This window comes from Hyperolius riggenbachi, chromosome 2 (genome assembly GCF_040937935.1).
Source record: "Hyperolius riggenbachi isolate aHypRig1 chromosome 2, aHypRig1.pri, whole genome shotgun sequence".
In the NCBI taxonomy this organism is placed as follows: Eukaryota; Metazoa; Chordata; class Amphibia; order Anura; family Hyperoliidae; genus Hyperolius; species Hyperolius riggenbachi.
This window is the reverse complement of record NC_090647.1, coordinates 447958551-448030639: the sequence shown is the minus strand read 5'-3', so window position 1 is coordinate 448030639 and position 72089 is coordinate 447958551.

Below are 72089 nucleotides of genomic sequence, written 5' to 3'. Positions count from 1 at the left end.
GAGTGGCAGTAAACAGAATGCTATATAGTGTGGCTGAGCGAGGTACACAGAGTGGCAGTAAACAGAATGCTATATAGTGTGGCTGAGCAAGCGGTGTACTACTGTTCCCAGCAGTGACACAATGACAGGGGGGACCCTGGCTAGCGTGGCTGGAGCGCGAACTACCCTGCCTGCCTACCCAAAGCTAAACCCACAGACAAATGGCGGAGATATGACGTGGTTCGGGTATTTATTTACCCGAACCACGTGACCGTTCGGCCAATCAGAGCGCGTTCGGGTCCGAACCACGTGACCCGTTCGGCCAATCACAGCGCTAGCCGAACGTTCGGGGAACGTTCGGTCATGCGCTCTTAGTTCGGCCATGTGGCCGAACGGTTTGGCCGAGCACCGTCAGGTGTTCGGCCGAACTCGAACATCACCCGAACAGGGTGATGTTCTGCAGAACCCGAACAGTGGCGAACACTGTTCGCCCAACACTACTTTGAGCCAGATGATCAAAAAACGTGGAACCATTTATTTTGCTTTGAATTTGGAAAAAGACAAAACATGGTTTGGTGATTTTATTGTACTGTGAAATAAAATGGGGAATGTAGCTGGTTATTTCCCAGTCACACTAGACAGCAGAGGTGGCTAAAGAGTGAAGACATAGGATGGCCATTGCCTGATTGACTATGAGAATATATGTCTTTGTGTACACTCTGGCTTTTCAACACATCCCCTGGCTGAACTCTTTGGGGGGAAAAGCTGATCCAACAGTCCACCCTGGCCAATATGTATTGTTTTCTTTCCAGATAAGCTGGCACTGGGAACGTCCTTCTGCACTCACCAGCTGTTCTTCATCACGTTAAAAAGTGAACTTCTATTCACTTTAAAGGAAACCTGTCACTAGTTTAGGTACTTAAAGTGTAACTGAGATGAACGGGAGAAAAGGATTTTTACTTACCTGGGGCTTCATCCAAACCATCAGCTCCCTCAATTTTGCCCCGGTCCCCTTCCATTGTGCCACTGTCTACGGCCCAGCTAAGTTAGCAGAATACTGTGCAAGTTAAAAAAGCACGCTACGCTGATAGGACCGCGCATATTGTGCGCTCACTTGAGCCCGGTGAATCAAGACCATTATTTAGCTATAGTAGAATATTATATTGTACTAGTAAAAAGGCCCGCCCGTTAAAAAATGGGCGCTAGGTCACAACCGCTACCCCCACAATGCGCGCACATACGCGTCCCGCTTGCTCATTCCCCACCACTGTCTGAAGTATATGCACACAGGAGCTGCTTGCTTGGCAGTTGGAAAAAGCTGTTATTTCCCACAATGCATTGAGAACCTCTGTGAACCACACACAGCAAACTGTCAGAAGAGATGGCCCGAACGGTTCGCCAGCGAACGGTTCCCCGGCGAACTTCCAGGGGTTCGCGATCGCAGAGAACCGCGAACTTTAACGGAAGTTCAGTTCGCCCCCATAATGCACCATTAGGGTCAACTTTGACCCTCTACATCACAGTCAGCAGGAACATTGTAGCCAATCAGGCTACACTTCCTCCTCGAGCCATCCCCCCCCCCCCCTTATAAAAGGCAGGCATCGCCAGCCGTTTTACTCACTCGTGTGCCTGCAGTAAATAGAGAAGGGACAGCTGCTGCTGCTGCAGACTCTCATAGGGAAAGATTAGTTAGGCTCTTGTAGGCTTCTTAGCTTGCTCCTTGCTGATTCTTATTGCTAAAATAGCACCCCACAACAGCTCTTTTGATAGCTAATCTTGTTCTTGTGATCTATTTTTTTTTCTGTGTGTCCCACTGACACTTGTGTTGCATAGACAGCCTTGATAATTCATACTGTGTGTGCCACTGCCAGGCCCAGCACATTCAGTGACTACCTGTGTGTGTGACAGGTGCACATTACCCATCACTGCATATACCTACCTGTTGTTCACTGTGCACCCACCCACCTACGTGAGCGCACGCAGTGTCACTGTGCCTGTCTGCTACCTGTCTGTGTGTGACAGGTGCACATTGTAATACCCATTACTGCATATACCTACCTGTTGTTCACAGTGCACCCACCTACCTACGTGAGCTGAGCACACGCAGTGTCACTGTGCCTGTCCGCTACCTGTCTGTGTGTGACAGGTGAACATTGTAATACCCATCACTGCATATACCTACCTACCTGTTGTTCACAGTGCACCCACCTACCTACGTGAGCTGAGCACACGCAGTGTCACTGTGCCTGTCCGGTACCTGTCTGTGTGTGACAGGTGCACATTGTAATACCCATCACTGCATATATCTACCTGTTGTGTTCAGTGCCCATACCTACCTACGTGAGTGCACGCAGTGTTATATACCACTCCGTGCATACCTGTTAACTGCACCTGTGTGACTGCACATTGTATTAGTCAAGTCAGTGCATACCTTTCACTTCATCCCCCCGATATGGGCACAATGGACAAAACAGGTAAAGTCAGAGGTAGAGGCAGACCCAGAGGAAGGCCACCTGGCAGGCCTGTGCGAGGTCGTGTTGATGTGATTTTGTGTGGCCCAGGCCCAAAGTACAGTGCTCAGACGAAGGCACTACAAGCACCACATCCGTTGCATTTGAAACTTCGCAGGAGTTAATTGGTGGGGAATTAACTGATTCGCAGCCATTATTGTTACAACCAGATGAAGGCGCTAAGCAAGTTATACCACCTCATATGTCTGAGTTAGGCGGCGACACTATGGATGTAACGTGTGAGGAGGAGGATGATGAAGTACCTGCTGTTGGTGCATTTTTGGAGGTGTCTGAGGCAAGCGAAGCTGGGCAGGATGATTATGATGATACGGATCCCACATGGGTTCCTAAGAGAGAAGATGACCAAGGGGACAGTTCAGAGGGGGAGTTAGAGAGGAGTAGGAGGAGACGAGTTCCTGAAAGAAGCAGGGGGAGCTCGTCGTCAGAAACAGCTGGTGGCAGTGTCCGGCGCCATGTATCACCACCTATGTACAGCCAGCCAACATGCCCTTCAACGTCAGCTGCTGATGCCACTATAGTGCCATCACCCCAGGGGGGCTCAGCGGTTTGGAAATTTTTTAATGAGTCTGCCTTAGATCGGAGCAATTCCATCTGTTCTCTCTGCCTTCAAAAATTGAGCCGTGGAAAAGCCAACACTCACATAGGGACCAGTGCCTTACGAAGGCACATGGAGAAAAGGAACAAACTGCAATGGGAAGAGCACCTGAGCAAAAGCAGCACACAAAAGAAAAGCCACCCTCCTTCTCCTCTTCCTCCTTCAGGTACAGCATCTTCAGCCGCTTTCTCCCTTGCACCTTCACAGCCACCCTCCTCCACTTCGCCTCTGCCCTTGAGCAGTTCCTGCTCCTCTGCCCACAGCAGCCAGGTGTCCATGAAGGAAATCTTTGAGCGGAAGAAGCCAATTTCTGCCAGTCATCCCCTTACCCGGTGTCTGACAGCTGGCGTGGCGGAACTGTAGCTCGTCAGCTGTTACCATACTAGCTGGTGGACTCTGAGGCCTTCCATAAATTTGTGGGCATTGAGACACCGCAGTGGAAGATGCCAGGCCACAATTATTTCTCTAAAAATGCGATACCAAAACTGTACCGTGAAGTTGAGAGGCAAGTGGTGTCATCTCTGGCACATAGTGTTGGGTCAAGGGTCCACCTGACCATGGATGCCTGGTCTGCCAAGCACGGTCAGGGCAGGTACATAACTTACACAGCCCATTGGGTCAATCTGGTGACCGATGGCAAGCAGGGAGTACGTGGCTATGCAGCGGACCATCTTGTGACACCCCCATGGCTTGCAGGCAGGCCTCCTGCCACCTCCTCTACTCCTGCTACATCCTCTTTGCTGTCATCCTCCTCCTCCTCCATGGCTGAGTGGCAGTCCAACTTTACTGGTGCTGCGATCTCCTCTCCAGCTACACAGCCCCATCTCCCCAGGGTCTATGCTGCATGCCAGGTATGATGGTGTCACGCCATCTTAGACATGTCTTGCCTCAAAGCGGAGAGTCACACTGGAGCAGCTCTTAACAAACAGGTGGATCAGTGGCTGACCCCGCAACCAGCTGGAGATCGGCAACGTGGTGTGTGACAACAGCAGCAATCTCCTTTCCGCATTGGATTTGGGAAAGCTGACACATGTACCCTGCATGGCACATGTGCTCAATCTAGTCATTCAAAGATTTGTGTCAAAGTACCCAGGCTTAGAGGACGTCCTGAAGTAGGCCAGGAAGTTGTGTGGGCATTTCAGGTGGTCTTACAGGGCCATGGCACGCTTTGCGGACATTCAGCGGAGAAACATCTGCCGGTGAGATGCTTGATATGTGATAGCCCGACTCACTGGAATACGACCCTGGTCATTTTCCTTCGCCTGCTAGAATAGGAGAAAGCTGTTACCCAGTACCTGTACAATTACAGTAAAAGCTTACAATCTGGGGAGATGGGGATGTTCTGGCCCAACAACTGGACACTGATGCGAAATGCATGCAGGCTCATGCGGCCGTTTGAGGAGGTGACTAACCTGGTGAGTCACAGTAAAGGCACCATCAGCGACTTGATCCCGTACGCTTACTTCCTGGAGCGTGCCGTGCGTAGAGTGGTGGAACAAGCTGTGGAGGAGCAGGAACAGTTGTGGGAGGAATTTTCATCAGAATCAGATGTTTCCTCAACACCTGCAGCAGCACAGAGGGGGGAGGAGGATGAAGAGTCGTGTGGGGAAGAGGAGTCAGACTTGGATGATGAGGAAGGTATTTCTTTGGAGGAGGAGGAGGAGAAGGTGGCGGCAGAAGAACAATCTCAGCAGGCGTCAAAGGGGGCTTGTGCTGCTGAACGTTCCCGTGGTATTGTTCGTGGCTGGGGGGAGGAGGAGGACTTACCTGACATCACTGAGGAAGAGCTAGAGGAGATGGATAGTACGTCTGGACCCAACTTTGTGCAGATGGCATCTTTCATGCTGTCCAGCCTGTTGAGGGATTAAAAAACTCAAGGGGAATGAGCTGTACTGGGTGGCCACGCTACTAGACCCTCGGTATAGGCAAAAAGTGGCGGACATGTTACCAACTCACCAGAAGGCTGAAAGGATGCAGCACATGCAGAACAAGCTGGCAACTATTCTTTACAATGCGTTTAAGGGTGATGTCATAGCACAACGCAATAAAGGTACCACTGCCAGTAATCCTTCTCCCCTGCCCACGCAGGCAAGGACAGGACGCTCCAGCGATCTCATGGTGATGTCGGACATGCGGACATTCTTTACTCCAATGCCTCGCATTAGCCCTTCCGGATTTACCCTCCACCAATGCCTGGACCGGCATGTAGCCGACTACCTGGCCTTAAGTGTGGATGTAGACACTGTGAAAAGCGATGAACCCTTGGACTACTGGCTGCGCAGGCTTGACCTGTAGCTAGAGCTGTCCTAATTTGCCATCCAACTTCTGGCTTGCCCTGCCTGAAGCATCCTGTCAGAAAGGACCTTCAGCGCAGCTGGAGGCATTGTCACTGAGAAGAGAAGTTGCTAAGTCACAAAAGTGTTCAGTACCTCACCTTTATCAAAATGAATGAGGCATGGATCCCAGAGGGCTACTGCCCACCCAAAGACTAAGTCAGCCCCCACACACAGCATCTCTGCCTGCACGCCGTGTGACTGGCTGCCTGCCACAGGACTCGCTCCCCACACAGCATCTCTGCCCGCAGGCCGCTTGACTGCCTTCTTCGCCACCACCAACAGTGTACATGCCTGCCTAATTTTTCTGGCTGCAGTGCAGCTGCAACAACAAAACAAAAGGCATGTACATGTGCCCATTCCCCTTCGTGATCATTACTTTGCCGGGGTGAAGGGGCTTGCATATTATTGCTTCATTGTGGACAGACCAAATTTGATCAGCTGAACAGTCACTGTTGTTCTGTCATTGAGCTACCACAGCCCGGCGACCATATGGGCTTGAAAACCGCCACGGCCTGCACTCTGGCCATGGTGCGCACCAGTCCAGCATGGCCGTCACTACACAAATAGCTGTTTGCGGTGCGTTACATAGTGAGATTGGTGTGTCAGTGTGAAGCAGGACTCTAATTACAATCCCTGACTGATGTATACACAAGCAAGATGTTTTAAAGCACTTTAGGCCTGCAATTTAGCATTCAATGTGATTTCTGCCCTTAAAATGCTGCTTTGCGTGAAATCCAGATTTTTCCCCTGGACTTTTGGCGTGTATCCTACTCCGCCATGCCCCCCTCCAGGTGTTAGACCTCTTGAAACATCTTTTCCATCACTTTTGTGGCCAGCATAAATTTTTCTAGTTTTCAAAGTTCGCCTCCCCGTTGAAGTCTATTGCGGTTCGCAAAAGTTTGTGCAAACTGAACTTTCGCAGAAGTTCGCGAACCTGAAAATCGGAGGTTCGGGCCATCTCTAACTGTCAGGTCTGGCCCTGTGTCCTAACTGCCCTGGCTGCGCACATGCTCAGTACAAAAAAGCCATTCAGTTGATGACGCAGGGACACTTGCATTTTATTGTATAGGATATTATACTAATACTAATAGAATTATATATTCTATTTGGGGCTTCACCCTGTGCTCAAAAGTCCTGATGCCCTTTTAATACCTATTTTCCTTGCTTATCATCTACTGTTTTATGGCTGAGGTTTGTTTTTTAACCCATACATTCTATTGTATTTTCTTGCCATAAGAAAGGCACAGATGACAGTTATCTGGAAAACATGATATTTTCTAGATTTTGAAATTCTAGTCATTAACATTAACATGTATTGATCTTTGTTGGACAACCTTTCTTGTCAAAAATCACACTGTGCAAAGACGTATCCTTAGCATGATGGGTGAGGATCAAACAAATGTTTCTTTTCACATCTGTTCTGGGATCTGGCATGGAGAAGCCTCTCATGAGATATTCCTGGGGTGTTGTAGGCACACCCGGTTTTGGAATAACTTACCCTAAATTAAATTATCTGTGACCACAATTGATCTATATATGGATATCCCCAAAACATTTGCATATAATATTCTCCTTCTGGTGCTATATAAATCCAAAAAAGAATAGCAATAATAAACTCAGCTCTAAGGATTTTGGTTCTTTTTGCAGGTGTTAGTTATACTTTGTGTAGTATTTTATACTTTCTTTCTCAGTCCTTCTCTGGCTGGAATTAAATTCTTTATGTTTCTTTTAAAGGTTTGTATCCCCTTCCAGTTTCCTCAAATACATACCGTATTTTTCGGCAAATAAAACGCACTTTTTCTCCCCCAAAATGAGGAGAAAAAGTCCCTACGTCTTATATACCAAAAACAGGGAGACCCTGACTTACGCCCGTGGATATGAACCACCAATCCACCGCAATGTCGGGGACTCCCTGCATTGTCCCCATGTGTCCTCCTTTGCCTCCCCTTTGTGCCCCCTCTGCTCCCTGTGTATAGTTACAACCAGCCGCAGCATGGCTCACCTGATCCATCGGGTCCAGCAGCAGTCACAGACCTCTCCTCTCCTGCACTGCTCCCCTAGTGTTGGGTTCTGCTGGTTGCATAAGCAGCAGAATCCAGCACCAGGGAAGCATTCGGGAGAGGAGAGCTCTCTGACCACCACTGGCGTCGATAGATCAGGTGAGCCATGCTACGGCTGGTTGTAACTATACACAAGGAGCAGAGAGCACACATGGGAAAATTGAGAGCACACATGGGGGAGTGGAGGGCACACATTGGGAAGTGGAGGGCACACATGGGGAGCAGAGGGGATACATGGAGGACAGGAGTACACACATGGCGGACACAGGAGGACACACATGGGGAACACAGGAGGAAACATAGGAGAAACAGGAGGACACATGAGGTACAAGGGGGACACAATAATTGGGGGAGAACATGTTCAAGACGATCCTGGACTATGGACACAACAGGTTTACCATATTGTTTTTTTCCCTGGTTTTTGCCCTCTAAACCTAGGTGTTTCTTATAGTCCGGAGCAGCTTATATGCTGAAAAATATGGTACATTAAAGTAAACATGAGCTGAACATAAACTAATGAGATAATCAATTGTATCTATCCCCCTACTACTAAAAATGGCTTTTTTTTAGAAATCCCATCATTTTGTTGTATGTTCAAACAAACTATGAAGTAGATTTAATGTTTTATTGTCTCTGGCAGTCTATTAGGTGTCCCAGAGCTGCCTCTCATGAACAATTGACCTTTTTAGCCATCCCCTTCCGTCAGAAGTTGTTCTCTGCAAGAAATTATTTTATAGCTGTAATTTCCTATTAGTGAGAGTTACATTATTTTCAATGGGTCCAACAAGATAGAAGCTGCCACTTGCATATCTGAAGGTTAACGCTTTCAGGCAGGAAAACTAAAAAAAAGAAACACAGCCTAGTTACAAAACACTGGAGACATGTATGTATGTCCAGTGTATTTGGGGCGGGTATACCACCAGTTTGTTACTAAATGAGGCACATGTGGTATTATTTTAACCATGAGGAGTTGTAGAATACATTTTGGTGTGTTTTAAAGCTTGGACCCATGTCACATAAAAAATAGGTAGGGACAAATTCAGTCCAACATAAAAAGTAGTTTTTAAAATGATGGTCAAACTTGGGAAAGTTTTAGCAAAACTACACGAGACATATGTGGTATCATTTTAACAATGATAAGTAGTAGAATGGATTTTAGGGTGTTTTAGGGTTGAGGCCTATGTCCTGTGTATTCTTTTTAGTGACAAAAGCAATACAATTTTTGTATATTCTGTACCAAGTAAATGACTTCTAAAATGAAAACAAAGTGACAGAATATAAAAGAAAATACATATATTATTATCTTAGGAACTTGGCTTTTTAAATATGTATGTCATGAGGGTATATTACTATTAATTATGCAAATAAGGTTTTGTAATCATTGATAGTGTACAATGAGAAAGCAAAAAACAACTAAAGACACCTTTATTTCCAAATACAATATTGTCACCATACATTGTACTAGGGACATAATCTAAATGTTGTAATAACCAGGATGGAGAAGCAAATAAAATGTGTGGGTTTAACTTACACTGTAGTTAGCACTGTTTATTGTGAAGCTATAATGTATGTATATGGTAAAATAGTGTGTGTTTTCCATTTTCCCCTTATTTTCCTTTTAAAATACATAGAAAATAAGGTAATAACTAAAGAAAAATATCACCCACTAAAAGCATAATTTTTCCTGAAAAAAAACAATATATAGATCATTTAGGTGTGATAAGTAGTAATACAGTTATTGGCGAATTAATGGGAGCAGCGCTGATATGGGCCTGAAACCTCTTTTCAATTATTTCATTGGTAACATTCTGGCCTTTTAACAGCTAAATTGAACAGAGCACAGGTATGTTCGCCCATTACTACAAATAATGACCAATTTGATTTCAACATATGAATCAAAAATTAACTAAGCGAATGGTTATTGGTCATATTAATTATTGTTTCACTCATTGTTATGTCTATAGAAATCATAATGCAAAAAACATGAACTGCATGTCAGTATTTCCAGTTTAGAAATGACATTCTCTATATCACAGTGCATGTTCATGTATATAGAAGATAACATTGTAGGCTGGATTCACAGGGTCCATTGCATAACACATGTGTTATAATGAGTGTGATGTGAACTGCAATGGAGACTGGACATAGACTATATTACAAAGCCTGTATGCAGTGAATTGGAAAAACATAATCCCATACAACACAGTACTGTGAACTGTCCCATAGAATTGCTTGAAAAAACATAGGGAAAAAAGTCGAGAGCCCTTGATAGTGTAGCAATTCAGTACCAAGGTGTATCTTATATACTAGTGTTTCTGAACATGTTATTGGTATGTACCCCTTTTAAAACCCTGTACTTGCCAAGCGCCCCCTATCATAGTAAACATTATTACAAGTACTGCTTCATCAAATATATATTTAATCATAGTACATGAAAATTGGTTCTAAACAATTTCCAAGCATTTACCATTGCTTTTAATTACAGTAGCTAAAATGCTAATATGGTATTGTTTAAAGAGACACTGAAGCGAAAAAAAAATATGATATAGTGAATTGGTTGTGTACTATGAATAATTACTAGAAGATTAGCAGCAAAGAAAATATTCTCATACTTTTATTTTCAGGTATATAGTGTTTTTTCTAACATTGCATCATTCTATAATATGTGCAGATTACACAACACTCAGCATTCAAAACGAGTCTTTCAGAGCAGTCTGTGAAGTAATGACCTCTCCTCTAGCAGAGGAAAAGTAAATAGTCCAGGAACAGTTGAGATAATAAAAGTCAGATAACAGCCCTCTCCATGACTAACTAAAGCAGCCCATACACTCAGCCGATTTTCTGGCCGACCGATCGATCCCAATCGATCGATCGATCAATCGATTGCAAATCGGTTGGCCAATCGACCGATCGACGGCCGATTTCGATCGATTTCGATGGATTTCCATCGAACTTGCAGGGTGGAAAATTTAGGTCGATCTGATGAGATTGCTTATCAGTTTGCATTGGCCTTAATGGAAATCTGATGGCAAAAAAATGCCATCAGATCGAATTTCAATAGATTTCAAACTGAAATCTATTGGAATTCTATCCTGGTAAAAAATGGTCTAAAAACGCATCAGATAGATCATCAGATGCATTTCTTATCTATCTGCTGCCAATCTGACGAGTGTATGGGCACCTTTAGTCGGAGAGCTTAATGGCTTGTTTGCATAGAGATAACAACTGGAGTTTCTCAACTCTTCCTGTACTGGAAACAATTACACTGATGTATCTGATCTTAATGTTTTATTTCTTAGCTGTGCTACACATACAAATCATAATATCATCATTTCTTTTTCGCTTCAGTGTCTCTTTAAATAAGATTTATCATTTTCTAAAACTCTAAATTTGTTGTTCTTGGTTAAGTATATCAAGCCTGAGTACCCCCTGGAGCCATCAGAAGTACCCCCTGGGGTATGCGTACCACATGTTGAGAACCTAGGTTGTATAAAATAAATGAAAGGTACTCACAAAGGTGGGTTACCGCCAAGGCAACAATTGTAACGGTTAGTGGGCAAATTACACCTTCCCCCACTTGGGTTAAAAGTCACTCTCTGTAGCCAGGAAAGGATAAGAGGTAACAACCCTCCACTTATCTCCCCGAACAGACTTATCTCCCCGAACAGACTGTACTTATCTCCCCGAACAGACTCCGAACCGTCAAAAATAAGCAGAAAAATCACTTTATTCATAACTACAAAAATGTTACATTTTGGGAATTACAAATAAAGTGATTTTTCTGTTGATTATTGACGGTTTGAAGTCTGTTTGGGAAGGTAAATCAAACACTACTTCTCTTCTTAAAGAACCTCTGTCGCTAAAATCTTAAAATTTTAAATACATGTAAACATACACAAATAAGAAGTACATGTCTTCCAGAGTAAAATGAGCCATACATGACTTTTCTCCTATGTTGCTGTCACTTACATTAGGTAGTAGAAATCTGACATTACCGACAGATTTTGGACTAGCCCATCTTCTCATGGAAGGGTTCACAGGGTTTTCTTTATTTTTAAAAGCACTTAGTGGATAGCAGCTGCTCCGTCCAACTGCCAGAAAAGTGTATGGTGAGTAGGCAGGCTGGCCAGCATCTTTATATAAATCTTTTTCAGGGAATATCTTTATAAAGAATAAATTCCATGCTGAGAATCCCCTATGAAGAGATAGACTAACCCAAAACCTGTCGGTAATGTCAGATTTCTACTACCTACTGTGACAGCAAGATAGGAGAAAAATAATTTATGGCTCATTTTACTCTGGAAAAAAAACGTACTTCTTATTTGTATGCTTTTTAAATTTTAAGATTTTTGCGACAGTTCCTCTTTAAAGAGTTTTTAAATATTTTATTCTATATTGGCGCCTCTGTTCAAACACTTGTGCAGCCCCATAGAATTGTGTATGGGCAATGAGTTGACATGCAGAATTATTCTGCAACACAACTGAGCACTGTGAACCAGCCCTACAACAAATGATGAAAACTCCTTTGCTACACAACACCTTGCATTGGTTAATGCCTCAATACATTTAATGAAGATGATGTACAGTGTTCCAGAAACCTGTCATAAAACAAGATGAAACAACTGTCTGGGCATTTTCTGTCTGCGCACTTTTAACCTGAATGCAGTTTTGAATAATTGACTATGCAGAAGAATCATACAGGAATACTGTAGATTATTTAGATAAACATTATGAGAAATACTTATGGTCAAAGACAAATGATGTTTAGTGTCTTAAAGCCTTGAATATAGTAATGTATGATGAGTAATATATCATGCTACATCTCCTCACTAGTTTCCAGATACCAACCCAACCGCATTCTCAGATCAGCACACCACCTTCTCTTCTCCTCCTCTAGAATCACCTCCTCACATTCACGTATACAAGATTTTGCACGCGCTTCACCCCTCCTCTGGAATCCCCTGCCACAACACATCCGTCACTCTCCAACCTTTGAAATCTTTAAATGCTCTTTTAAAACTCATTTTTCTGACAGCATTTGCGCTAAATTAGGCCGTTCCCCCTTTGACCTCTGAACCAAGTTGTACTCCTTACTAGATAACCTAAAAACACACTGCCTCTAGGTATGAATATTGTATGCTATACCCTACCTCTTGTTACCCCCATTCCTTTAGATTGTAAGCTCACAAGGGCAAGGCTCTCGCATCCTTTTGTGACTAGGAATTTGTTACCCATTTTATTCATCATGTTATTTTTGTCACTGTAATTACCAATTCTGTATTTTATACCAATTCTGTATTTTGTATATTGGTGTATGTACGCCATTGTCTGTATTGTGTTGTGCCCCATGTTTGTTTCTTACTTTGTACAGTGCAAGTGAATATGTTGGCCTTTATAAATCAATAATAATAATAAAATGAATGTTTCCATGAGAATTCTATCAGTAAAAAAGTTACCACACAGACCAGGCAACCTGGATGTGTTGAGGGCTTCTGCTCTCCAGTTCAGTAGATGGTGTAAACAAATCCTGGCATCTGAGTCTTAACTGTGGCTATTCAATGTGGTAGATAAAAATTCTGCTGCACCAATCTCAGGATAAAAGTCCAATTTTTATTGAGGCAATTGCGGACAAACAGCAATACAGTTCACGCGCATCGGAGCAAACATATGGCTCCTTAGTTATCTATGACTAAGGAGCCATAAGTCAGCTATGACTAAGGAGCCATAAGTTTGCTCCGATGCGCGTGAGCTGTATTGCTGTTGGTCCACAACTGCCTCAATAAAAATTGGACTTTTATCCTGAGATCAGTGCAGAGGAACTCTTATCTACTACATTTTCCTGGCTCTTTGGTGTTCTGCTCCCGATCACAGCAGGTGCAGTGGTTGCAGCATTCCTTGGCTTGTATGTGGCTATTCAATAACACCGATTGAGCTCTGGAAGCCAGGCAATTATAGGGAGCCAATCTTTCCTTGGCTGGTATTGCAAGCTTTATGTGACTAGACATGGAACTAGAAGAACCAGTCAAGATGTTTGTGGGATGACTGGTGCTGCCAGGGACATGCCATTTGCCCCTAAGGCCCGGTTCACATTAGCGTTCCAGGTCCGGCTTCCCCGGACCCGGAACGCTCCGTACACAGCGGATGGTGAATGGATACATTGTTAATCAATGTATCCATTCACACTCATGCGCCGTCCGGATCCGGATCCGATCCGGGAACGCAGCTCCGGGACGGTCCGGCTTTTTTTCCAACATGCGCTATTTTTCAGTCCTTCCCGATGCGGCTGCGGACACGGGCCGGATCCTGACCCTTCGCATGCGGCCATGCTGTGCAATGAGAAACGGATATTTCTCATCACACTGGCAATAGGACCGGATGCTTCCAGCACCGGTCCTATGCCACTTGGGGGGCCCGGACTACACGCCGGTATCCCCCATGCTTGCGGTGCCTTTCTGGCACTGCAATGTATCTATTTTCGGCTACATTATTGTAGCCGGAACTGATACATTCTGGATCCGCAACTTGTGCTGCCTTGTGGCCACCGCAGAGACCCGTACGGTCTCTTTGCAGCACCCGGACCTCCGAACACTTGCGGACTCGAACCGCAAGTGTGAACGGGGCCTAAGGCTCTTTTTGCAGAAGTTGTCAGGTCCTATTATTATTGCCACTCAAAATGAATTGGCTTTTGTCATGTAAACTAAATCTCCCTGCAGTTTGCAAGTAAGTAAATGGTTAAAGAAAACAACATCATGGTCCTGCCTTACAGCCAGGCTTATTCTATAAATGATGATGATGTTATTAAGCTGTTAGTTGACCAGAAGAGCTTGAAGAGCACTAACCTCTTCCTGAAGACTCTTCAAGCAAGCTGATGAGATGTAACTCCACAAGACAGAAACCTATTATCAACAAGAAAGGAGCCACATTGCAACCAGCATGGAGAGAAGGTTGCAATGAATAAGAAAGAAGGATAGGAGCAATACAGTAATCAATAGAAACAGGGTTTATGGGATATCAACCTGACAAAAGCTGCTGCTCATCTCAACCTTAATGTCAATCCTGCTACAACTGCAAGGAATAGGGAGCTGAGAGCCAATTTTATTGTAATACACAGATGAGCAAAAATACCAATTAAAAAAAATCTACATAAAACCAGTGGCCACCGGACCGGTCATGAGCATCTCAATGATACCAAGGGCTCCCTGAAAGTGCCCTTCCCATCAAAATACCGATATATTTCTTCAGTCTCCGTTGTTTGAGGTGAATGCTGCTAACACATCCAGGCAAATCCCGCTGATGACATAAAAAAATACCCATGAGCTAAGATAACCAGCCTCTGCCAACCAAGCTAGGTACGGCCCTCATTACAAGCACTGCATCCATGAAAAACCCCATCCACAGACCGCCTGCCTGTATGTATAGTGGGGTTGACCACATACCTCACGTGACTTGCATGACCTGGTATCACAAGCAGGGTTTTTATTTTTATTGAAGTGGGTCATTGTTGGTATTTTAGCTAATCTATGTGCTACAATACGTTGTGATGGTCCTGAACTCCCTATTCCTTGCTGTTGTAACATGCAGCAACAAAAACAACTAATGGGTCTTCTTGGGTTCCCTAGAAGAACCACAAATTACAGATAATAAAATATTCCTAAAACCCTGTGTCTTTACTAAAGCTGGCCATACACTGGCCCGATTTGCGCCCGTTTCGACAGCAGATTTGATCACTGGGAATCGAATCTGCTGCCAATCGTTCACGCTACACGCCGAATTTCGATCCATTTCGTCCAATCCCGTCGATCGTGCCGTGCGGAAAATAACCGTCGATCGCCCGCGGGTAAAGAGCGCATCGCTGGCGGCGTTCGAGTGCCCGACGACCGACGCAATAGAGCCCGCATACATGACCTGCTCCGCCGGCGCGACTGCAGTCTCCCGGTCACCGCTGCTCTGTCTGCGCTCTGGTCTCCAGGTCCGGCATGCCTCACTTCTTCTAGCCCGGCAGGAAGTTTAAACAGTAGAGCCCTCTACTGTTTAAACTTGCTGCCGGGCTAGAAGAAGTGAGGCATGCCGGACCTGGAGACCAGAGCGCAGACAGAGCAGCGGTGACCGGGAGACGGCAGTCGCGCCGGCGGAGCAGGTAATGTATGCGGGCGGGCGGGGGCAGCAGCAGCAGTACCACCACAACAGATTGTGAACGGTTTCAGGCTGAAATCGGTTCACAATCTGTTTGCTGTAAAGGTAGCCATACGATCCCTCTCTGATCAGATTCGATCAGAGAGGGATCTATCTGTTGGTCGAATCTGATGGCAAATCGACCAGTGTATGGCCACCTTAACTGTAGCTTTTACATATTGGTATGGGGTCTCAGGAGACTCTTATACACATTAGTCTGAATGAGAATGCCTGGTTGCTCCAATTTTAGAGTGATTGGATAGCCTCATAAACCTCTGTTCCTATTATTGTGCAGCCCAGAAGGCAAAGGGGTTTGTCTGAAAATCCCCCCACTGTCCCCAGTCCCACCAGATGTGGGGTCAATGCTCTGAAAAAAAATGAAGAGACTATGGCCCTTATTCAATTCACTCAATTCCATTTTTCTCCTAAGTTTTCTCCAAGGAGATAATTTTTGATCTTCTGTTTTGTTTTTTTTCAGAACTATTAGGTGAAAAAAGTACTGTCAAAATTATTCTGAGTATTTTCTTGCTTGCTGGTGGCTTAAAGCGCATTTTATTCATAAGATGTGAAAATATCACCTAGGAGAAAACCAAGGAGACCTGCCTCGATTCATCAACACGTATCGAATAAATTACCGACAGCTCGGAAAAATACCGAACTCGATAAGTTGATTTTAGGATTCATCAAAGTTATGTACAGCTGTTAGCGAGCATTCGGTAATCATTCGGTAATGATGCGATAAAACGGAAGAAAGTGCAATTCATGAAAATGAAATTGGGCGTGGTTTAGCATTAAATTTAGGATTCGTTATCTCTGTTATAATTTAAGTAGGCCTCAGTTACTTGGCCTGAGTTTTATGTAAAAGGCTTGACCGCAGTGTATGCCTTTAAAATAGATAGAGGGTTGGTGATGCAGGCAGAGGCATCTCAGGGTCTGCGTGTAGCAGAAGATACACGCAGATACTGAGAACATGTTCCTAACAGAAGGCCATCGGCCACTCTGACCTCAACAGGAACAGAAAACATTGGCTATGTTTACTAAACATTTCACATTCCTGCATCTGGGTCAAGTGCCTCATTGATTATTAATCGAGTAGGCGGGTATGATGACACCACGAGTGGGTCCACCAATAGACTGATATAGGAGGTGGCGAAGATGATGTCATATTTAACTCTTTCCTAGTCGGTATTAAAGGGGGTGCGAGCGATGGGAACTCACTTCTGCTTCTTCCTTCTGCACTAGCTCGCAAGGCCGACTGGGACCTAAGCATGTTCGTCCTTTCTGTAATCTGATATAATGTATGCTGTACATATGTAGTTTAGTGTAACGTAGTTAGGAAGAAGGTACCTGATAGACTTCAAGAGGGAGTCTAATCAAGCAGCTATAACGCAACATGGAAGTCTGCTTTGCCAGGAGATGAATGTATCTATCTGTATTCCTGTTTCCTGAATAAATAACGTAAGAAGCCTGAGAAAGTCTATATCCTGTTTGCTGTGTGGAGAGTCAAGTGATCTCACAGTCTGTGAGACGATGGTGTCGAAGCAAGGTGATAAGAACAGTTTATAACAGTGGTGCCTGAAATCCTTCCCTGCCTAACTATACAGGCAGACGGGGCCGGGGCCGACGGAAAATGGTTTCAAGATATTCCACAGCAAAACAAGCGGAATAGACGGACACGGACTGTAAAGCTTATCACGCTGAGACTGATAAGCTGGTGTGAGTAGTGTGTGGGAGCCGAGCACACACGGGCTACGATTCGAGAGAACCAGCGGCGACACTCGTGGATGTTAAACTTAGACTGACAGTGCACATCAGTCCTTGCCAAACCGGGTCACAGGTGTCTGGAAGCTCCGAGGCCGGCTGGCAGCTGCCGCTGGAGATGATCCGCTGAGCCAGTGTGGGTACACAGAGCTGACGCTCAGTAGTTCCAGAGATCCACTCAGTGTCGTGGAAAGTTGCCAAAAGCTGGTCGAATTCGCAGGCTTACAAAGTCTTCTGCTCAGGCAAGTTTGATTTACGTTGTTACGTTGTTATATTGCATTATATGTGTTGTATTTGGGTGTTATAACAAGGAGAGAATGATGTGTTAAGGTGTACAGTCTGTGTTAATTGCAGCGGGGAGGCTGCGTGCTTCATTTTTTTTGTGTGTTGGTTTTGTTTTTTTTCTCCCCGTCCAGAGACTGGGAGTGATGCCAGCTGTGTTTTCGCTTAGCAGAGAGCTGCCCGCGATAGAGATAAGGGGGGGCGGCTGTCGAGCAGGTGGAGGGGAGAGAAGAAAGAGAGAGAGATAGCTGAGTAGAAGGGAGAGAAGAGGAAAGCGAGTGTCTTTCTGTTTGTGAGATGTTCTGCACGTTTCTCGCATTTCCAGTCGGTGCTGCTGATAACATGTTTTGTCAATGTCTGTATTGTGTTGATGTTCTAGCTGGGATGTTAACAGTTAAAACAGTTAAAGTGGTTTGGAGTCGTATAGCTCGCTCGGGCGGTTCTTAGTTATGTCTGTGTTAGAGTGAGAAAGATTCCCGCGTCTCTGGGGATCCGTATGTCTGATTGCAGTTCGGATTACAGCTGAGACGTGAAGGAATGCGGAGGCTGAAATGTTTAGTGTGCATATGCCTTGTATGTTCTAACTGGTTTTTTTTTCCTGATGTGTATAGGGTTAAGCGGTTGCTACGGGAGATTGATAGCAGCCATCTTGGCTGGCAGTCCAGGACTCAAAATGGCGGCAGTGGAGAGAGCTCGCCCCCGAGAGTCATGGCCCCCACACGTCATGGCAGAGGGGAGGAGGGGCTGGGGGATCCACGTCACGTCAGGCTGTGCTCGCGGCTCTGGGCAGAGCAGCTGAAAGGGAGGGGGGTAGAAATACAGAGACATTCTCCTGTGTGTCTCGGTTCTCACAGTATTTCCCCAGAGCTTTTCCCTGGGTCCATGGAAAGGAATGCCAGAATAGGAAGTGTTTCCCAGCTAGGTGCAGGGAATCACGTAGCAGTACTGATCAGAAATGGGTCTGTACTGTGTTGCTTATGGGAGTATTCCTGTGAGTGGGGCACCTTAATGGGTGGTGCAGCATGAGTTCCCAATAGGAAAGGGGGGACAGTGCATCAAGGGGGTGCCGGAGGTGGAAAAAAGGGAGTTGACCAATCCGGGTTTCCGGTAACGTTTTTTTTCCGGTTTTTGTCGTGGACAGGGCCAGAGCTTGACTGAGAGGTCTATGCTGGGCTGGGGCTGTTTTTGTGTGCGTTTTTTTTCGTCCACTGATTGGTCAAATATGTTTTTTTCCAGCTCCTATCAATTGTAGCACAAAGAACAAGGACTGACAACAGTTCATGGGGCAATTATACAGATGATAAAATTGCCGTTTACAGAGTGACAGTGTATCAGTACGCTGTTTGCCATGTGACTACCTACCAAGTGGGCATTCAGGGATCTGCATACAGGCATGTGACGCTGGTATGCTTAGCCCTGCACCCTGTGTAGTTTAAGTGTAAAGTGCTCCTTCCTACAGGGAGGCAGCCAGTTTTTGGTAGTTTAGGTGGTGGCACGGCAAACATTGATCAGAGGGTACAACACACAGAACTTCTAGCAGAGCTGGTATCGCAATGAAGTTCTAGATAAGTTAATGCGACCATGAGTAAGTGCATTGCAGGCTCACCTGCAAAGCAGCATCAGGTGTGGCATCCGTAATCTGTGCATGCGACGGCCGCGCATGGACAGATAAGGGGGGATGTGGAGTGAGCTGCAATGGGGTGAGAGCTTCCAAAGGTAAAGCGAGCTTCCATAGGTGAAGTCCGCGGGAGCATATTTTAAACAGGTAAGTACTGAAGATAGTACTGAGGTAGGGGGGTGAAGTTTAACTCCAATCTACCAATAAGAGTAAACAGAGTTCAGGAGAACCATAAAGCAACGAGATCAATTACGATATATATTGATCAATTTAAAGTGTAAAGAGTACAAGCCGCAGGGCGAATCCCAAATCGTTAATAAGAATTGATTTGTTTGTATTTCGATTTCAGGTGTTTGGCAATATGGAATTGAGACAGCTGCAGTGCTGGCAGCAAAGATGGAGATGTCAGTCGGATAAGCGAAAGGTTCCAGATGCCAATCTAAGCTTGGAGGAACACGAGATTCCTGAAATCGGAAAGAGACTAAAACACGAGATTCCTGAAATCGGAAAGAGACTAAAACACGAGATTCCTGAAATCGGAAAGAGACTAAAACACGAGATTCCTGAAATCGGAAAGAGACTAACAAAACTGTCGGAGCAAAGCATAATGCAAAGTGCTAATGTTTTTCTTTCCCAGGGTGGTGCTTTTATAATGAAGTGTACCATGCTGATGGTGATCCTAGGTTGCCATTCCGTCCTAGGAGAACGAAGAGAGGACATTCTCATGTATAATAAGGGGTTAATGAGAATGCAAGGCCCAAGCATGTTAATGTTGGGTGACAAAGGTACTGATCCTTTCACACCTCCCTCCGCTTGGCACAGATGGACCATGCAGGGACGGAGGAAAGGAGCACTTGTGCCAGGAGAAAGCAAATTTCATGGCACAATGTGGGTGAAAGGTCTGAAGGGTCAAGTGTGCGGGCAGTGGGAATTTAATGGCAGTGTAAATCTGCTATTGAATGCCACACTCCCAGAATCAATGCACCGATCCAAAGGTTTGTTAAAAGGTACATTGCAGTATAATGGGTACATGCAAAAGGTGGAGTGTGTGATTCAGGGGTACCTTGTCTTGGTTATGCAGAGTGAGATGGTTCCAGATTGGAGAGGAACGAGCAGGAGGCGTCAATTCTCTTACCAGAGAGACGCAGGGGACAACATCACACTCTGGAGCTACCAACAGAGAGTGCCTCTGAAACAACTTTACACACGTAAAGGCTGGAAAGCCAAGGGTGGGAGGTTCTCGAAACAAGAAGTAAAAATCGAGATCAAGCCACATTTACAGGTGACAAAGAGGGTGGGGAGAGCGGTCCCGGGGGAGGGAAAGCCAACACAGGGAACCCCATCCACACTACACGGGTCACAACAGGGGACGATATTACACAGTCCATATGCAGCAGCTTATCCTCATGATAGTTGGGTAAGTGAAGAGGTACTCTTAATCGAAAGATTGCAGAGAGTACAGTCTTCCCGACCTCAGGTACATATTGTGCCTCAGGACGTAAGGGGGGAAGAGGTCCAATCAGGACAGCTGGGGACATATTTTGTCAGCGAAAGATTGGACAAGGGGAGGTATATTAATTTTTCTGGAGAAGGATCTTTTGCATGGCAGCTTCGAGATGTTTGGGTGAACAAATGGAAACGGTGCAACATTCCTTTAGGCACCGCCACTTCCTTAGTTCCCACCTCAACCCATGTCTTACACCAGGACCTGAGAGGTCAACCTTTTTTGGTGCTAGACAGGGAGGTGAAACAAGTAGAGTTGTCCTCATGTGGGCAATTCTTGCAGAAGTACCTGCGTTGGCTGGGGCAAGTCAAATTTAGTGAAGATGCCTGCAGGCTCAATAACGCAGAGTGCGAGGCTACCATTCAAAAGATCCACCCTGAAGCCCAACCGATAGTTCCGGTGGCGGAAGGAAAGGTTTGGTTTTTTAACATAAGGTCTAATGATACATTCAAGGTATATTCTCATAATTGTTCCGATAAGGGGGAGTTTCCAAGGGGAACATATTGTGTGAGTGGAGATCCCATATGGATCCTGTCATCCAGGTTTGATGACGTTGTTTCTCAAATTGTTAAGAGAACTCTAAAGGTCAAAGTTTCACGGGTAGTTCCCGTCCTGAAAGAGAACACGACATGGGACAAAGGGGAACAGGTTTTGATCCAAGACGACCACATTTTGTTACAAAGGTTAAACAAACAGTACACTAAGTTAGAGGTAAGAGTTCACCATGATACAGGTGATCTTAACGAGGTAGAACACAAACATGAGCAGGTGAGTTCCAGTCTGCCCTGGTGGACAAAGGTTCCGGTGATGTTCCAGGGACACTCGGACGGGGCATCTTCAGTTCCAAAGTTCTTTCTGCACCCACTGGTCGTCTGGATGGGGATGACAACTTTAGGCATCGTTATCCAGGTGAGGTTGCGGGTTAAAATTACGTAAAATAAATTAACCGGTCCAGAGATTGGTGCCTCATAAACAATCTCCGGAACCAATAGTTTAAATTAAGGGATATACAGGGTTACGTGTATAGGTTTAGTAGTACCTAGGAGCTGATTGTATAAAGGCGCTCTTTTAGAAGGTACCTGGCACTGCTCCGTTTTGTAACAACCAAACGAGTTTCACTTTTCTGTGGTCATGCAAGTTTGTGAGTGATACGCAAGTGACGCAAATGCTGAGCATGTGGTATTGAGGGACTTAGAAGTAGGGCTTCCACAGAGAGCCTGGTTACAGGAAGACCAAGAGGTCTTGCTCTCTCGCTTCCAGGGGTAACCGCCTAGAGCAGAGAAGTTGTGTGAGCACGAACATCGAAAAGTGAAACATACAAGAAAGAAACCAGGTACTGGGAGGTTCAGACGCTGGGATCTGCGGGTCAAGCCGTTTTAGGGGGGATTGTTATAATTTAAGTAGGCCTCAGTTACTTGGCCTGAGTTTTATGTAAAAGGCTTGACCGCAGTGTATGCCTTTAAAATAGATAGAGGGTTGGTGATGCAGGCAGAGGCATCTCAGGGTCTGCGTGTAGCAGAAGATACACGCAGATACTGAGAACATGTTCCTAACAGAAGGCCATCGGCCACTCTGACCTCAACAGGAACAGAAAACATTGGCTATGTTTACTAAACATTTCACATTCCTGCATCTGGGTCAAGTGCCTCATTGATTATTAATCGAGTAGGCGGGTATGATGACACCACGAGTGGGTCCACCAATAGACTGATATAGGAGGTGGCGAAGATGATGTCATATTTAACTCTTTCCTAGTCGGTATTAAAGGGGGTGCGAGCGATGGGAACTCACTTCTGCTTCTTCCTTCTGCACTAGCTCGCAAGGCCGACTGGGACCTAAGCATGTTCGTCCTTTCTGTAATCTGATATAATGTATGCTCTACATATGTAGTTTAGTGTAACGTAGTTAGGAAGAAGGTACCTGATAGACTTCAAGAGGGAGTCTAATCAAGCAGCTATAACGCAACATGGAAGTCTGCTTTGCCAGGAGATGAATGTATCTATCTGTATTCCTGTTTCCTGAATAAATAACGTAAGAAGCCTGAGAAAGTCTATATCCTGTTTGCTGTGTGGAGAGTCAAGTGATCTCACAGTCTGTGAGACGATGGTGTCGAAGCAAGGTGATAAGAACAGTTTATAACAATCTCCTTCACTGCTCTGTCATTATTCCTGTCAGATCATTGCTGACAGAGAAGGTGGAGCCATTTGAAGTGGTTAGGTATCAGCTGAGAGTGATTCAAAGGTGCAGAAGGGCAAGAATAAGGTCCAGAACGACATCAATTTGCAAGAGAATGGATTTATTTGCTATACCAGGACATCTGCATTTCTCTTGAATCATCTTCTAAGAGAACACAGGTAGTGCAAGGGTTAACTAAATTGCTAGCTGCACTACATTTTTTCAGAAAAGGCTCCTATCAAGCCGTAGCTGGCGAAATTGTGAGATTGTCCCAAACCACTTCCAAAATCCTCATCCAGGTTTTAGGCCCTATTCGGAATGTTGCTATGTGGTGTTCAAAGCACTGCCTTTTTACCCACAATTCCATAGGAATCTTATGGCCTTGTGTTAAATTACAGCTGTAAAATGGAAATATCGGCACGTTACCGAACGGTTACTGCATTGTTATCGAATTCACACTGAAGGCGGAAAAACCTTGATGAATACAACTAGAAATCGATAAACTTTGAATTCGGTAATTTAACAAACAGGAAAAAGCTATCGCAAAGATAATGATGAATCGAGGCCAAAGTGAATTGAATATGAGCCTCTGTTTTGAAACCATGCCCCCTAGTGATGATATGAGCTTCAAGAACTGCGTTCCACACAGCTGAACACCATAGAAAGCTTGTTAAGTTGAATACGCTATGGCCACAGGTCATAACATTGGTACCGTAGACTATTCCAATCGATTGGAATGGGATTCTTCGGCAGAAATTCCAAATATGCCAGTTCCTAGAATCTTGTGAGATGATGGTGGGAATGTGGAATTGTAGGCAGGTAGATGGTTTTCTTCAATCAAGGAAATAAAATATATTATACTATATTAATATATTGTAATATATTATAAACATAAAAAGAGGTGGAATATTAGGAGAATGGAAGCGGCTTATGATGCTGAATATTATTAAACTTGTTTAAAGAGCTGATAAATGAGTTTAACTTTATTGAAAAATATCCTTTTTATTTATTCACTGTAGCTTTTTAATAAATATGCTCACCAGGCATCGCATTGCATGGCCGCAGCAAAAAAAGCATTTAAGAGAAACTGTAGTCAAAATAACATAATGAATAGAAATGCTTATTTTTCTACAATATTAATTTATAAATCATTTAGTCACTGTTTCCCCACTGCAAAATCTTTCCTCTCCCTGATATACTTTCTGAAATGTATCACAGGGGGCAACATCTTTATTTATTTACTTTTTTTAACAGTAAAGTGGTAACATCTTTAGTCCTGGCAGGTGATCTCTGCGGAGTGTTCATTTGCTAAGAGTTCTAAAGCCAGTAGAAAAGATCTTTGGTGTCCCAGATTGCTCTGGAGGATAGAATTCTGCATAATAAATAGCTTAGGCTACGCCTCAGTGCGAGGGTGGTTCTACATACCAGTATACAGCAATATGTAGTGTGAGGAAGTGTCTCTGATACTGAAACCAGGATATTTTAAGGTAAAAGTGGGTATCCTGACAGGGGCGTACCTAGAAATCCCCGGGCCCCACTGAAAAAAAGGGCCCGCTCAGGGACTTTTGGGGGGAAGGAGGGGTCGCAGCATAAGAGGAGAGTGTGGCTGATTGGTGGGGAGGGGGGACATTCCCCGCCCTCCCTCACCTCGGGCTCTCCTCTCAGCGCTCCCCCTCCTGCAATCATTGGTGGCAGCGGGCAGCAGCGGCGGCAGGCTGAACACATTACCTCCTTCTCGCAGGAGGTCTTCCGTTCTCTAAGAGCAACTTCCTGTTTACACAGGAAGTTGCATGAAGCTCTTAGAGATCGTAAGACCTCCAGCGAGAAGGAGGTAATGTGTTCAGCCTGCCGCCGCCACTGCTGCCCGCTGTCACCAATGATTGCAGGAGGGGGAGCGCTGAGAGGAGAGTCCGAGGTGAGGGAAGGGGGGAATGTCCCCCCTCCCCACCAATCTGCCACACTCTCCTCTTATGCTGCAACCCCTCCTGCCCCCCAAAAGTCCCTGAGCGGGCCCCCGCGACGGCAGGGGTCGCATCCCCTATTGTTACGCCAGTGTATCCTGAATAAGTTGCTGCATTTTACTATGTGTCATTACGGTTCCTCTTTAAAGCTTTTTTTTAGTAGTCCTCCTGCATAGTAAACCTAGCCCTTTGTGTGTGAAATATGCCTACAGTGCAGACCACATTGTTATGCCTCATACACACCATACAATTTTCTGTTATGCTGGGAATATACGGTTCATTTCTGCTGTGTGTTTCTGCTTTTGATCATTTTTGACGCTCGATTCTGCAGTCGATTCTCTTATCTTCCGCTCTTTTTTCTTATTTATTTCCATTCACTTCTATCAGAAAACGAACGGCCAAAGGTTCTAACGGGAGATCGGACATGTCAGAAATTATCTATCGAACCATCGAATCAGCTAAAAAATGAACCGTGTATTCCCAGCATTAGATTTTTCTGTAATGCCTAGTACACACTATACAATTTTCTGTTAGATTTTTCTGTTAGATTTTCTGTAAGATTTTCTGTAATTAGATTATTGTCTGTAAAGTACTGGTAGAGACTGTTCATTATCTCTGGTGCTTTGTCTTCTGGTTATCTCCTGCTGAGTAGAACAATGCCTAATTGCTAGGCAGAATTTAGATGGCCAGATAGATAATTTTCAACATGTTGGAAATTATCTATCTGGCAGTTCTAACAGAAAATCTAACAGACAATTGTATGGTGTGTACCTAGCATAAGAGGTTAGAGGTATTGTACAAGTTTACATGGATCTGTTTAGGTAGCATATCATCTATGTCCACACAAACCCCTCTGAAACTTGAATCAAAAAAAAGTACATTACCTCAAACAAACAATGTCTTTAGTGTTTATCTTTCTGCAATATAATGCTTCCAATTTTTTGTTCAAAAGTCCTCACTTGCAATCATGAAAACCCCTGTAAGCTTGCGGATACAACACATTTCCAAAAATCCCCAAGCTTGAGCCTAAAATTAGGTACTACCAGGTCTATTCACTTTCCAAATAAATGTTTTTAATAAAATGTTTCTCTAATTAAAAGACCAGAAGCCATATGCAATTCACTTTTTCACCTGAGTTTTCTCCTAGGAGATAATGTTTCTTCTTCAATTTAAAATATCTTTCCAGAACTTTTCAACTGAAAAAGTACCAAAAAGTAGATGAGAAAGTACTATTAAAATTATTTCGAGTATTTTCTTGCTTGCTGGTGGCTTAAAATGCATTTTATTGACAAGTTTAACATTTTCACCTAGGAGAAAACTCAGGTGAAAAAGTGAATTGCATATGGGCCCAGGTATTGTTGCAGCTTTTTTTTTGTTTTGTTTTTGTTTTTCTATTTTATCATGCACATGTATTAAACAGACAAAAGGCTTCAAAGCCAAAAACAAGCAATGCCCTGGACAGTCTTATGGTGTGACTCTGTAAATATTGAGGGATCCAGACTGGAAAGCTGCAAATACAAACTTGGCTCTTGGCTAGGAATATAATACAATCCATATCAAAAAGTTTATTCAATTCCCCATCTGGTTATTACATTAAAAAGTAATAAGTGAAAGTATGTTGAACGTTTTATGAGGGCTTGTTCACACAGTGACATATGCTGCAGAGTGTGCCAGGGCAATTCACTGCCACGTGCTTTGCTATTGAACAAGTCTCATTCAAGTTACATGAAAAAAATGGGAGCAAAATGCTGCTGGCAAGATTTTTTCATGCACCCGTTAACTAGGACTATCTGAGAGATGTCAAGGAAAGTCTTGTCATCATTATAAACATGGGATAGATCTATAAGTCTTTGATAGGCTGATCACGGTCATGTGATCAATTCTGCTGTCAATGTAGGCTAAGACAGCAAGTGTTTTCACCCAGTTAGTTATAGAAGTCTTTCAAATAATCAAATTGTTAACATGCTTCTCAGTTATATTATCTTTCAGGCAGAGCAGGATCATCCACCAGGCAACCTAGACAAGTGCCTGGGGCCTAGTGGGTGACAAAGGGCCCACCTCCCAGCTTCTCTTTCCTCTTTCCCCCTAAGCTTACCAAAAGGGCCACAAAGAGGCACCACATCTATTACCTTGCCTTGGGCCATATTACATCTTCATCCATCTCTGCTTTCAGGAAATGCCCTATGGTGGCTGTTTTGCAACACATTGGGAGTGAATACTGTTGGAATGAATGGCAAAATCTTGCAGGTGGTGCATCACTTGGCAGTTTTCCAATAGCAAAGTGCTGTTTAGCCTAGACTAAGATGTCGCTCAGCCATCTGCCACAGAGCACTCTGGGAAATCACCTGATGTTCCTACTCCCTATACAGGAAAAGAAACATCCCACAGTGGTTCACCTTGCCAGTCGTAAAGATGTTGGCATCACTGATACATTTAAGAATGTAAATCAGGGTGAGGTAAGATTTTACAATTAGCAAACACTGATTAATTTAATCATGGATACTGTAAAAAAAAAGCCATTGTATTAATTTAATTGTATTCACTAAAGTTCCTCTTTAAATCCACATGATTTATCATCATTTAATCCCAAAACTCACAATACCAGATTGACTATGACAAGTTTAAGTACTACCTAAAACCAAGCCAAGTACCCCCAGGGGTACACACACTACACATTGAGAACGTAGGTCTTATTGAACTCTATAAAGATCCTTTTCTTATTGACCCATAAAGCATCCCCTTGTATTCCTTCCATTGATCTCAGATTAGAATTCATTTAAATTCAAGTTATTCATGTTAGCTGTCATCTTTTAACATTAATGCTCGTTATTGATTGCATTCTTGAAAGATTTAAGAGAGGAATGTACCATGTATGACATTAAATGAAATTAAATATAATTGTAATGATTTAAATGCACATGCTATTATATCATTTGCGTATAATTTTGAGCAAAAGCTGTAATAAGAAGATCTAATCTAGGAAGAAAGATATACCGTAAGCTATTGACTAGATTTCTTGTTAAATACAATTATTGCTTAATTCCTAGTGGATATTGTGGCCATTGTGAAAGAATGCACATAAGATGTAAAACGTGGTATTGGGTGACAGGGGATATTCACTAGTTGACATCAGCTCCATGTTATGTCCTCAGCATGAAAAAAAAAAAGAAACAGAATACCTAAATAAGAATAAGCGCCCAGTGATGTTTAGCTATCAGAAAACCATGCTACAGTATTTGCACAATTATTTTTATTATTTATTTTATTTATAAAGCGCTAACATATTATGCAGCGCTGGCCAATAAATACATACAATAACACAAAATATGACATATGTAACAAGGTTATACAACATAGGACAAAGCTATACAATGCCCACAGGGTACACAATACATGATCATGTGATATTGAGCTGGTCAGGTAGGCCCAGTAATACAAGTATAAGGCTGTCATAAGAAAGGAGCACATGATCATGTAGGAGACACTAGGGAAGGGAGGACCCTGCCAAAGGATTACAATCTTGGCTATGAGTCATGGGGGCCTCTTTACCATAATGGTTTGTTGATATATCAAAGATTTAGATATACCCACATAATCATGTTACGAGAGAAAGTCTATTGCAGTTAACTTGAGAAAAAAAAAAACATGTATTTTGTTGTATTGACTGACTGGACATGTCTCATTTAAAGGACCACTATTGGGAAAAATTGTAAAATTGAAAATGCATGTAACCAAAGAAGTAAACAGAACATTTCTTCCAGAGTGAAATGGGCTATAAATCGCTTTTCTCCTATGTTGCTGTTACTTACAGTAGGTAGTAGAAATCTGAACTGACAGGTTTTGGACTAGCCCATCTCATCATGGGGATTCTCAGAGTTGTTTTTTTTAATTTCCCAAAGCACTCAGTGAACGGCAGTTGCTCAATACAACTAAAAGAATAATGTGTAAAAAAGGTATGTAGCCCAGCCAGCATTTTTGTATAGATCCTTTACAGGGAGTGCTTTGTAAAGAGTAAATTAAATATTGAGAATCCCCCATGAAGATATGGACTGGTCGAAAACCTGTCAGCTTCGTCAGATGTCTACTACTGCAAGTGAAAGCAACATAGAAGAAAAGTAGAGAGAAAAAGGGGGGACACCAAGAGCCCAATATAGTGTAGTATGTATAATGAAATGGTATATGAAAGTAAGTAAACAATATACTCACAAACCAGGGGCACCGTATAGGCAACCACTGTACAGGCAGGTGAGGTGATTAGACCTGTCCTCACTCAGGATTATGATGTCGCTCTCTGTAGATCAGGAGATTAAAGGTATAGACCCCTCCACCAGGGGTGGACACAGGTATTTCAGAAAGAGAACAGAGGCGCCAACAGGATAAAAATTGCTAAAAACTTTAACATTTCAAAGGAGGAAGTGGAGGACTTACCTCCCCGAAGCAGAAATGAAACTGTCAATTTTCAAACAGAAAAATGTATTCACATACTCCAAAATACAAAGCAATGCGTTTCACAGTTATATTCCTGCTCCTCGGGCTATAATAGGGAGGAGTATACAACAGTGTAGTCTCGTGATAACGCTCTGACAGAGGCGCTGAGTGTTATCATGAGACTAGCAACTTTTTATTTGAGCATCAAGATGGCGCCGGATTCGGATGCCACGGCCACAGGGCTCCGGCATTTTCTCTTTTTTCCTATGTAATCTCCAACCTTTACTCACTTCCGAGCGCCTCTGCCATCGGGGTGAGATGTGGGGATCACAGGCATGCCGGTCTTTTCTGCACCAGCCATCAGGACATCCGTGGTCGGGACCCATGTGCTCTGCGGTATAGGAGTCTCACCACGTGGTCGGCTCAGCTGAAGATCCACATGGTTCTGCCATCCTTTCTGCCGGCACCAGCCGCTCTGAGCCTTCGCCTCCACCACTGCGTTATTCTACGCTGCTGTCAGGGGACATCGCGCTGCTGGAGGATGTGATGTCGAGCCCAGCTGCTCTTGAGGAGTCCCTGCTGACCAGCTCTCCCGCGTGGCCTCGCCGCCCACACACACACACGACACCGCCGCTGCTGCTGGGAAGATCAGAGTGATGCCGCTGTTCCCCTGGAGCCCAGAGGAACGCACGCTGCTGCAGCTGGGGAGCCAGAGAGCATTGGGAGGCTGCTGATGCGGCTGTTCTGCTGACGCACCAGGGGAGGTAGGTCTCCCCATCAGCTGTCCTGAACGCAGGGGCAAGAGGCCGCTCTCTGGCTGGTTACATGCATTTCAGCCAGGCCCATAGCTGCCTGCCCATCCATAAACGCAGCCATGCTCTTCCATCCTGATTGTCCCCGGCCTCTCCCTAACCCGCCCTCTGCACATCCCAGCCTGCCCATCCATCCGACATGGCAGCCATGCTTATCCACCCACCAGCTGTCCCCTCTGCCTTTTTATCCTCTGGCTCTGTGGAGGCAGCTCACTCCAGCTTCCATCATCCCTCCACTGCACATTAGGTTACCAGCCCTTAGCAACTGTACACAGGGACAAAGACAACACCAGACCAGCGGCCGCGGTCTCATCGCAGTTGGAAGCCAGACAAGTCGGGGAACTAACTGGACTGGTCGCGCCACAACCCCAGGGGATTCACTCATTGTCCTACATCTCCTCTCTCTCCTTATCTTTCTCTCTCTCTCTCCCCCAAGATAGACCAGGAGCATCTGATCCAAAGTATCGCTGCAGAAGCGTATTGAGTGCCATAGACGGCAGCGGATGCCCCCCTGGTCCTTCTCTTGGGTCCATTCTTTATAGGTTCTACCTATGCTTTACTCTGTATTTATGCATTGTACCTACTGTATGTATCGCTGTATATATGTATGCGCTATATGTATCTACTGTGTACCTACTGTATGCTTCCTGTTCAATTTCTGTAATGTACCACCACCGACCCTGTTGTGCCAAAATCAATTCCGGGTACAACTCACGTTGTATTTGGCGAAATAAATGATTCTGATTCTGATTCTGATTCTGATTCTGGAATAACCTAAAAGCTCTCTTAGTTAGCAACCAATGGGCAATCCTCAGAGGAAATTTCAAAGATACTTTTGTCAGGGTTTCCCTAGTGTTGCTAAGTACAATTAACAATTAATAAATCATATGTTGTTGCAAGATATCATTGTCTCCACCAGGGGAGGACTGGGACCTTTTGGCCTGGGGGGACAACACAAACTAGAGGCCCGTTTCACGGCATCCCCAGCCCAAAGCCATATCTTTCTTGTGTGCAAATCTTCAAATTGTGATGACTAACAGCCCCAGCCACACACACACACACACACACACACACTATGTACCTGATGCCTAACCCCATTTCTCCGCACAATCTACCTGTCTGTGTCTGATGCCTAACCTTAAAGGAGTTATCAGGCTTTTTTTTTTATGAAAATAAGTGCTACTTACCCAGGGCTCGTCTAGCCCCAAGCTCTCAGCATGTCCCTTGCCACAGCTCTGCAGTCAGCTGTTCGCTGCCGCTGCCTCCCAGCCCCCGGCGATGACGTCAGGCCGACTGCGCCTGTGCGAGCGGCGCTGTCAATCACTGCCACATGGACCAGAGCGTACTGTGCAGACGCAGAACTACTGCGCCTGTGCAGTACACTCCGGTCCACGTGGCGGTGATTGACAGTGCTACTCGCACAGGCGCAGTAGTGGCCGACATCCAGGTCGGACTGGTGCCATCGCCGGGGACTGGGAGGCAGCGGCAGCGAATGGCTGACTGCAGAGCTGCGGCAAGGGACATGCTGGGAGCATGGGGCTGGAGGAAGCCCCGGGTAAGTAGCACTTATTTCATTAAAAATGCTTGATAACTCCTTTAAACAACCCCCCCCCCCCCCACACACACACACACAAACCTACCTACCTGGTGATGCCTAACCCCACTCCTGCCCACCCACCATACAAACTACTTGTCTGACACCTACCCCCCCCCTCCAACTACCTGTTTGACAGTGCCTAACTGCCTGCCTCCCCCCTCCCCTGCCGCCAATCACACCACAAGAAGAAAAAGTGTTTCCCCTCAGGCCAGGGTCAGAATGGGGATGATTATCACATAAAAAAAACTCAGAGGGCACTGGCCTGGGCAGAGAATTGAATTTGACAGCAGTAGCAGGCAGGCAGCAAAGTGTGTGTAAGTCAGTGACAAGAAGGGAGAAGAAGTACAGAAACAAAATTTATAAAAACCACCTTCTCCTCTGGCAACCTGGACCCGACCTCCTCTATCCTCCTGTCTCCTCAGTCCTACACCTCCTCCTCCTCCACAGCAGTAAGCAGCTATAGGTGGCATCTCCGACTCCCAGCCCCCAGAGTGTCCGACTCCTCCAGCCAGGACAGCCAGCCAGCCACTCGTAGCCGCAGCTCCAGGCCCCCAGCCCCCCCAGCACAGAAAGCTGAAGAGTGAGACAGCTCACTCCGATGACACCGCAGGCACAGCAGCACGTTGCGGGCGGCAATGGCCCCAGGCGGGGGGCTGAGTCAAACAGGGTCAACCCACCGGGCCGGAGAGGACTTAAGCTATTTGTGTCCTTGTGCCGCTCACATCCACCGCAGGCGCGGCCACGCACAAGGGCACACCACGGCCAGCAGCCTCAGCCCCTTCTCTGACTGGATACTTCAACTTGCCGGGAAATATCGCGCGAGGTTGCGATCCCCACTGCGAACCTGTCACCTGTGGTGTGTCTGCGGCCGCTGCGTATAGCAGCGGCCGGCCCTAATTACTTAAGATTCGGGTGGCCCGGGGGGCAATTGCCCCCCGTCCCCCTGGGCCAGTCCTCCCCTGGTCTCCACTAAAATATTTCATATGTTTTCCCCTGACTTGATGTGCCTGCTGCTTTTTCTGGAGTGCAGCTGATTCTATGTCAGAGAAACCCACCAGTGCCAACCTCCACTTGAATGTTGTCACCATTTCTGAGGATCCATCCTCCTTGTCTACCACCATCAATGGGTAGCTGGAGCAAGGATCATTTTACTTCTGGTGGTTATGCTGCACACATCATAATAATGACATCATACTTCAATTACATGTGAGCATGGTTCAGAAAGTCATAAATGCAGCCCAATTATGCCAAAAGCATTTTTCATGGCTTATCTGGCTCAACAACCTGTAATTAAACATTTTACTCATATGCTTTGAAACTTTCACAAGAAACCAACAATCTTCTAGTCTAACAACCTCATCTATAGCACAGATAAGCTAGGGAGAGCATCATGCATCAGCTTCGGATGGAAATATAACATTTTTACTTTCAGGAAGCTACAATATTCATGGTGCACTATAATATCTCCATGGCCAGTAGTTCTTGCTAATCAGAGTGAGGTGCTAACACTGCTAAGTAGAGATGCTGAGCAAATAATCCTAAAGTTATGGAGTGGCTTCCTCAGAGGGAAGAACCTGCTTTAGATTTTTATTGATGCCCATCTCTAAAAATTGAGAATTTCAATAATTTCCTGTTCGAACAGGAAGTGAGGAAATCTTTTTAAAAGTCACAGAGACTTCAAAGCTTCCATGACATTCTATTTGAATAAATAGAATATCTACCAATATTGTAATGGAGCTGTGATTCCTGCATGATTCCTGTATGTAAGTTTCGTACACATAGACACTGGATGTAGTCATGCATTCCCCCAGTCCCTGGTATTCTCCATTTGGGATGCTGCAGTCAAATTGCAGCCAGTATGTAACAAGCAATATAAGGGTCAGGTCAGTGGCATCACCCTGCCGCTGAATCACTCCGCAAGCCAGCCCCAGCAGTATTATGAACGGAATTATATCCATAACAGTACAATTTTATATCATATTTAACATTACTAGAAGCCAAATACCACTCATCCTCGTTGTGATAAATGCAGTAACATGTCTCAATGTGTCAGCAGCTTTATTTTACTTTCTTTTATCATATTATTTTAGTCTTTTGGATGGTTGGTTCATTTTAGAGAAAGGCCAAAGATAAATAGATAAATACTCATGATGCACAGCTCACTCAGTAAATCAAAGCAATCTCTCTTCTACTTATAAATCGTGATGAGCGAATATGGCCATTTCCATTTCACAATTATTTTCATAAAAACATCACATTTTCACAGAGATGAGAATACATGCAAAAATATAGATATATGAGAAAAAACATATAAATGGGCATGAGAAAACTAATTTGAGCAAAAATGCGTTGAAATTCATAAGCATGAGAAAATACATTTTCGCACACATGCGAATATTTGCAGAAAAAACACATTTTTGACAAATGCATTGATGTTGATGGTTGTGAAAAAAACAAATTTTCAAAAAAGTTTTCAAGAAAATGGGGCCCATATGCAATTCACTTTTTCTCCTGAGTTTTCACATAGGTTATATGTTCATACCTTGTCAATAAAATGCCCTTTAAAGGGGCACTATGGCAAAAAATAGTAACGTTTAAAATATGTGCAAACATAGAAGAAGGACTTTTTCCAGAGTAAAATGAGCCATAAATTACTTTTCTCCTATGTTGCTGTCACTTACAGTAGATAGTAGAAATCTGACTGAAGCGACAGGTTTTGGACTAGTCCATCTCTTCATATGGGATTCTCAGCAAGGCTTTTATTCTTTATAAAGATATTCCCTAAAAAGGTTTTAGACAATGAAGCTGGCCAGCTTCCCTGCTCATTACACAGTTTTTTGGCAGTTGGACAGAGCAACTGCTATTCACTAGGTGCTTTTGAAAATAAATTTCTGAGAATCCCCTATGAAGAGATGGACTAGTCCAAAACCTGTCGCTTCTGTCAGATTTCTGCTACCTACTGTAAGGCCTCGATTCATAAAGCATTTCCGCATGAGGAAATGCTGAAAACTGCTCACTTTACCGAGCACACAGCCAAATCTGTATTCATAAAGGCTTTTTCCGCATGAAAAGCCGACATCCACGAGCAGAGTGATCAATCACCGCCTTGCGCGGTGATTATCACAGCAAAAGTAACAAATGTCAATTCATAAAGATTAGAGGTAGCGGTATGCGGACGGGTATTACCGCTACCTCTGATGTGGCGAGAAGCGTGCGGAATCCGTTGCAGTGAATGGGACAGACCTCCCAAGCAGCTGCAGAGAGAACACCGCACGGAGGGATTCCGCCTGCTTCTCCTGTTTCCGCATGCGTAGGACAGCCTAACGCCTGCCTACAGCGGAGTATCTCCGCACGCCTGTCACAACTAGCTAAATTTTTATGAATTACCTCCCTGAAGGCGGAAATACCGACAGCGGTGTTTCCCCGCTCGACTTTCCCCGCTCGCAGGCACTTTTATGAATCGAGGCCTAAGTGACAGCAACATAGGAGAAAAGTAATTTATGGCTCATTTTACTCTGGAAAATATGTACTTCTTATTTGTATGTTTGCATATTTTAAATTTTAAAATTTTTCGCCATAGTGCCCCTCTAACCACTTCACTACTAAGGGGGTTTTCCCCTTCTGTACCAGAACAATTTTCACCTTTCAGTGCTCCTACAATTCATTTGCCTATAACTTTATTACAACTTATCACAATCTATGTCTTAGTTTTTTTCACCAACTATAAGCTTTATCTGAGTGGTACACTTTGCTAAGAATTATTTCATTCCAAATGCATTTTAATGGGAAAAATAAGAAAAAATTAATAAGAAAAAACCCACACATTGTATCAGCCCATTTTTCCCGGTTATGAAAGAGTTTAAGACTTGTCCGGTGGTGTAGAAATTTTGGTCCAAGTTGCCAAGGAGAGTGCCGGATCTTTTTTCTCCACACTAAATCAAAAACCCTAAGCTTTTTTTGCTAGGCTTTAAGCCCCCTAAAATTAAAAATCCGCAACACAGGCTTCTCCAATTTATTTTGGTAGTCACCAAAACCTATATTGCTTCCCAGTGGCTAAAGGCCTTCCTATCACTAACTGTTTTAGAACAAAGAATTGACCTCATCAGGGTTTGTAAGCGACTTAATGCTCTCATACGTGACACCATGGACCAGTTCATCACTATCTGGGAACCTTGGATTGACTTAAAAGGAGGTCTCGATCTTTACTCGGTTCTGGAGGCCTGAACAACTTTTGTTTTTTTTCTGAATGGGGCAGAAGGGTTGTTACTGATATACCCTTGCTGTTTACACTACTTCCATAACTGCTCTAATGGCAGTCCATAAACTCCCCCTTTGTGTAAAGCATATAATACCTATATACAATATATGTACACTATATCTACTCTAGAATTGGTCTCCATTGATATCATCTATCCTTTTTTGATGGTATGTTCTGTTTCATTCCTATGTTTTGAATGTTCTGTTTTATATGCTGGTCCGCCCTGCCTCTGTTGTGCAGAGCTAGACTTTTGGCTATTATGTACCATATTTTATACATTAATAAAAGATTTTTGAAACTAAAACATTTAAAATATTTCCCTGGTACAATGTATGTTGGCAATATTTTATTTGGAAATAAAGGTACATTTTTCAAATTTTGCATCCATAACTAATTACAAGAGCCCATCATTTCATAAATAACATTAATATACCATTTTGACATACATATTAAATAAGTTGAGTCCATAAGGTAACTATTTATGTATATATTTTTTTTTATTTGTCATTTTTTTTTAAATATGCATATCATTTATTTAGGTATCTATGGGAGAGGGTGGGAGGTAAGGGGTTAATTTTAAATGTAATGGTGGGTCTTTTTAATAAAACAAATCAATTAATGTACGTGTAAGTTTTCTATTTGGCCCCAAGATGGCCTTGCGCATTATTTCCTATTAGCATACTATAAGTACACTAAACAGGAAGTAATGCATGGGCATGTTACTCCGGAAGATACATCGACGCAGTCATCTCATTGATGCCAGCGATCATTGACTCAGGGACTTAGATTAATGAATGGGAACTGCATTCCCATTCATTTATCTCTCCAATACCCGCGTGGGAGCGCGCGACTGCCATCCCCAGCCATTGACGAATAACTACGTCCCTGGGCAGGAACTGAAGTCCTGTGGGACGTAGATATACTGTAGTAAACCACATAAGTGGTTAAGCCACCAGCAAGCAAAAAAATACTCTAAACAATTTCCATAGTACTTTTTCACCTACTTTTTGGTACTTTTTCAATTCCAAAGTGCTAAAAATGATTTAAAAAAGAAGATGAAAAAATTATTTCCATGGTGAAAAGTCAGGAGAAAAATATGGGCCCTGGAATCTTGCAAAAAAATCATTATTTGCGTGAAAATTTGAAGTCAAGCAAAAATATAAATTTCAGTGCAAAAATAACCCCACTCAGAGCATTGACAGGTGAAGTTGGAAATGATGCAGGCATTATTTCTAATATTTCCGATAAAATAACATTTTAATTACTTTTTATGATATAATAAAAACAATGATGCAGTGAATCAATACATAAAGCAAATGTTCTAAGAGAAAATAATTTGGACAAAAATAAATATTTGTGTTTAGTAAAATGATGGGCCTATCTTTTTGTACAGCTCCAAGGGAATGAACTCAAACACAAAGGGGGAAAGAGGCACCCAGGAGCGTATAAAATGAAGCTAAAAACAAATGAAAGAGAAAAAAGGGGAGGTGGCTTACATGAATAATGACAAATTAATATATATAAATATAATGAATTTTTAATAAGCAGAGACAATGCGTTTTGTGGGTTTCTGCCCTCTTCATCAGGCCAAATAAAGTGCCGAAGGGTTTCAAAAGCCAGGTGCAGAGCACCTGAAAATGTCACAAAGTCCTTTGTCCAGCCCTCCATACATTGTTAATCATTTTGTATTAAAGTGGAACAAAACTCAGAATTTCCTCTCTTCTCTAAAAGATTTCCCACAGCATGATAACCTTGGGCAAAAAAATGTCTTCATTTTAATTTATGGAAATCCTCAAAAAACTGAAGTTTAGAACAACATGGTTTCACTTTTTAGGGAGCACTAAAGGGGTTCGGCCTGCGTACGGGGAGAGCTGCCATGACAGTGCTCCTGCAGTCTATTTTCAACTGCTGATAAATGCTAATTAGACACTTTGAACTGGGTTAACAAACACAGAAGCACAGAAGCATAGGATTTCTTCAGTAACTAGACTAAACTTTAGATCGTAAGCCTTTGGCAGGGCCCTCCCTCCTTGTGTATCTTACTTCATCATGCGCTCTGCCCACATAAATGTGTGAACTTGTATTATTGGGAATAGCCAGTTAGAAATGATTCACTATGCAAACCAACTTCACTAAACGTTACATCTACTGAAACATTCAGCGAGCTAGTAAGAAACACTTAAGACTCCTTATATTCTCACTGTATGCTCTGGCCACTTTTAATGACAGATGTCCGCATTTTATGGGAGCACAGACTTTGTCTCCACTTGTTTACATCCTGCGGTTTAGCCGTGGGCAGCACTGTTTAGCCATAGAAATGACAGTATGGCGCGCCCAAATGACTGAAAATAGCATCCATCTATATAATTAAAGTACCGTATATCACCATAAGTACAAACAGACATACAATACAAAATTCAGAAGCCAATAAATGTAAAGTAATTCTTAACTGAAAAAAATAACAACAAAATGTACAAGAAAGACCTATGTATGTATAATGATACAGTCCAGAGAATGTCACTGTACAGCTTATAATAATGAGGTACTAAATAAAATATAAATCTAACCTTAGTAGTAGTAGACTACAAGAGGCCCACTACATACAGTAATAATCAGACATAGTAATAAACAAACATAAACAAAGCACAAGGACTTCTGTAAGCCCTGTGATCTTCTACTAAGGGTATATTTAACATTTGTTTGATATGTCCATGTCATAAGCTGTGCAGCAGATAAAGCTGCACGTTATCATTATATACTTAAGTTCTTCCTAGTACATTTTGTTTTCTGTTAAACAGTATTATTATTACACATTTATATAATGCTGACATCTTCCACAATTTACAGGGTACATAGTCCTATCACGAAGGAGCTCACAAAATCGAATCCCTTCTGTAATCACAGTCCAATATTTCTATCACATGTACAAGAACTGTTGCTCGGTAGGGATCAAGACTTGATCCCTTTGGCAACAGTTTAGGGCCAACGCTGTAGGGTAGCGAGTAGCGACACATTTTGTTGCTACGCGGGAGAGAGGAGGGTCAATGGAGCAGTGTACCATGGAGCGGCATGGAGCAGGCTGGGTGAGTAAAGAACACAGCCACAGGGCCAGTTCAAGTAACAATTGAGCCCTAGGGCAAAATTAGCCTGGGGGGCCCCCCAACAGACACCCCCGACCAAAAAGCGTAATTAGAGGCCCTTTGTTGCAGCTAAATTTCCCTCCTGGGCCCCTGAGCTGGCTGCTGACCCTCCCCAATCACCTCCCAACTTAACAGACTCTGCAGAGTCCCAGGGGAGCAACAGTTAAGATGGGGGAGGGACAACTTGGGGGCCCCTACAGGCTCTGGGGCCCTGGGGCAATTGCCCATTTTTTCCTATGGTAGCTCCGGCCCTGCTCAGCCAACACTCAGTCGGTCTGCTAGGCGGAAACCTCACTGATGTACTGAGGGGGATCGGGTTCTGCTGTACACATGCTAGATTGTTGACAAAACTGAGCAGCCACCTCGGTCAAGAACCATCTAGCATGTGTGTGAAGCTTAAAGAGACTCCGTAACAAAAATTGCATCCTGTTTTTTATCATCCTACAAGATCCAAAAGCTATTCTAATGTGTTCTGGCTTACTGCAGCACGTTCTACTATCACCATCTCTGTAATAAATCAACTTATCTCTCTCTTGTCAGACTTGTCAGCCTGTGTCTGGAAGGCTGCCAAGTTCTTCAGTGTTGTTGTTCTGTGATGCATCTCCCCCCTCCAGGCCCCTCTCTGCACACTGCCTGTGTGTTATTTAGATTAGAGCAGCTTCTCTCTGCTCTCTTATCTTTTACAAGCTGGATAAATCCTCCTCTGAGCTGGCTGGGCTTTCACATACTGAGGAATTACATACAGGCAGAGCTGTCTGCACTGTGCAGGAAGAAAGAGCCTGACACTTCAGTGGAAGATAGCTGCAGGGGGAAAGAAACACACAAATGATCTCTTGAGATTCAAAAGGAAGGGTGTATACAGCCTGCTTGTGTATGGATGTATTTTCTATGTGTGGACATACTGTACATCAACCTACTTCCTGTTTTGGTGGCCATTTTGTTTGTTTATAAACAAACTTTTTAAAACTGTTTTTAACCACTTTTAATGCGGCGAGGAGCGGCAAAATTGTGACAGAAGGTAATAGGAAATGTCCCCTAACGCACTGGTATGTTTACTTTTGTGCGATTTTAACAATACAGATTCTCTTTAAGGCCAAACTGTTATTAAAAGATAGGAGAAAACTGAAGTGCACATTAGGTTAAAAAAGCAACTGTCTCTCCAAGCTGAAACAGCAGTAGTCAGTGGCATAGCTAAGGAGCTATAGGCCCCAGTGTGATACGGTGCACCAAAACCTGCCAAGGACAGGTTCAGACTGCATTCAGTGGTAAAGTGCTTTTGAACTACCATTGAAAGCACTTTACCATTGAACGCAGTCTGAACCCAGGTTCAAGCTCCACTGGTTGCTCACTTGGTGAGCACCACGGGTGATAGTTTCCCCTACAGGAGGTCCTTATTTATTTTTTTATGGTACTCCACTAATATTTGTATATTAATGTGATATAAATTATGCATATGGAGAGCTTTAATGCGCTGAGAATTGGATATTTTAAATGTTTTTACCTTTTCCTATAGTGTTAATATGATGTATTAATAAATTGTGATTAATTGATTAGATTCTGTGTGGTGCTATTTTGGGCTTTAATAGGTGCTTTTCTTTACACATATCACGAATATTATGTTTGACATACACACAGTGGCATTACCTGGCAGCCAAAAAAGTCTCTTGACGCATCTGAGGATGGCAACTGCTGAGCTCAGATGAAACTTCATGGGGGAAATCCGCCTGTTCTCCACCTGTGCCAACAGACTTTTTGCTGCCTGAGGCAAACTTGTGAGGACACACCCCACCCCCGGTTTGGAATGATCGCACAATTTACTCTGCTTCATTTAATGTTCTCACATGACATGCTGCAGCTCAACTCAATAACACACTGGCTGGATGTGAGTCTGTAAGAAACAAACTGCTCACTGCTCGCCACTCCATTCCTCTTCAGTCAGGAAAGCAGTGCCACCTCCTCCCTTCTGCTGTCCAAGTCAAGTAAAACACTACTGCTCTCCTCCCCTCCTCACTTACTGTCAGACTTCTCACACAGCACAACAAGCTGCTTTTCCCCTATGATGACTTCTGCACCGTGCTCCTCTCACTTCTCCTCCGACTCTGGCTGCATGCTGTTAGTGTAAAAAAGGACATAAAATGCTGGACCTGTAATCTCTGCGCCTGATGCAAATGTTTCACCTTGCTTCATGATAGAACCGGCCCTGTGTGCCGAGTGCAGGGCTGGATTTACCATAATGCACTGTAGGCACATGCCTACAGGCGCCTGATGATGAAAAGGTGGCTCACCCCCCTCCCTGAGTGCCTCCTTCCCTATGCAGTCTTGATTAGAGTGTACATGAAAGGTTACTCTCAGTATTCCACTGATGAGATCTTCCTTTCAATCAGGGTCACTTTTAGATACTTCATACTGAGGTTCTATTAGCTAACTAATACTCGGGTCACCTCTAGCTACTTAATATTAAGGGTACATCTGGCTACCTAATACTAAGGAGAACCTGTAGCTGCCTATGATGGGCTAGGGAAGTAAGGGAGAAGGGACAACCACTTGTGTTGCAGTTTGGTTGGGGATTGTAGGATCATGGAAGGCAATGGCGATGTCTAAGGTGCCAGGACATCTGTGCCTATAGGCTCCTGCAACATAAATCCAAGCCTGGCCGACTGCCAGCAATCACCCGGCCGGTGAATGGGAGCAGATCACAGGCGGCGAATTCACCTTCTTCAGCGGCCCATGGATAAGAGGCCTTATTTATAAGAGCGTTGGCCCTTGTACCTTTCTATGGAAGATTTTAGAAATTTGAATTGGAGATTTTCCTCCATACGTCAGTGACCAGTAGGCATTTCCCACCACCAGATGTGATATATATTACCCTCTAGTCTGGTAGTCGCTTTTGTTTTGTGAGGGTGTAAATTTGTGATCTTTAGAGGCGTAACGTGTGTTCTGTGGATTTTTAATGAAGTCAGTAATAGGGTAATTACCACTTATTAGGACAAATGTTAGGCTACTCTTTAGCATTAAACGCCATTGCCACATCTTTTTCCATTTTATTTTATTTCCCATTTTTTAAAGTTCATTATTGCCTGTGGGAAACTGACATCATTTATAAGACTATAAAGTTAAGATCTTGTGCTTTTACCTAGTGGGCTGTTCCTTTCCTAAGTTTCAAACTAGAATGAATACAGCTAGCGAATTGTAGAGAAATAATAAAATAAGATAGCTGAAGGTTTCTATATTGTTACAACTTTGGAATCTTTTATGATTTTTTTGGTCCCTCTGAAAATATAATTGTATCCATAAGGCTACATTTCTAATCATTTTAGAATCATTAAGGATCACTATCGTGAATAATTGTTTAGTTTGGAATACATACATATTAAGTGTATGTTTCTTCTACAGCAAAATGTACTATATACTTTATTACTTATTTTCTTATGTAGGTAGTAAAAATCAGATCTGATAGATTTTGGAATAGGCCATCTCCTCATGGGGGATTCTCAGTATCTCCTTTATTCTTTACAAAAGCACTCTCTGGAAAGCACTTATACAAAGATGACAGCCAGCTTCCTTACTCATTTGCACACTATTTTGGCAGTTGGACTGAGAAAATGCAGTTCAGTAAGTGCTTTTTTTAACCATTTTAGCCCGCGGGTATTTTTCACCTTATGGATGAGAGGAATTTTCACATTTCAGCGCTCCTCCCATTCATTCCCCAATAACTTTATCACTACTTATCACAATCAAATGATGTATACCTTGTTTTTTTCCACCACCAATTAGGCTTTCTTTGGGTGGTACATTATGCTAAGAATGATTTTATTCTAAATGCCTTATAATGGGAATAATAAGAAAAAAATTGAAAAAAATATTATTTTTCTCTTTTCAGCCATTATAGTTTTAAAATAATTCATGCTACCATAATTAAAATCCACACATTTTAGTTGGCCATGTGTCCCGGTTATTGCAACGTTATTATTATATCCCTAGTATAATGTGTGGTGACAATATTTTATTTGGAAATAAAGGTGCATTTTTTGCAGTTTTACATCCATCACTCATTTTTAGCCAATTATTTAATAATTATATGCCCTCTTGACATATATAGTATCCCCCCCCCCCCCCAAAGTCAGTAGGTGTATTTTACTATTTGGCCACAAGATGCCCCCACTGAGCAAAATTCTATGTAGCGTACAAGTACGCTACATAGGAAAAAATCTATTGCTACATTAACTAGGGAAGTGACGCAGGCTTCCATTGGAAGCCTGCGATCACAGTGCCGGTGGGGAGATCAATGAATGGGAACATCGTTGCCATTCATAAATTTAACGATCGGGTGACAGAGACCATCGGAAATCACGGCGGGAGATATATTTGGATTAGCAAAGGGGATTTTTGTCCCCTGCAGCCAATCTCTCCTTTCTCCCGGTAACAGCGAGATTGCGGGCATCTGCCCACAAGACCGTCTGCAAAGCACAGCAAACTGCAGAGAAGTGACTAGTGCATCCCTGCGGCTCTAACAGCTGCAGCTGCGGATGTGAAGCTCACGTCCACGCGGCATAAATGGTTAAATAAAAAAATAACTAAAAATCTCCCATGAGGATAAGTCAGATTTTCTTTAACCTATTGTAAGTGACAGCAACATAGGACAAAAAAGTATTTTACTCTGGGAGAAATGTACATTTTGTGATAGTTGCAAAAGAAACAAAAAGAGGGACACAGAGAGTGCAATATAGTGTAGTATGCCCTGGTGTGTGGAAGGTGTGTGGAAAGAGTATGTGCAGTATACTCACAAGTCAGGGTTACCGCATAGGCAACCATTGAAAAGGCAGGTGTGGAGATTAGACCTGTCCCCACTCAGGATTAAGAAGTCGCTCTCTGTAGATCAAGGAAAAAAGGGGTAACACCCCTCCACCAAGGGTGGATATGTATAACGTGGTATGGATACAGAGGCGTCAGAAGGATAAAAAGATCTTAAATGTTTAAAAATAAGGAGGTAGTGGTGGACTTACCTCCTCCGAGCAGACACAAGAAAATGCCGATCAATTTTCAGCAAACTCTGCAGAGGCACTTGGCATAGTACCAGACCTGTTTTTGTATATGCTCCATCTTATTGCCTGAGGAAGCGGATCACTTCCACAAAACGTGTTATATTTTACAGGAGTATGTAAATATTGTAAAAATTGTTTGCTGAAAATTGATCGACATTTTCTTGTCTCTGCCCGGAGGAGGTAAGTCCACCACTACCTCCTCATTTTTAAACGTTTTAGATCTTTTTATCCTTCTGGCGCCTCTGTATCCATACTACATTTTGTGATAGTTGTCCATTAACTCTCCACAATGTTCAGTATATCCTTTTTGGTACAGACCTGGTGGAAAAGCAGAGTTGAGAATGACTGACCTCATAGGTTACATTAATCCAGGGCCAATGCTGGGATCCTGAGAAATCCGTAGCACTCCTGGGCACCAGGTTAGCGATAAAAATGAGCGCAGCCTACAAATCTGCACAAGACCTGCCCCCCAATCTACATCTCTGATCTTGTCCCCAGATATATACCTGCCGACCCCTTCCAGTCCGCCAGTGATTTCTGCCTGACCATCCCATGCATTTCTCAGTTCCATGTATGTCTACAGGACTTAGCAAGAGCCACCCCCACCCTATGGAACTCCCCCCCCCCCCCCCCAGACTCGACCCTTCCTCTTTCACGCAAGCCCTCAAAACACACCTCTTTAAAATGGCCTGCCACCATCTACGACACTTTAACTCTCTCAGCCGAGCACCTTTTCCCTACTTTATGTGTTCCTCCCCTTTAGATTGTAAGCCTTCGGCAGGGTCTCCTCCTCCTTAGTGTGTCCTTCCTGATCTTGCAACCCCACTTCCCATGGTGCCCAATAAACTCCACTTTTCCTGTAAAGAGCATTCTTTTATACCGAATAAACCTTTGACTGAACTATGAGGAGTATGTCTTCAGAGACTGCTGAATGACCGGTAAAGGCCCATCACTGGTTACATACAAAATACCAATTAGTACATCAGTGAGTGTACTCACAAAGGGAAAGCATTGGTGGCACATCTTGGTGGCGTGCAGTGTAGTCTTATATGCACATACTATACATACAGTATCAAGCACTACAGTATGTGCAGTCTTTAATTGCTTGTAAGGGTGACATATCTTAGAATAGGGAGCGAATGGCTCTTGAGTGCAGCTTCCCAAACTACATTGTGCATTTCTGGAGTTGGTGACTCCAGTTTGAAGTTTGTGAACACCTTCAATCATTTGGTAAGCTAATTGGAGCGCAGTTGTAACTTCTATTTATTTTGTTTAATTTTGGCATTTTGCCAGACAAGATGGCTTTAGTCTGCAGCCTTTATGAATATGAAAAAGGAGTAATAAAATACAACAACCTAAAGTGAAAGTTCATTTTTATGTTAATAACTCTCTCCACCCAGGAAATATACATTTTTAACTTCTTCAGTTGTTTGGTTTATTAACCACTTGATGACCCACCCTTTACCCCCCCTTAAGGACCAGCGCTGTGTTTAGTGATCTGTGCTGGGTGGCTCTGCAGCCCCCAGCACAGATCAGGGTGCAGGCAGGGAGATCAGATTGCCCCCCTTTTTTCCCCACTAGGGGGATGATGTGCTGGGGGGGTCCGATCTCTTCTGCCTGCGTGTGGCTGGCGGGGGGGGCACCTCAAAGCCCCCCTCTCCGCGGCGAAATTCCCCCCTCCCTCTCCTACCTGCTCCCCCCCCCCCCCCCGGCAATCGAGGCTGCACAGGACGCTATCCGTCCTGTGCAGCCAGTGACAGGACGTCCCCTGTCACATGGCGGCGATCCCCGGCCGCTGATTGGCCGGGGATCGCCGATCTGCCTTACGGCGCTGCTGCGTAGCAGCGCCGTACAATGTAAACAAAGCGGATTATTTCCGCTTGTGTTTACATTTAGCCTGCGAGCCGCCATCGGCGGCCCGCAGGCTATTCACGGAGCCTCCCGCCGTGAATTGACAGGAAGCAGCCGCTCGCGCGAGCGGCTGCTTCCTGATTAATCAGCCTGCAGCTGGCGACGCAGTACTGCATCGCTGGTCCTGCAGCTGCCAATTTGCCGACGCACGGTATAAGCGTGCGGTCGGCAAGTGGTTAAAAAAATGTGCATAACTGATTTTGTGGTATCAAACTGCTGTAATATAGACCCCTAAATATTCTATCCAGTCCATGCGCCATTTGGACTTAAAGTAAACTTGTAACAAAAAAAGAAACCCTGTGGGTACTAACCTGGGGGGAGGGGCCTCTGGATCCTAATGAGGCTTCCTCACTCTCCTCCGTCCTCTCAACCCGGCACCTAGGATGCACCTACATCTAGGACCATAACAATCCTGAGAGAACATCATGCGGCTTTCGTTCAGGCTTAGGTTGGAAATAGCCAAGCCCAATCAGATCCACTCCCAGACACCTCTGGCCTGCGCAGTAGAGAGGATCTGGTCAAGTGGCTTTTCGGGGGAACTGCATTGGGGCTGCAGGAGAGGATGGGGGAGCATTATTAGGATCCAGAGACTTTCTCCTCCCGAGGTAACTACCTCCCAGAGTATCTTCTTTTTTTGTTACAGGTTTACTTTAAAATGAAATAGCAAAATTTGCATCTGACACAGGGACCCATATGCAATTCACTTTTTCTCCTGAGCTTTCTCCTAAGTGATATTTTCAAACTTGTCAATAAAATGCCTTTTAAATTACCAGCAAGCAAAACAATATCTAAAATAGTTTTGAAAGTACTTTCCCACCTACTTTTTGGTACTTTTTGAAATGCAAAGTGCTGAAAAGTTATTCTAAATAGAAGATGAAAAATTATAACCTAGGAGAAAACACAGGAGAAAAACTAATTGCATGTGGGCCAGGGTGTTAGACCTGGATTGACTGCATTTCAGTCCTGAAACATGCCTGAATCTTTTTGAATGCTTTTCATGAGGGTGTAACTCGGCAGTTGCTTAACAGACACAGACAAAACAATACAGGGACACACGGCGAAGCTATTATTACAAGTCAAGGACAGTGGATAAGTTAAAGTGGCAGTAAACAGGGTGAGAAGTGTTAATTTTCAGTTCTGTGCTGTAATGCTTTCCAGTCCGAGCAGTTCTAGCAAGGTTCCGCACTGAGCATGGCTACCACTTGAGGGAAGAAACTGTTACTATGTCTGGAAGTTTTTGTTGTGAATGGCCAGTATCCTACTCCTGTTGGAAGATGGAGTGAGCAGGGCTAGAGTGGTCACATGAGGAGTAGAGTGTGTAGCAATACTTTACATACAATTAATTATGCAGTAAGGCTTTGCACGTGTTATTCTGCTTAACACAGTTTAGTGAGCATACCTTTGTCTTACACCTCTGCTTATTTGTGGTGTTTTTGGCATAGAACCAGTTTGAATGATTCTAGTAATAGGTTTATCATATAACACTTGAAGGGCTTTGACAAAGGAATGGCTTGTTCCAAACTTTTCTAGGACTGAAATCATATATCCCCATTCCATCGTGTCACATGCTTTTTCCATATTTGAAGTGAGACGCAGTGGGGAACAGAATGTTGTTGGGAGTAATCAATTAAATTTATTAGCCTTCAGTGTTGTCCAGGATTGTCTCATTGAGATGACGCCTACCTGATCTGGGCATACAAGCTTAAGTACAAATGTATTCCATCTTGTGGAGAGGAATTTCACAAACAGTTTTAGGTCCGTGTTAATCAAAGATATAGGCCTATTTGTTTTCAGTGTGGGCAGTCAGTCCCCTTCTTTGGAATAGCAAATATTATGGTCTGCTAAGCATCTGGTGTTAAAGCCCATTCAGGCACAGTTTTTAATGTGTATGTAAGAGAGAATTGTATTCAATGAATTATACATTAAAAATCATGTACAAAATGCATTGTTTTGCTAAATAAAATAGGAAAGTACGTGCTACATACAGTATATGCACAAATTGTCATTTCCTCCTTAGCTATCTCCTACTGCCTGCCCCACCAGGGTCATAACAACAAATCATGGGACCCCCAGAGAAAAACACCAGTGTTCACACATCTTCCCTTCCCATAGGAACCCTCAGAGCCTGGTGGTCCGTCTTCCAAAGGTCACAAAACAAGTGTGGCCATCATCATCTTCATACCGAGTGTAGGCGCTAAACACTTGATCTGAAAGATGGACTGAGGGAAGGGAGCTGTGGTTGTTCTGACCACCAACACTCCAGGGTGATCCCCCAAAAAAGCATATTTGAATTTGCCACCAGGGTTTCCAAAAGTTATTAAATTAACCAATGGGATCCCTTTAGTATAGCAAGTGCTGCCAATGATGTATGTTGCATTGTTCATTGGGGATCTTCAACCAAGACATTGAGAGGATGTTGGCGTGAGACATTTTTCAAGGCTATTGGCATGGGGTTCGCCAAAGGTAAGTATGTATGGTTAATTGGGAATAATACAAAAAAATTGTGTTGTTGTCTCCTGAGTATATATTCTTTGAAGCGGACCCAAACCAAACATTTTTTTTAATTAAAAATATTTAGTTGCACCACTCTGACACATACAAAGATAAATAAACACTCCTTGAAACCTATGATCATTTCAGTGCATGCTTTTCACCCTTCTCTTTTCATAGCTGGGGGCAGCCATTAGCAATTCCTCCATTGCCGGACACCATCTACTCTACCAGTTTGCCGGAAAAATACCGGCAATTTGAAAGGAAGGGAGGGGTTCCTCCAATAAATGTAACATATTTTATATTTGTCATCATGCAGCTGAAAAAAAGGCTGCTATTTACTATTATAATTTAGAAAATAGATTTTATTTCTGAAATCTTGTATTTTTAATTTGGGTCCACTTTAACTGTTTGTAGAAATGGGTAAGAGTACTAGTTAATATTTTTCTATTTACCTGATTAAAATTCAAATAAATATATATTTCAACATCTACCATATATACTCGTGTATAAGCCGAATTGTTTGGACCAAAAAGTTTTTCAAAAGTGTGTGTGTGTGTGTGTGTGTGTGTGGGGGGGGGGGGGGGTCAGCATACATGAGGCACCATTCCAATGTTCCCTCCTTAGTATCGCCCTCTACACAATAATGAATTTATAGGGCACATATATAGCCATGAGGGTTTCCCCTGCCCCCCTCCAGAGCGGAGTAGTACTTTAATTACAGCTGTGTCCCCCGAGTGCCTCCCCTGCATATGCATGGTGGTTTAGCCGCACGGACAGTGTCGGCTGTGTCTCCCCCTTCCCCCGCCAGAGCGGTGTGGCATGTAAATATCAGCAGTGTGCTGATCTGATTGCCGCTCTCGCTGTGTGCAGAGATAAAAGCAGCGGTGCGGGCTTCCTCTACTTACTTCCTAAGTCCGTCCGTGCTGCGGGGATTCCTCTATAGCTGTTCTGATGCCGGCTCATCTCTATGACAGAAGCGTCACTAGTTGGCGCCATTTAGTGACGCTTCTGTCATAGAGATGAGCCGGTGCTCCAACACTTTATCCTACACGTCGAACTAACCTACATCCCATAGACTTTTACTATCCCTTCCCCTCCCCCAACCCTAACCCTCCTGGTATACGTTTGATAGTGGATGTAGGCAAATTCGACGTGTAGATTATCACATCGGAACACCGGCATCAGAACAGCTATAGAGGAATCCCCGCAGCACGGACCGACTTAGGAAGTAAGTAGAGGAAGCCCGCACCGCTGCTTATATCTCTGCACACAGCGAGAGCGGCAATCAGATCAGCACACTGCTGATATTTACATGCCGCTCCGCTCTGGCAGGGAAAGGGGGAGACACAGCCGACACTGTCCGTGCGGCTAAACCACCATGCATATGCAGGGGAGGCACTCGGGGGACACAGCTGTAATTAAAGTACTACTCTGCTCTGGAGGGGGACAGGGGAAACCCTCATGGCTATATATGTGCCCTATAAATTCATTATTGTGTAGAGGGGGATACTCTGGTTAGCACGCACGTTTTATTTACATACTGCTCTGATTTGGAGTGGGAACAGGACAGCCGTGGCTGCATAAGTGCCCTATACATTCATCATTGTGTAGAGGGGGATACTCTCGCTAAAATGCACGTTTTACTTACATACTGCTCTGCCCTGGAGAGGGGATGGGGACACAGTCATGGCTACATATGTGCCCTAATCACACAGCACTATGTAGTAGAGTGGGATACTGTGGCCGAGACGTACACAACTATAATTTACATTTTGCTTTAGAAGGGGAGCAGGGGCACAGTCATGGCCACATATCCTCCTAAACCATGCCACATATGCTGGATTGGGTGCTTGTTGTGTAGTGTATGGCAAATGGAACAATGGTCTTAGACCTTTGCATTGCCTCCCCCGGCTTATACATGAGCCAGTCATTTTTCCCAAGTTTTTTTAGGTAAAAGTTGAGGGGTCGGCTTATACACGGGTCGGCTTATACACGAGTATATACAGTATTTAGTTCTGATTTTAATCAATAACTAACACATAGAAAAATGCAGCTTACCTTAAAAAATAAACTGTACAATGGCAGGACCTTAATTGTGTATTGGGAATGTAGAGGTATATTATTTACAGGATGCAAAGTGCTGCACTTTTGTCTTGAAAACAGAACAATAAAATACCTTAATTTCGAACTGATGTCAGTTATGAGTCACTGTGAGTGCTTGGGGTGATTTTCACAGAAGGTGCAGTGAAATGGAAAATGCAGGCTTGTTGTAAGATAAATGAATAAGTTACACAGCTGAAAGCTGCAATGCTTACAAAGTTCTGGAGAGACAGTTATTACAGGGTTAGCCAGCACAACAAGTGTCCAGTGTATAACAAATTTATATGCTCTTTCCCAGATTGCTGTTTCAGCCAGAGACCACTGGAGTGCCATAGTTATACAATTGTCTGTGACTATATTTCCAGAGTTATAAGGGGACACTTGTAAAAGCACAACCACTGGAATGTTTCAGCGTGTATTACATCATGGTGACTTCTAAATTTCCAAAAGCCGTAAGCACTTAAAAAGAACCATGTGTATATGTCATATTCTGAATGTCCACTCTGAAAATGGTCTGACTGCAAAGTTTTGTCAACTTGTGTTTTAGCTCCCATCGGGCAAGATGGAACCTGACTGTCAGTCATTTCTCAAACCTGATTGTCCACACCTCATTAAGAAAATGTTTAATTGCTTTTTTATATGAGTTAATGACAAACACTTTTGATACATGACAGTTTTTTCAAATGTATAATTTTTGGTTATAATTAACTCGGGTAGTATTATAGTGGTAAAGTTACACAGCTACTGGTACCAGTGCAAATTTCACATCCCCCAGTTACTTTTACAAATGTACCCTTCATGGCTTAAGTATAAATTTGATTGTCCAAATTCCTTGTGATGTTGAGAGATTAACTCTTTGTCGCTAGCTTAGCAGTTACAGTTCAACAGATCATGCTAGTACTAGTGTAAAAAAAAAAAAAAAAACAGCCCTATTCTCTTCTCCTACCGTGTCTTTAAAAAAGGGTTAAATAAAGCTATAGTGAAAATATGGTTTCTCACTGCAGGCAGTTCAGGGTGATGCGAAGTACATATGACTTTCATAAACATACTAACGGTGGTGTGAGGAGGGTTAAATGTTATTACACATTGACCTGGTAAAGTGCGGTAAAGATGCCGTGTGCAGGGAGTGCATGGCAATTTTATCGTTATTAGCAAAGGGGGAGCTCCAGCCATTAACCCTTAGCATCACATGCGTTACTGCGGTAGCGCATGTGGCACTCAGGGTCAATGGCTGATGCTTCCTTTGTGCTAGTAACAGTAAAATTGCTGTGCGCTCCCTGTGCATGTCAACTTTACTGGACTTTACTGCATCAGGGCCAAATACACAAAATCCTCACCCAGCTGTGTAACTACAAATCATAGGATCCTTCAGCATAACTTTCATGGGGCTTTCACAATGTCATATCCCCCCCCCCCATCCCCTGGGGTATCTTACACAGCCAAGGGGCCCATGTGCAAGCAGTTACATACCAAGTATGACGACCATGATCCCCCATAAGAAGTCTGGCCATAAAAACACCCTCTCTGGGGGGAGGTACCTTGTTTTAGAGGAAGGGGAGTTAAAGCGGATCCGGGATGAAAAACTAACTATGATAAGTTACTTGTCTATATCTAAAGTTTAGATGGTTTACACAGCAAATCTGGCTGCATACAGCTTCAACAGTTTATGATGGTTTATTCCTGTGATACAATGAGAGCGGCCATGTTCTGTTTGTCATCATCACACAGGTAATCTGCAACTGCATCTCCGCCCCTCAGCCTGTGAAAAAATTCACCCCCCCCCCCCCCCTAACCCTCTGCCTCTGAAATCTCTGGCTAGTAACTTCCTCCTCCTCCTGCCTAGACTGAGCTCCCATAAGCCCTTGCTACATGGGTCTGAGTTCCTTGGCATTTTGAAGAAGCTGTGGGCGAGGCTTGTTTAGTTTATAGGGAATTAGAGTATTAAAAAAAAAAAGTATTTGGCTTGAGGAATCTATATATATAAAATCGTGTGTGCGTGCGTGCGCGTGTGTGTGTGCCGCGATCACGCAAAAACGGCTTGACTGATTTGAACGAAACTTGGTATACAGATCCCTTACTACCTGGGATGATATGTTCTGGTGGTCTCGTGTCCCCCCTGCAAACGTGGGCGGAGCTACAAACAGCAAATCTGATTTCACCCATTCATGTTAATGGAAAAAATGTAAAAGGCTGCCATTCTCACAGTAATCAAGCCAGAGTCCCCACACTCGGCACAGTTGGTCACTTGGTGACCGAGGTTACAAACCCAGTAAAAGTGGGTGGAGTATAAAACAGTCAATCAAATTTCAGCCATTCATTTTAAATGGTAAAATATAAACTGCAGCCATTCTTAGACTGTTAATCGCAGGGTTCTCAAACTTGGCACACTTGGTCACTGTGTAAATGAGATTAAGATGCAAGAAAGTGGGTGGAGCCTACAACAGCCAATCAAAATTCACCTATTGATTTTCAAGGGAAATATTTAAACTTCTGACATTCTTACACTGTTAATGGCAGAGGCTTCAAACTTGCTATAGTCGGTCATTGGGTGACTGGGGTCCAAATTCACTAAAGGGGCGGAGCCACAAACAGCAAATCAGGTTTCCTTGGTGGATAAACTGCCTCCAATCACACATTTTTGATGCCAGGAGCCTGAAAGCTCACAAACTTGGTCATTGAGTGACTCTGTGTTCAGTTTACAAAAAGTGGGTGGAGCCAAAAACAAATTTTACTGGGAAAATATAAACTTCAGCCATTCTTACACTGTTAATGGCAGGGATCTCAAACTTAGCACAGTTGGTCACTGGGTGGATGAGATTAAGATTTTGGAAGGTGAGTGGAGCCTTCAACAGCCAATAAAAATTCACCTTTTGATTTTGAAAGGGAATATTTAAGCTGCTACCATTTTTATACTGTTTAGAAATGTGGGTGGAGCCTACAACAGCCACTCAACATTCACCAATTGATTTTCAAGGGGAATATTTACATTGCCACCATTCGTACACTGTTAATGGCAGAGGCCTCAAACCTGATACAGTCAGTCATTGGGTGACTGGGGTCTAAATTCACTAAAGGGAGTGGAGCCACAAACAGCAATCAGATTTGTTAGATTGATTTCAGCCATTCTGTTATTGGCAGGGTTCTCAAACTTGACACAGCTGGCCACTGGATGACTGTGACTAATATTCAGGAAAGTGGGTGGAGCCTACAACAGCCAATCAAAATTCACCTTTTGTTTTTCAAGGGGAATATTTACATTGCTGCCATTCATACACTCTTAGTGGAGGGGCCTCAAATGTGGTACAGTCAGTCACTGGGAGACTGAGACTGGGGTTTAAATTCTGAAAAGGAAGTGGGCCAAAAACAGACAATCAGATTTGTTTAATTTCAATGGTAAACTGCAACTTATTGATGCCAAAGACCCCAAAGTTCATAAACTTGATCATTGAGTGACTGTATGTCAAGGTTAGAAAAAGTGGGTGGAGCCAATAACAACTAAATTTTTACATGCGAAAATATAAACTGCAGCTATTCTTACACTGTTAATGGCAGGGTTCTCAAACTTGTGGGTGGAGCCTACAAGAGCCAATCAAAATTTTCAAGGGGAATATTGAAACTGCTGCCATTACACTGTTAATAGCAGAGGCCTCAAACCTGCTATAGTCAGCCATCAAGTGACTGGGGTTCAAATTCACTAAAGGGGCGGAGCCACAAACAGCCAGATTTCTTAACTGGATAAACTCCACAATTTTTATGCCAGGAACCCGAAAGCTCACAAACTTGGTCATTGAGTAGTGACTGTGTGTCGAGGTTACAAAATGTGGGTGGAGTCAAAAACAGATTTTTTTTTTTGGGGGGGGGGGGGATTTGTAAACTGCAGCCCTTCTTCACTGTTAATGGCAGGGTTCTCAAACTTTGCACAGCTGGTTACTGGGTGACTGGGATTAATATTCAAGTGGGTGGAGACTAAAAAAGCCAATCAAAATTCACCTGTTGGTTTTCAAGGGGCATATTAAAATAGCTGTCATTCTTGCACTGTTAATGGCACAAGTCTCAAACCTGGTACAGTTGGTCATTGGGTCACTGGGGTTCAAATTCAGAAAATGAGACAGAGCCACAAACAGCCAATCAGATTTGTTTCATTTCATGAGAAAATACAAATTATTGATGCCAAGGACCCCAAAACTCACAAACTTGGTCATTGAGTAATTGTGTGTTAGGGTTAGAAAAAGTGGGTGGAGCCAACACCAGTCAAATACATACACAGACAACGCCGAGTCATCAGTGGGTGGAGACAAATACAAATTTCACTGGGAAAATGTAAACTGCAGCCATTCTTACACTGTTAATGGTAGGGTTCCTAAACACAGTTGGTCACTGGGTAACTGGGATTATTATTTAGAAAAGTGGGTGAAGCCTACAAAAGTGAATCAAACTTCTCCTATTGCTTTTCAAGTGGAATATTTCATTGCTACCATTCTTGCACTGTTAATGGCAAAGGCCTCAAACCTGTTACAGTTGGTCATTGGGTGACTGGGGGTTAAAATTCAGAAAAGGGTGTGGAGCCACAAACAGCCAATCACATTTTTTTTCATTTCAATGCAAATTATTGATGCCAAAGATGGCAAAGCTCACAAACTTGGTCATTGAGTAATTGTGTGTCAGGGTTAGAAAAAGCCAGAGGAGCCAACACCAGCCAAATACATACCCAGGCAACACCGGGCAATTAGCTAGTGCCCTATAAACTATATGGAAGGAACACAATAATGTAATAAATAAATGTTCATCTCGGATGCACTTTAAGACCGTGCCCCCCATGAACCCTGAGCCCCCATATCTGAGGGGACTGCACCTCCAGTAGTTAAGCCACAGCCATTACCCCAGGTCTTTCAAGTGGGGAGAGGTCCTTAAATTTTCAAGTATTAAATACTGCGGTTCTGACTTCTCTGTATTTGCAGAGGCTCATCTACACCTTCTTCATTTGTCCCTTTTTTGGGTGGCCCTTTACAAGGCAGGCAATCTGTGAAAAGATTTCTATTAGACAAACCTGAAGTGACCTACAATAATAAAATAAAAACTTAGATACTTACCTTAGAAGAGGAAAGGCCTGCAGGTCCCTGGAATTAAGGTATAGAGAGAGAATCATAAAGGCTTTATGGGAGGCCTGCTCCCCCCCATGTCTTATATTCTGGAGTGTCTTATACAGCGCAAAATACAGTAATTTTTTTTTTAACCTATTTTGGTTCCTGGACGTAGAAACTACGTCCAGGAACCATGCGCGCTACCGCGCGCACCCGCGGCCGATCGCGCGCGTGCACGCGCACTCCCGGCCACGGATTCGGTAGCCAAGGAATCAATGTATCGGGCTATGGTGCCCGATCACTCATTCCTCTCCCCCGCTGAAAAAGCGACAGCTTCTCTCGGAAGCTGCGCCTTTTCTGGCCGTTCCCTCCCCGATGAGTCACTCTAAGCGTGTGTTACGCTTAGAGTGACGTCATGTAAACAAACTCATGGCCGCCATCTTGTGGCCAAAAAGTAAAACTACAACTAAAATTAAAAAAAAAAATAAACATAACACACAATTGCATTATAAAACTATACTTTACATCCCACCCTCCCAAAAATACCCAAAGAAAATGTTTAATATAAAAAAAAAACCATTGCAATAAAAAAAAACATGTAAATATTTACCTAAGGGTCTAAACTTTTTAAATATCAATGTAAAGATAATATTTCTATATTTTTTTTTTATTTTAAACTTGTAAATAGTGATAGATGCAAAACGGAAAAAATGCACCTTTATTTCCAAATAAAATATTGTCGCCATACATTGTGATAGGGACATAATTTTAACGGTGTAATAGCCGGGACATATGGGCAAATACAATACGTGAGTTTTAATTATGGAGGCATGTATTATTTTAAAACTATAATGGCTGAAAACTGTGAAATAATGATTTGTTCCGTTTTTTTCTTATTCTTCCTGTTAAAATGCATTTACAGTAAAGTGGCTCTTAGCAAAATGTACCCCCCAAAGAAAGCCTAATTGGTGGCGGAAAAAACAAGATATAGATCAGTTCATTGTGATAAGTAGTGATAAAGTTATAGGCTGATGAATGGGAGGTGAACATTTCTCAAGTGAAAACGATGGAACCTGAATGGGTTAAGGTTGTTTCAGGGTCACGTTAACTTCTTTCCTGATTATCTAATACCTTACCACACACCTAAGCTCATAAGCCCACACAATAGGTAAAAGAGGAAAAACACCTTTCGCTGTCTTAAAGAGAAACCGTGAACAAGAATTGAACTTCACCCCAATCAGTAGCTGATACCCCCTTTTACATGAGAAATCTATTCCTTTTCACAAACGGATCATCAGGGGGCTCTGTATGGCTGATATTGTGGTGAAACCCCTCCCACAAGAAACTCTGAGGACCATGGTAGTCCTGGCAGTTACCTGTCTGTGAATCCTTGTTGTATTGTGGGAAATAGCTGTTTCAAAAGCAAGCAGCAGCTACATCACCTGCCAGCAGTAAAAAATGTCACCATGTGATAAATGTCAGAATTAGTACTGGTTGAACTCGATGGACGTATGTCTTTTTTCAACCAAAATAACTATGTAACTATGTAATATGTAAATCAGGGAGAGAAAAGCTTTTACAATGGGCAAACAATGACTAAATCATTTATGCATAATTATTGTAAAAATAAAGCACTTTATTATTATTATTATTTTTATTATTTTATTACATAATTTTACTGGAGTTCCTCTTCATGTTTGAGAGTTGTTATGAACATTTTAGAAGATTAGAGTTGTATAGCTTTATGTCAGCACTTCTGCCATGAAGTGTCACTTAAAGGACCACTACCACGAATCATTTCATTTTCAGCGATCTCACAGTAGATATAAAAAGTTTATAGCAGCCTTGCTGTGTCTTTTTTTTATTATTATTTGAGATGGCCCTTTAATTTCCCATATTTTACTGTAATCTGCGTCCGTCAGTCCCTCACATAGCGCTGACGGACTTTTGTAATTAGCAGTCACAGCAGGGGGAGCCTTTTCAGGTTGTGGGGAAAAAAAACAGATGGTTTAGCCCTGTTTTATTAACTGACGAAAACTGTTATGCACGGGCTCACCTGCTGCCCGTCTACCCCATACAGCCAAAGGACCCCCGCACTATACATTTCCACAGGCTGTGAGGGAGGCAGCTGTCAGCGCAGACTCTGCTGCGCAATGAGCTGCTCTCCCTATCCAGCCTTTCGCCGCCTGTCTGTTAATGATGACGAGCGGCTAATGAGCCGGCTCTGCCGTCCATCCCGCGGCTCTTCCCTGATGACGTACAGCTCATTGAGCCGCTGTGAGCTGCTGTGTACTAAGCCTCTCCTCGGCAAATGAATTATTACACGGCGGCTCAATGAGCTGTACGTCATCAGGGAAGAGCCGCTGATTTACTTACCACAATCATGGGTCACTTCTGTTTCCTTTATGGGCTACAACAGGAAATGATCAAAGCCAATCAGACGATTACAGATCTATCACCTGATCAGACTTATAACATGTCTCTCCAATGAATTCTACTACACATGACTGAAAACCTCTGATTAGAACCTTTGAGGTCTCTTACGTCATTTCATTAGTCGATAAGTGTTGCAGAGAGTTAAACATGTAACATAAATACACTGATGCGTAATGGCCGGCTTTGCTGTAACGATGTGGAAGCTGTTCCCTTCAACGCTATTACAACAAATAAGAAAACCCTCAGCGGATGAAGCAAGATTGCTGAGGATACCTCACTACAAGAAGAATCTATAAAGTGTAAAAGAAATGCTATCCATGTACATGCAAAATTTAGGCGCTGAAAATAGTTACTGGTAGAATATCAGTATATTTACATATTTCTCCTATTTTGCAGTGCTAATTCTGATGGTAAAATATAGGTAAATTATACCGATATTTTACTCCAGGTAAACCTAACCCTATTCTCCTACAGAACCCCCCTTTACCAATGCCTAACCCTAACCATCCCCCACCGAAGCCAGATTTATTATCCTTACTGCACTTATAAATCATTATCTCATAAATGTATTTTCACTTCAGATTTGCTTTAAAAGACCCTCCCGGCAAAACTTACTTTAAACCCCCATCAACGACTTAATTGACTCCCCTGCTGGAAACTGGCAGCAAATCAGGGGCTACAGAAGTTTGGGCACTGCCATAGGTGCCAATTCTAAATTCAACTATAGGTGGAAAATTCCCCCATAGCTGGATTTAGTATGGCCCCCTATAGCAGCCCCCAAACATCCATGGTGCTCCAGAAGTTTTCTGCTTTCATGGTGTCCTCCTGCAAAATTCAACAAAGGTGATCAACAATTACTATGCAAGACCCCTGTAGCTATGCATTTTAAAAGGCCAAATATTTTTTTTATTTTTACTGTGACTTACGGGGACAGGCAAAAATGGCGCACAGCGACAATAGTGTCAGAATGGCGCTGGCGCTGCACTTAAAACGATATTTATCGTTTTATATGTTAATATTTTTTTTGCAGTGATCGGGCTGGAGAGGCAGTGGGCTGGCAGCGGGGGTCGGGCTGGAGAGGCAGCGGGGTCAGGGTGGAGAGGCAGCGGGCTGGCAGCGGGGGTCGGGCTGGAGAGACAGCGGGGTGGAGGGAGGATTACGCAGCATGTGTATACATTACCTCGTCCCGGCCGGCGATCGCTCCTTCACTTCATAGCTTGCACGAGTCCTGCATCCGGCCAATCACCATGCGGCTTCAGTTTCCGCATGGTGATTGGCCGGATGCAGGACTCGTGCAAGCTATGAAGTGAAGGAGTGATCGCCGGCCGGGACGAGGTAATGTATACACATGCTGCGTAATCCTCCCTCCACCCCGCTGTCTCTCCAGCCCGACCCCCGCTGCCAGCCCGCTGCCTCTCCATCCTGACCTCGCTGCCAGCCCGCTGTCTCTCCAGCCCGACCTCCGCTGCCAGCCCGACCCCCTCTGCTAGCTCCCTGCATTGTTCAATGGCGCACCGTTCTGCTGTTTTATAAAACGCTATTTACCATTTTAATGTATTTACATTAAAACGGTAAATAGCGTTTTATAATCGGCAGAATGGTGCGCCATTATTTCCTCTGCGCCATTTTTTACTGTATGCGTGACTTACTACATATGATGTTAGTTTTTAGTGTTGGTAAGTGGTAGTTGGCATGAGCTTCTGCTTCCAGGTCAGATTATTGGGAAAGTGGTGCTGTGGAATGGAAGTGGTGCTGTGGAATGCTAAATGGAAGTGCTTCTGAAATCTGTCCACAAGGCCACCAGCAGTGCGTGTTTTGCCAGAAACGGTTGGTGCTTTATAAATGAATAATAATGATAATATTCACAGGTGGGATAATTAGTTTCTCAGGAGTGCTGAATAACTACCTCAGGCAAAAGGCACTGCTGGTGGGCCTTGAGCACAAGTTTGGGAATTTTCTAAGAAACATCCTCTAGCCTTCCCACACAGGGTTGCAGAAATGTAAAACTCATAGTAAAACCAAAATGTTCCCCTTTTGCTAAAATGTGAGTGAAATGAAAATTCCTTAAGTTCCCTTATCTCTAGCACTCAGCACAGCGGAAGAGGAGAAATCACTTGACCACAGCAAATTGAAATATAACTAGTTGCTACACTACCAAACTGAAAAAGCTCAGAGGTCTCACGCTGAGGAGCCACAGTTCATAATTTCTCTACATTTATCTTCTCTCTCCAGTTACAGTTTGCAGCCAGTGAACTTTAGCCCCCGATGTTTAGGCAGCCAGTGATGTGTAATGTTTGGAAATCTGAAGTCATGCAGGTAGTCAGTTATCTGCCCAGCATGATTCCTTTGTGAGGTAATGTGTATGTGGAATGCTTGCTGGGCTGTGCTGTGGGCTGTTTGGAATGTTATATAATGCTGTGGAACTGTCAGTAGACTTTTGCTATGCTGTGTGGCACAGTGTGGTTTGGAGGGGAGAGGATCTGCGGTTTCTCTTGTGGTTGTGGTCAGAAGAGGCTCTATCCTCACAGGGGTCATTAGTGGTTTGTGGGTTTGGCAGCAGTTTTGTTAGGTTGCATGAACCTTTCCTTGCCAGAGTGGAGGAGCCCTGCAGCATAAACCTAATCCTACAATAAGTCTGATTAGCAATGCACTACCATGTTCTTATAACTTAAAAGGAAAACCTGAAGCTAAAATAAACTTATGAGATAATTAGGTGTATGTGTAGTACAGCTAAGAAATAGAAGATTAGTAGCAAAGAAAAGAGTTCCATATTGTTTTCCAGTACAGAAAGAGTTTAAAAAAAAAAACTTCAGTTATCTTTGCAAAAGAGCTTTTCTGAGCTATTCAGCCCATTAAGTCAGGAACAGTCCTGTTTTCGAAAGCACTTTAACAACCAAGAAACAGTGAGAGACAGCTTGAGATAAGGATTTAGTGCAGAAAAGTTCAAAAGGTCATTATTTCTGCTTGTTTTACAGCTTAAAAGACAGAGTGTTGATTTAAAACTGCAACTGTGACAGCATACCTTTCACTTCATCCCCCCCTATATTGACAAAACAGGTAGAGGCAGAGGTAGGGGCAGATCCAGAGGCAGGCCACCCAGCAGGTCTGTTCGAGGTCGTGCTGACATGATTTCGTGCGACCCTGGCCAAAAGTACAGTGCTCAGAAGAAGTCACGTCCCATAAACTCCCAAGATTGTCAGGACGTGGTTGACTATTTAACACAGAACACCTCATCTTCCGCATCCACCAGAGCTACTCTAAGTACCACATCCGCTACATTTGACACTTCGCAGAAGTTATTTGGTGGGGAAATCACTAATTCACAGCCATTATTGTTACAACAAGATGAAGGCGCTAAGCAAGTTACACCACCTCATATGTCTGAGTTAGGTGACACTATGGACGTAAGATGTGAGGAGGAGGATGATGAAGTACCTGCTGTTGGTGCAGTTTTGGAGGTGTCTGATACAAACGAAGCTTTGGAGGATGATTATGATGATGATACTGCCATGGATGCCACGTGGGATCCTAAGAGACACGATGACCAAGGGGACAGTTCAGAGGGGGAGTCAGAGAGGAGTAGCAAGAGACGAGTTGCTGAAAGAAGCAGGGGGAGATCATCGTCAGAAACAGCTGGTGGCAGTGTCCGGCACCATGTATCGCCACCTATGGACAGCCAGCCAACATGCCCTTCAACATCAGCTGCTGATGCCACCATAGTGCCCACACCCCAGGGCTTAGTGTGTATGCCAAAGATCAGAGCAATGCCATCTGTACTCTCTGCCACCAAAAATTGAGCCGTGGAAAGGCCAACACCCACATAGGGACAACTGAAAAGGCACAAACTGCAATGGGAAGACCACCCGAGCAAAAGCAGCACACAAAAGCAAAGCCACCCTCCTTCTCCTCTTCCTCCTTCAGCTGCATCATCTTCTTCAGCCGCTTTCTCCCTTGCACCTTCACAATCACAGCCAACCTTCTCCACTCCGCCTCTCACCTTGAGCAGCTCCTGCTCCTCTGCTCACAGCAGTAGCCAGGTGTCCGTGAGGGAAATCTTTGAGCGGAAGAAGCCAATGTCTGCTAGTCACCCCCTTGCCCAGCGTCTGACAGCTGGCTTGGCGGAAATGTTATTCAGCCAGTTGTTACCATACCAGCTGGTGGACTCTGAGGCCTTCTGAAAATTTGTGGCCATTGGGACACCGCAGTGGAAGATACCGGGCCGCAATTATTTCTCCAAAAAGGCGATACCCAAACTGTACCATGAAGTTGACAGGCAAGTGGTGTCATCTCTCGCACACAACGTTGGGTCAACGGTCCATCTGACCACGGATGCCTGGTCTGCCAAGCACGGTCAGGGCAGGTACATTACTTACACACCCCATTGGGTCAACCTGGTGACCACTGGCAAGCAGGGAGTACGTGGCTGTGCAGCGGACCTAGTGACACCTCCATGGCTTGCAGGCAGGCCTGCTGCCACCTCCTCTCCTCCCACTACATCCTCTTCGCTGTCGTCCTCCTCCTTGGCTGAGTGGCAGTTCAACTCTACTGGTGCTACTATCTCCTCTCCAGCTACACAGCCCCAGCTCCCCAGGGCCTATGCTGCATGCCAGGTACAATGGTGTCACGCCATCTTAGACATGTCTTGCCTCAAAGCGGAGAGTCACACTGGAGCAGCTCTCCTGGCTGCTCTTAACAAACAGGTGGATCAGTGGCTGACCCCGCACCAACTGGAGATCGGCAACGTGGTGTGTGACAACGGTAGCAATCTCATTTCGGCTTTGAATTTGGGAAAATTGACACATGTATCCTGCATGGCACATGTGCTCAATCTCATAATTCAGAGATTTGTGTCTAAGTACCCAGGCTTACAGGACGTCCTAAAGCAGTCCAGGAAGGTGTGTGGGCATTTCAGGTGGTCTTACACGGCCATGGCACGCTTTGCCGATATTCAGCGGAGAAACAAATTGCCGGTTAGACGCTTGATTTGCGATAGCCCGACTCGCTGGAATTCGGCCCTCCTGATGTTCGACCTCCTGCTACAACAGGAGAAAGCCATCAAACAGTATCTCTACAGCTACAGTCAAAGTACACAGTCTGGAGAGATGGGGATTTTCTTGCCGAAGTACTGAACACTAATGCGAAATGCCTGCAGGCTCATGCGGCCGTTTGAGGAGGTGACAAACCTGGTGAGTCGCAGTGAAGGCGCCATCAGCTACTTGGTCTCATATGCCTTCTTCCTGGAGCGTGCTGTGTGTAGAGTGGTGGATCAAGCTGTGGGGGAGCATGAACAGGAACAGGAGGATCAATTGTGGGATCAATTCTCAGCAAAAGCAGATGATTCCTCAACACCTGCGGCAGCACAGAGGGGGGAGGAGAAGGAGGAGGAAGAGTCGTGTGGCGAAGAGGAGTCAAATGATGAGGAAGGTGTTGTTTTGGAGGAGGAGGATGAGGAGGAAGAACAACCGCAGCAGGTGTCGCAGGGTGCTTGTGCTGCTCAACTTTCCCATGGTATTGTTAATGGCTAGGGGGAGGAGGAGAACTTAGCTGACATCACTGAGGAAGAGCAAGAGGAGATGGATAGTACGTCTGCATCCAAATTTGTGCAGATGGCATCTTTCATGCTGTCCAGCCTGTTGAGGGACCCCCATATAAAAAAACTCAAGGGGAATGAGCTGTACTGGGTGGCCACGCTACTAGACCCTCGGTATAGGCACAAAGTGATGGAGATGTTTCCAAATCAGCAGAAGGCAGAAAGGATGCAGCACTTGCAAAACAAGCTGGCAACTATTGCTTTACAATGCGTTTAAGGGCGATGTCACAGCACAACGGAATAAAGGTACCACTACCAGTAATCCTCCTCCCATGTCTACGCAGGCAAGGACAGAACGCTTCAGCGATCTCATGGTGATGTCGAACATGCGGACATTCTTTAGTCCAATGCCTCGCCTTAGTGCTTCCGGATCCACCCTCCACCAACGCCTGGACCGGCAGGTAGCCGACTACCTGGCCTTAAGTGTGGATGTAGACACTGTGAGCAGTGATTAACCCTTGGACTACTGGGTGCGCAGGCTTGACCTGAGGCCAGAGCTGTCCCAATTTGCCATCCAACTTCTGTCTTGCCCTGCCTCAAGTATCCTGTCAGAAAGGACCTTCAGCGCAGCTGGAGGCATTGTCACTGAGAAGAGAAGTCGCCTAAGTCAAAAAAGTGTTCAGTACCTGACCTTTATCAAAATGAATGAGGAATGGATCCCAGAAGGCTAATGCCCACACGAAGACTAAGTCAGTCCCCGCACACAGCATCTCTGCCTGCACGCTGTGTGACTGCCTGCCCCATGACTAAGTCGCTCCCCACACAGCATCTCTGCCCACAGGCCGTGTGACTGCCTTCTCTGCCACCACTAACAGGGTCCAGGACTCCAGGCGGATTCCTGAATTTTTAAGGCCATTTTTTGGGTGCGTGTACATCCCTGCCTAATTTTTCTGGCTGCACTCCGGCTGCAACAACAAAACAAAAGGCATGTACATGTGTCAATTCCCCTTCGTGATCGTTAGCTTGCCGCGGTGAAGGGGCTTGTGTTGGTGATGGCGTATCGAACCGAAAATCGGAGGTTCGGGCCATCTCTAATCCAAAATACTTGAGGACATGAAGTGGTACATCATGGATGTTCAGAACATTACCTACAAGTAATTTCATCCCACTTTTAATCTGGAGCCTGTATAACAATATGCTAAATATTGTAAAACAAAAAGAGGGAGAAGTGTTTTATGTGTTTCCTGTGAGTGAGCCTGCGTGTTGCTTTGTGTGCATGCCCGCGCACGCATCTGTGGGACATTGGCCTGTTTTCATGGTTTTATATTAAATTATGTGAAACGAACATCATGGTGTTGCACTATGGTGAACTGATACATGGGTGGGTTATATAGCTATTTCTTTGTCATATCAGATCATAGGGAGGATTGCTAAAAGGTTAGTTAAATAGCATAGTCCTGAAATGGCACACTACATCTGATTGGCTTCTCAGCGCCTGCTCTTCACCAGTGTGGTAAAGAATAGAAAATGACATCAGCCCTTATTCATAGATTTCAGCATATTAAATATTGGCTGTAGTGTTAACCCTAACGCTGACCAACCATTTACTTTCTCGACATGAGCTCAACAGCTTGGGATGGAGTAATGAGAACACATCCTTTCTGTCCAGCATTGCTTCTATCCAACATAGCTTCCTATGCCCTGTCTGGCGCGTACGTTAAAAAGGGGCGATGGGAAAAAAGGGCGCCGGATTTTTAACGATAAACATGGATTACGTTTAAAAATGTATTTCGTTTAAAAGTAATGTTTTTAAACGTTATAAATCATTAAATAATGTGTATTAAATCGGCAATTGTAAAAACGTTAATCTTTCGTTTAAATAATGAAACGCATAATAACGTTTAAAAAAAAATTACTAAATAACCCTCCCTGTACCTACCCCTAACCCCTAGACCCCCCTGTTGATGCCTAAACCTAAGACCCCCCCTGTTGGTGCCTAAGTAACCCTCCCTGTACCTACCCCTAACCCCTAGACCCCCCTGTTAGTGCCTAAACCTAAGACCCCCCTGTTGGTGCCTAAACCTAAGACCCCCCTGTTAGTGCCTAAACCTAAGACCCCCCTGTTGGTGCCTAAACCTAAGACCCCCCTGTTGGTGCCTAAACCTAAGACCCCCTGTTGGTGCCTAAACCTAAGACCCCCCTGTTAGTGCCTAAACCTAAGACCCCCCTGTTGGTGCCTAAACCTAAGACCCCCTGTTGGTGCCTAAACCTAAGACCCCCCTGTTGGTGCCTAAACCTAAGACCCCCCTGTAATTGTTTTCGTTTAAAAATAATGTAAAAAAAAAAAAAAGTAATGTTTTTCGTTTAAAAATAATGTTTGGGAAAAATATTGTACTGGTTTTCGTTTAAAAATAATATTTAAACATGTATAAATCATTAAATAATGTGTAATCATGAGAAACAGTAATAAAACATTAAGTCTCCGGGCGCCGCTTTTAAAACGTTAGTTTTCTCCGGCGCCCTTTTTTCCTACCGGGCGCCCATTAAACGATATTTATTATAGAAGTGAATGGCGGCGCCCGATTTGTCCACTAGCCTCAGGCGCCCGAATTTACTGTTTCCCTGTCTGGCACCCGCTGCCCATTCGCTCACTTGCATGCTGTAAAAGCCTGGAAACCATTTTCTGTGGCGCTCCCAAGACTCGCTCAGAAAGGATAGAGCAATAAATCGTTATTACAAATGTCATTATTTCTCTGTCAGGGTCATTTTTCAGAGGGTAAAATCAAAACACTTGAGTATATCATTTCAATTCTGTAGAGATCAGTTATTAACTGGAAATAAACTAAAAAAAATGAGCTTTCTCTACTGTTTAAAATACTGTTGAGCCTTGGTGCTTGTTTTGTACTTTATTCAGCTTCATTTATGTAAAAAAGGCACCTGGAGAAAAGGGTGCAGAGACTGCCCCTAGTAAAATATTGGTAAAAGTACCGATATGCTACTACTTAATTCCAATAGTAAAATATGGGTAATCTTTACTGATATTTTACTATGTCTTAACCAAACACTACTCTAACACAGAACCTTTCCTATTGTCACGGTCAGTTACCTGTCCAGACGAGGTGGTTGGTACACACGGGTGCTGGCAGATGTCCTGGCGTAGTTCGCCGGGGCTCCAGGAATGGGAGTCTGGCGTTCTGTGCCCACGTGCACCGCGTAATCGTTAGCGGGCGAAAGCTGTCAGCATAGCGCTGTGTGCGCGCACGTTAGGAGTCTGTTTTGTGCACTTCTTGATTGCGTGCGTGTTGTGCTTGCGTGGACGCACGTAGCACGTGACGCGTTACGCTGTTCACATCAAGAGGCCTATTTCAATCTGGAGAGTGCAGCTCTCCGGTGCTGTAGTATTGCAGCTTGTGAGTGTGTACTCCGGTGTGTGACTTAAAGGAATACTGTAGGGGGTCGGGGGAAAATGAGTTGAACTTACCTGGGGCTTCTAATGGTCCCCTGCAGACATCCTGTGCCAGTGGAGCCACTCACTGATGCTCTGGCCCCGCCTCCGGTTCACTTCTGGAATTTCAGACTTTAAAGTTTGAAAACCACTGCGCCTGCGTTGCCGTGTCCTCGTTCCCGCTGATGTCACCAGGAGCGTATTGCACAGGCACAGACCATACTAGGCTTGCGCAGTACGCTCCTGGTGACATCAGCAGGAACGAGGACACGGCAATGCAGGCGCACTTGTTTTCATACTTTAAAGTCTAAAATTCCACAAGTGAACCGGAGGCGGGGCCAGAGCATCAGTGAATGGCTCCACGGGCACAGGATGTCTGCAAGGGATCATTAGAAGCCCTGGGTAAGTTCAACTCATTTTCCCCCAACCCCCTACAGTATTCCTTTAAGCTCTGCCGGTTTGTTTCCTGGATATTGACCCTGGCTTGCCTGACTACCTGATTTGTTGCTGACTTATGCTATGTACGACTTCCCGCTCTGGTGCCGATTTCTGCTTGTCTGAGATGCCAAACTCTTGTCCGAAAACCGGTTCTGTTGCCGACCTCTGCCTGTGTATTTGACCTTTCTACTTGTATCATCTACAGAATCTTCAGTGTACCAAGTCATTGCATTACAGGACCAGGGATGGTCGTAGTCAGCCAACTTCGCTACGCTGGAACTACGCGTAGTTTTACGCAATTGCGCTTTGCCAAATTACGGCTTTGAAATCAAATATTCGCTTTGTATGCATTTTGTAGAATACGCGTTAAAATACGCAATTACGCGTAGTGCGAAGCGTAGTGTATGCGGACGGTTATGCCCGTATGCAGACATTTTTACGCATTAATTACTCTTAAAAATGCTTATGCCGGGGACTGTTCTATGTGTACATTCCCCTTTCCAATACGTAAATTTGTAAGCAAACAATCGCATGTTAAAATTAAAATTAGCCTCGAGTAACGCATTCGTAGTTCACTACACAATGCACATGTTAACTATGCATAGTGGGCGTAAGCTATGCATAGCGGTACTTCCCTACGCGTAAATTCGTAAGCGTAGTTTTGAAACGTCACCTACAAACTACGATGCAGAGATGCGAACTACGATGCGTAAATTCGCACTGGCGTAGTTTCTGCTCATCCCCGTACCAGACTTGGTCCGTGGGCGTGCCACATCGCCAACTTGGTCACGCACTCCGGCGTCACGTCATCGGTGTCACGAGCACTCCTGCCCCTTGTTCACTGGAAGTCCCTGTTCCAACCTCAGGGTAAACAGTCAACAAGTTTCAAGGGTTGCTGCTCTCAGCTCACTGGTATCCTATATCCAAGGTATGTAACACCTATACAGATGCCAAACCATAAGACCTCCCTCTACCAATGCCTAACACTTAAACCCCCCTCTATCGATGCCTAACCCGAAGATCTCCCTCTACCGATGCCTAACACTTAGACCCCCCTCTACCGATGCCTAACCCTAAGACCCCCTCTATACCGATGCCTAAACTTAAGACCTTCCTCTACTGATGCCTAACCCTAAGACCTCTCACTATAATGCCTAACCCTATGACCTCCCTCTATCGATACTCAACCCTAAGACCTCTCTCTACCAATGCCTAACCTAAAGACCACCCTCTACCTATGCCTCAACCCCCCCGAGGTGGTGCCTTACACTTAACCCAACCCCCTTCCCCTAACCTTAACCTAACCCACCTGCCGCAGGGCCGTGATTTGCAGAATAGAAGGGAAATTTGGACACCCGGAGGAAAGGCTTGTGATATGCAAGTTGCGGCATTACATAGCGACAAATTTCCCTTCCTTGCTGCAAATCGCAGCTTTTATAATGGGCACTTCTGGCAGCACCCTTTTTTCCGCAAGGGCTCCGGCACTCTTTTTTGCTGGTTTGGACTCTTGAGGTTCCTGTCAACTTTACACTCATGTGATGTCTTCACAAGATTGCTGATTGCCTACATGGAGGTATCATTTTCCTTGATAAAGAGTATCCGCTAGTGTGAAGGTTTTTTTTTTTAAGTTAGGCAAACACATGTTGAGGACAGCCTCATTTATCAACCTGATTAATTCCTTCCCAAACTGGAAATGGACCGCATAGTGATCAATTCCTACTCCACATGGTACTCTTAATAGATTTGAGCAGAAACCTAATGAGCATAGACTTAACAACACATAGACCACTCAATCACCCCATCACCACCACCACCTATACTGCCTGAAACTGTTCAAGTAAATCGACCAGATATGTGGGGGCAACAGATGTCTAAGTTTTTGAATCAGATAAAAAAAATGTGCATATGTGTGCCTACAATTAGAGCTGGTGTATCAAACTCAAATATAAAGTGTGCCGAAATTGTACACTGGGACCTAGTCATGGGCCAACCTAAATGTCTGCTGGCTACTTTCCTCCCTTATGAAGTTCCCGGGTGTCTAATAACCCCCTACAACCCCTATACAGTTCTTTGGTGTCTAGTGGTCCTCCCTCCCATATAGTTCCCTGGCATCTAGAGGCCCCCACACTCCACTATACAGTTCCCTGGTGTTAAGTGCTTTCCCGCTACCTCCCCCATATGGCTTCCCAGGTGTTTTAGGGATTCACCTCCAATATAGCTGCCCTGTGGTCAAGGGTGGGTCACACCTAATGCAAAGTGGGGAAACCACTTGAGGGTCAAATTTAATGGCTCAGATTTGGCCCACGGGACAGAGTTTGACATGTATGAATTAGAGGATGTAGCCATGTACCGCCTGTAGCAAACGTATCCTTCCTCCAACTACCTGAATGTTGTAAACCTCCCACCCCTCCCTATACTCACTTAAAGTGGACCTGAACTCAGAACTTTCTCTCTGCTCTAAAAGATAAGCAACCGCATAATAGCTTTTAAAGAAAAATAATATCTATTACAGCTCATACAAATCCTGCAATAAATCTGCACTGTGTCTACTTCCAGCTTTCATGGAAGCAGATATATGGTTAACACCCTTTGTTTACAAATGAGGCACTCTAGCCAGGCAGCAAGATGATACAGTTGAGAGATCAAATTACAGTTGTGATTAGTCACAGATGAGGGCAAAATTAGACAGGCTAAACTCTAAATACATACAGGGTACATTTCTCTCTGTTTTCATTCTGCATTGTGCAAGAGTTCAGGGCCATTTTAAGGGGTTTCACAAGCAGGGATCAACTAGAAAACTCCTGTAATTTGTGTGGCGCATGGCTGAAACTCTGTGTGCCCAAATCAGGCATGCAGTTCTTTGCCAAAATCAGCTGGTTTGGGCTCCAAAATCCCCACCCTGTCACTAGCTGAAGCCATGCCACCTTAGATTGATTTACTGGAGGTGACGTCAGTAGCTGTAAGAGTTGTAAGATGAGAGCAAGACTGCCACTAGCTCCAGAGTGTTGTCATTTCTAGAACGTTAGAGGTCTAAGTGAGAAAAATGGGGGCTAAGGTAAGGCGTTCCATTGCAGTGTTAGTTGGTGTGGTACGAGGAAGAAGGATGTGCGAAGAAAAAAATGCAGCTGTGAGTTATAAGAAGCATCCGTATTTGTGTGATGGGTATGACGTAACCTTAAAAAAGCTTTGCAAAGTACAGCATTATCTGTTTAAAACAGAATGTATTTGTAAAAGTGATAACCTACTTTCCAGGTGTCCAAAATAGCACTCATAATGTATGACTTCACCATGGTGTAAAGAGCAATGTAAACCATTCCATGTTCTTGTAAACAAGAATGCATGTTTACAGCTAAAGCTTTTCTCTTTTACAGAGCTAGTTAATCCAAATTACAGACAGCTGTTTCGAGCTGTTTTAGCCATAATGAGTGTATGGATGATATGGATATGTTCTGGCAATAAAAAAGTGACCATACATAACATTATGGGATCCTTTAAATCATCTATTAAACAAGTCGATCAGGTTGATTGAATGTTAAATTGTGATAGCTCGCATATGAACATGAATTTCACACCTGTTGTGGAGTTTGAACAGAAATCATTGATCAAAAGTTCTTTCAGTGCCAGAGAAGTTAAAATTTAAAATTTCAAACTCAGTTTTATAATCAGTGTAATCATATTATGAGATTATATGGGCAGGGATGTTTTTAGGTATAAGCAGGTATGTTTTTAGGCATAGGCGTTCCAGGTCTGTCCCTAGAGTGTACATATATACAAAGATACATGATCCGCACTACCACTTCATAAGACATGCAATTTATTTGCAAAATAGTTAAAAACACATGCTGTAAGGCAGCCACAGCCTGCTGTTCTAGGTATGTTGCCCCTTTTCGAGCCGCCCAGCAATTTAAATGCCTACAATCAACATGTATATACAGTAAACATCCAAGTCATGTTGACCAATCAGATAAGAGCGTACTGACCGGCGACCCTGACATATTGTAGAGTGCAAGGGTGGACCTGATGGGAGACCTGGTGTTCACACACAGGAACACGCCCTTTATCACGCACTCCCAGAACGGCATTGGTTGCCAACGTGACGCTAATGTTGTATTATGTACAAACTGTGTCAACCTAGACAGACCACATGATCTGCCCCTCATAAAGATGCACCACAGTGACATGTAGAAGAATGTAATACATTTTATTTATGTAACCACTTAACAACCAGGATATCAAATCTAACCCAAAAAAGTTTTACAAGTACATCAACTCTAAAAAAAGAAAGGTTGACTGTATAGGACTCCTAAAGGATGAAGGTGGAAACTCAATGGTGGATGACCAAGGTAAGGCAGAGTTATTAAATGCTTTCTTTGCTTCTGTCTTTACAAAGGAAACAGCACTGTT